This window comes from Eleutherodactylus coqui, chromosome 2, assembly GCF_035609145.1.
Source record: "Eleutherodactylus coqui strain aEleCoq1 chromosome 2, aEleCoq1.hap1, whole genome shotgun sequence".
Taxonomy (NCBI): domain Eukaryota; kingdom Metazoa; phylum Chordata; class Amphibia; order Anura; family Eleutherodactylidae; genus Eleutherodactylus; species Eleutherodactylus coqui.
This window is the reverse complement of record NC_089838.1, coordinates 319,839,758-319,911,846: the sequence shown is the minus strand read 5'-3', so window position 1 is coordinate 319,911,846 and position 72,089 is coordinate 319,839,758. Positions and strand designations below refer to the sequence as shown.

Genomic DNA, 72,089 nt, shown 5'->3' with positions numbered 1-72,089 from the left:
TGCTGCTGCTGGTGCTGCTGCTATAGGGACAGTGTTAGGAGTTATTTTAGGCTTCAAGAACCCCAACGGTCCTTCTTAGGGCCACATCTGACCGTGTGCAGTACTGTGGAGGCTGCTTTTAGCAGTGTTGCACAATTTTTTTTTTTGTATATCGGCCGTGCAGAGCATTGCGTCCGCAGTCTGCAGTCATTGTACAGAGTATAGGGGCAGTACTGGTGAGGCAGGGAAAGAGATATTCAGGCTATATACGCAGTGGGCTTTTTCCAAAAAATTGATCGGCGTCATCCCGCCAGAGGGAAACAGTATACATAATATTATAAGCTGCCTACAGTATCTATCTGCTGGGGGTTGTAGTCCTAATTAATACGCATCTAAGCGTTACAGCAGGCTTGTGCAAAATTGTTTCCTGGATCTGCTGTCTCTGTTACATGATCGCCGTCATCCCGCCAGAGGGAAACAGTATACATAATATTATAGGCTGCCTACAGTATCTGTCTGCTGTATCAGCTCAGCATTTTAAAAAAATAGAAGCAAAATACTTAAGGCCTACTAATGGCCTTTGGCCACTTGACTGCTTCTGCACTGTGAATTCCACTAGCTCAGTCATACGCAACTACGTCTCACTACAGGCGTGCGCAAAATTGTTTCCTGGCTCTGCTGTGCGTTCCGTAAGGGAAGTCAGCCTCCAACCACAGGCCAATAAGCGGCACATTTAATTACAGCGTTCTGTTTCTGCACTACTGGTAATACAGCATGCTGAGGGGTAGGGGTAGGCCTAGAGGACGTGGACGCGGACGAGGACGCGGAGGCCCAAGTCAGGGTGTGGGCACAGGCCGAGCTCCTGATCCAGGTGTATCACAGCCGACTGCTGTGGGATTAGGAGAGAGGCACGTTTCTGGCGTCCCCACATTCATCTCACAATTAATGGGTCCACGCGGGAGACCTTTATTAGAAAATGAGCAGTGTGAGCAGGTCCTGTCGTGGATGGCAGAAAGTGCATCCAGCAATCTATCGACCACCCAGAGTTCTGCGCCGTCCACTGCTGCAACTCTGAATCCTCTGGCTGCTGATCCTCCTTCCTCCCAGCCTCCTCACTCCATTACAATGACACATTCTGAGAAGCAGGCGGACTCCCAGGAACTGTTCCTGGGCCCCTGCCCAGAATGGCCAGCAATGGTTCCTCTCCCACTGGAGGAGTTTGTCGTGACCGATGCCCAACCTTTGGAAAGTTCCCAGGGTACGGGGGGATTAGGCTGGGGACTTCCGGCAACTGTCTCAAGAGCTTTCAGTGGGTGAGGAGGACGATGACGATGAGACACAGTTGTCTATCGCTCAGGTAGTAGTAATTGGAGTAAGTCCGAGGGAGGAGCGCACAGAGGATTCGGAGGAAGAGCAGCTGGACGATAAGGTGACTGACCCCACCTGGTTTGCTACGCGTACTGAGGACAGGTCTTCAGAGGGGGAGGCAAGTGCAGCAGCAGGGCAGGTTGGAAGAGGCAGTGCGGTGTCCAGGGGTAGAGGCAGGGCCAGACCGAATAATCCACCAACTGTTTCCCAAAGCGCCCCCTCGCGCCATGCCACCCTGCAGAGGCCGAGGTGCTCAAAGGTCTGGCAGTTTTTCACTGAGAGTGCAGACGACCGACGAACAGTGGTGTGCAACCTTTGTTGCGCCAAGATCAGCCGGGGAGCCACCACCACCAGTCTCACCACCACCAGCATGCGCAGACATATGATGGCCAAGCACAAGGTGGGACGAAGGCCGTTCGCCGCCTCCGGTTTGCACCGCTGCCTCCCCCCCTGTGCCCCAACCTGCCACTGAGATCCAACCCCCCTCTCAGGACACAGGCACTACCGTCTCCTGGCCTGCACCCACACCCTCACCTCCGCTGTGCTCGGCCCCATCCACCAATGTCTCTCAGCGCACCGTCCAGCCGTCGCTAGCGCAAGTGTTGGAGCGCAAGCGCAAGTACGCCGCCACGCACCCGCACGCTTAAGCGTTAAACGTGCACATAGTCAAATTTATCAGCCTGGAGATGCTGCCGTATAGGGTTGTGGAAACGGAGGCTTTCAAAGGTATGATGGCGGCGGCTGCCCCGCGCTACTCAGTTCCCAGTCGCCACTATTTTTCCCGATGTGCCGTCCCAGCCCTGCACGACCACGTCTCCCGCAACATTGTACGCGCCCTCACCAACGCGGTTACTGTCAAGGTCCACTTAACAACAGACACGTGGACAAGCACAGGCGGGCAGGGCCACTATATCTCCCTGACGGCACATTAGGTGAATTTAGTGGAGGCTGGGACAGAGTCAGAGCCTGGGACCGCTCACGTCCTACCCACCCCCAGAATTGCGGGCCCCAGCTCGGTGGTGGTATCTGCGGCGGTGTATGCTTCCTCCACTAAACCACCCTCCTCCTCCTACGCAACCTCTGTCTCGCAATCAAGATGTGTCAGCAGCAGCACGTTGCCAGCAGTCGGTGTCGCGCGGCGTGGCAGCACAGCGGTGGGAAAGCGTCAGCAGGCCGTGCTGAAACTACTCAGCTTAGGAGAGAAGAGGCACACGGCCCACGAACTGCTGCAGGGTCTGACAGAGCAGACCGACCGCTGGCTTGAGCCGCTGAGCCTCCAACCGGGCATGGTCGTGTGTGACAACGGCCGTAACCTGGTGGCGGCTCTGCAGCTCGGCAGCCTCACGCACGTGCCATGCCTGGCCCACGTCTTTAATTTGGTGGTTCAGCGCTTTCTGAAAAGCTACCCACGCTTGTCAGACCTGCTCGGAAAGGTGCGCTGGCTCTGCGCACATTTCCGCAAGTCCCACACGGACACTGCCACCCTGCGCACCCTGCAACATCGGTTTAATCTGCCAGTGCACCGACTGCTGTGCGACGTGCCCACACGGTGGAACTCTACGCTCCACATGTTGGCCAGGCTCTATGAGCAGCATAGAGGTATAGTGGAATACCAACTCCAACATGGGCGGCGCAGTGGGAGTTAGCCTCCTCAATTCTTTGCAGAAGAGTGGGCCTGGTTGGCAGACATCTGCCAGGTCCTTGGAAACTTTGAGGAGACTACCCAGATGGTGAGCGGCGTTGCGGCAATCATTAGCGTCACCATTCCTCTGCTATGCCTCTTGAGAAGTTCCCTGCAAAGCATAAAGGCAGACGCTTTGCGCTCGGAAACAGAGGCGGGGGAGGACAGTATGTCGCTGGATAGTCAGAGCATCCTCCTGTCTATATCTCAGCGCGTTGAGGAGGAGGAGCATGAGGAGGATGAGGAGGAGGGGGAAGAGACAGCTTGGCCCACTGCTGAGGGTACCCATGCTGCTTGCCTGTCATCCTTTCAGCGTGTATGGCCTGAGGAGGAGGAGGAGGAGGAGGAGGATCCTGAAAGTGATCTTCCATGTTAGGATGCCTTTCTCGTGACCCTCCCGTTACACGCATTCTGGCCACTACGGATTACTGGGTGTACACACTGCTCGACCCACGGTATAAGGAGAACCTTTCCACTCTCATACCCGAAGAGGAAAGGGGTTCGAGAGTGATGCTATACCACAGGACCCTGGCGGACAAACTGATAGTAAAATTCCCATCCGACAGCGCTAGTGGCCGAAGGCGCAGTTCCGAGGGCCAGGTCGCAGGGGAGGCGCAGAGATCAGGCAGCATGTACAGCGCAGGCAGGGGGACACTCTCTAAGGCCTTTGACAGCTTTCTGGCTCCCCAGCAAGACTGTGTCACCGCTCCCCAGTCAAGGCTAAGTCAGCGGGAGCACTGTAAAAGGATGGTGAGGGAGTACGTAGCTGATCGCACGACCGTCCTAGGTGACGCCTCTGCCCCCTACAACTACTGGGTGTCGAAGCTGGACACGTGGCCTGAACTCGCGCTGTATGCCCTGGAGGTGCTTGCTTGTCCTGCGGCTAGCGTCTTGTCAGAGAGGGTGTTTAGTGCGGCTGGGGGAATCATCACAGATAAGCGTATCCGCCTGTCAACCGACAGTGCCGACAGGCTTACACTCATCAAGATGAACAAAGGCTGGATTTCCCCAGACTTCTCTTCTCCACCAGCGGACAGCAGCGATACGTAAGCAATACGTAGGCTGCACCCGCGGATGGAAGCATCGTTCTCTATCACCATCAAAAACGTGGACCTTTTAGCTTCATCAATCTGTGTATAATATTCCTCCTCCTCCTCCTCCTGCTCTTCCTCCTGAAACCTCACATAATCACGCCGAACGGGCAATTTTTCTTAGGGCCACAAGGCTCACTCATATAATTTTTGTAAACAATTTTTATACGTTTCAATGCTCATTAAAGTGTTGAAACTTTCACCTGAACCAATTTTTATTTTAACTGGGCTGCCTCCAGGCCTAGTTACCAATTAAGCCACATAAACCAAAGCGATTAATGGGTTTCACCTGCCCTCTTGGTTGGGCATGGGCAATTTTTCTGACGTACATTAGTACTGTTGGTACACCAATTTTTTGGGGCCCTCGCCTACAGTGTAATCCAATTAATTTTTTGCCCACCTGCATTAAAGCTGACGTTACATGGGATGGGATATATTTATGTACCGCCGGTGGGTTCCAGGGAGCCACCCATGCTGTGGGTCCACAGGGAGTTGTAACTGCATGTGTCCACTTCTAAAGAACCCCAGTCTGACTGCGGCATGCAGTGTGGGCCGAAGCCCACCTGCATTTAACATGACATTACCTCAGCTGTGATGGGCAATGCAATGGGATATATTTATGTACCGCCAGTGGCTTCCTGGCACCCACCCATGCTGTGGGTCCACAGGGAGTTGTAACTGCATGTGTTCACTTCTAAAGAACCCCAGTGTGACTGGGGCATGCAGTGTGGGCCGAAGCCCACCTGCATTTAATCTGACGTTACCTCAGCTCTTGATGGGCACTGCAATGGGATACATTTATGTACAGCTGGTGGGTTCCAGGGAGCCACCCTTGCTGTGGGTGCACACAGAATTCCCATTGTGGAGTTGTACCTGCCTGTGACTATTTATAAAAAAACGCGGTCTGACTGGGGCATGCAGACACCTTGACAGAATGAATAGTGTGTGGCACATAGGTTCCCCATTGCTATGCCCACGTGTGCAGCTCCTGATGGCGATGGCACAGGATTATATTTCTCATTGCTTCTGTACAGCATTGTGGGCTATCGCCCCGCCCCTTTTAAAGAGGGTCGCTGCCTAACCCAGGAGAAGTGGCAGCGGAGTGTCATGCAGGCAGTGATTGTGCTTTGTTGGAGGTAGTGTGGTGCTTAGCTAAGGTATGCCATGCTAATGAGGGCTTTTCAGAAGTAAAAGTTGTTGGGAGGGGGGGCCCACTCTTGCCGCTATTGTGGCTTAATAGTGGGACCTGGGGACTTGAGATGCAGCCCAACATGTAGCCCCTCGCCTGCCCTATTCGTTGCTGTGTCGTTCCCATCACTTTCTTGAATTGCCCAGATTTTCACCAATGAAAACCTTAGTGAGCATCGGCGAAATACAAAAATGCTCTGGTCGCCCATTGACTTCAATGGGGTTCGTTACTCGAAACGAACCCTCGAGCATTGCGATAATTTCGTCCCGAATAATGAGCACCCGAGCATTTTGGTGCTCGCTCATCTCTACCTATAAGTCATGCCTACTTAGCCCTCTCCACAAGCATAAACAGTACTCTGCCCGAGTGAGAAGCAAACATGTAAAAATTGACCTGAAAATGTTTTGTTTCTAAAAATGTTCTTCATTTGAGCGATGATTTCCTCTAGGATCCATCTAGTCTCTCTGGAGCCGGTGCTGCAGGTAAGTGGGACTCCATAGAGAGGAAAGACACGTGTGGCAAACATTTTTGGCAATGCAGCTGTGACAATACGGGACCTTTAGTAGAAGGTGAAGGGATGGGATTTCCAAATGCGCTGAAAACACCTGCAAAAAAACAACATTCAAAAATAGGTCGAGTTCCCTCTGAAAATCCAAACTACTGTCACTTCTATCAAATTTCCTTTCATACCCAAAAGTTGAAACCTTTTTTGGAAAATCACAAAGTAGTAATATCGAAAGAGGAAAAACTCTTGTTATTGGCTTGTGACAATAGCCTGCAGAGGAGAGCGACTCTTTATTCATTGGTTACAAAAGACTTTGCGCAGCGTGGGAGTCTGAAAGCAGAAGCAATAAGGAACAGATGGCGGAGGGAAAACAAAGGTCAACAAGGGCGAGAGAGAAAAACAGAGAAATTGGGAAATGAATTCCCTGTTCAGACCATACAAATGCACAATCAGTGACATCTTCATTCTATCAGGTCACTAATGAGGCCCAGTGCCCAATGCATGTATCTGGGTGACCTGATATGCAACCAACCACTCAATGGATGAAGGTTCCAGTTATGGTCAAGAGGGTCAAGTGTTCTTCAGATCTAGCACCAGAATGAGGAAGGGATGGAAAGCTTTCACCATTGAATGGTTGGTGGTTGGAGTATTTCTAAAGCTGTTGGGAGTATAAAGAGGTTCCCCAGACACATTTATGAAGTGCCTGTTCTGTGGGCATTTTTTTTTTCTTTAAATGGGTTGTCCAGTTGTAAACCATTTATAGTCTATCCTGAGGATAGATTATCAATCGAAGATTGGGGAAGTGTCAGTGTTGTCAGGGACCCCTGCTGAACAGTTCCTCCCTGGGCCAGTATGCTCATGTGCTGAGCTCATTTCTACAAGAAGCAGACAGCTCCATTCCCATTGCAGTGGCTCAATTTGGTACTGCAGGCCAACATCCGATTTATTTTAATGGGAACTTGGCCTGAAATGCCAAACCTGGCCAATGCAGTGGAAATGGAGCTGACTGCTTCCTCCCTAAATAAGCTTAGTGCACAAGTGCAGCAGCCCAGTGAATAATTGATCAGCAGGAATCCTGGGTGACAGGTCTTTACTGATCTACTATTGATGATCTATCCTGACGATAAGCCATCAATAGTTTACAACTGGACAACCTCTTTAGGGTAAAAGACAATGACTAGAATAGCTGAAGTTAGCAGTGACCTAAGTAATCCCAAGCACCTAGTCATCCTGCCCCAGATGGTTAGAAGTCAGGTAGTGTTAGGCCCAATGCCCAATGCACACAGGCGTATTTGCATTGCAGAATCCGGAGTGGGCGTCCACCTCTGAATTCCGCACCAAATGCTGCCCATAACATCTCATGAGAAATCGCTTTCCATGTCCATGATCGGAAATCCACTGCGGTTTTCCAAGCAGACGGCTTCCATTGAAGTAAATGGAAGCCGTCCTATTCGTGGCCCGTCCATAGCTGTCACTGCAGATTGGCCCACGGAATCCACGTCACAAAAATGGATACACATATAGAGCTTAGAATAATTAAAATAGATAAACTTTATTACAAAACAAAATAGTATTTAAACATATATATATATATACATAGTGGGAGAAAATGAGTATCTGGATGGCAGGAACAGGACTTAACAATAGAATAAAAATATATTCCTTATATAAATAGGATAGCAATAAATATAATAGTGGATCTACTAAGTCATATATAATACGAGCCAGAGAAACAAAGCAATGAATTAAGACTGTCAGATCACACAAAATATAAATGCAAGGCTGTTACCACATGCTAGTCAAGACCTGTATCCCGGGCCCCAACACACGTTTCGCATCTGCTTTGTAAAGGGGGTCTGGCGGCAGCACGATGTCCTCTGTTCTGCGCATGTGCCAGCCGGCACATTTGCATTACAGATGAAGAACACTGCGGTCAGGTACCCAGGGTCCCCGGCCAGGATTCCACTGTGGGATCCCGCAAGCGGAATCCGACCTGGCCGTGTGCATTCGGACTTAGCCTGCACCAGAAGAGAACCCCATATTTTTATGGGGCCCACTCACCTACATATACTTTCCTGCATAAAGAAGGGAGTCCTATAAGGGGGTGGCTCCAACTGGGGTCAAGGACAGAATAGCAGCCGCATGGTTTGCTTATTTGGTATGTACACACCTGACCTCAAATCACTATTAATAAATATACTCATTGTGTCTCAGGGTCTGGAGGGCAATTGAGAAGGTCCAAACATCTATATGGTAGAGGTGGACTGAGCCCGGGCAACCCCATAGTCTCCGACTCAGTTCCGGGATAACAGGTTATGTTCCTGTCTAAGCATCTGACTGCTGGGGCCAGTCATGGAATCAGAGAATGGTAGAGTTGGAAGGGACCTCCAGGGTCATCGGGTCCAACCCCCTTCTCAGTGCAAGATCACTAAGTCATCCTAGACAGATATTTGTCCAGCCTTTGTTTGAACACTTCCATTGAAGGAGAACTCACCACCTCCTGTGGTCCCACTAGAGTTATGGCCTGTGACTGGCTGCAGTGGTCATGTGCATATACAAGGAGATGTGAGCGGAGACTGGGAGGTAAGCTGCATGGGGGAGTGCGGCCTGATGGTTTACATGAGTATGAACTATTACTTTTTGAAAGGCACAAACATTTACTCATGCACTGGACCCACAAAGGTAATAAAATGACCAGGTCTTGGCACTAAGACAATTATGCCACCCCCGTAGTCCAGAAGCTTCAGGGCCAACAGGTTTCCCTCCTGCCCACCTTCTGCAGGACCTCCGTGTAAAGTTGCTGTAAGAGTAGATTACTCAGCTGGTTGATCACACAGTGTGATGTCACTAATCCCTAATTGTTATGTCTGTTGCATTCCTTCACCGATCATCCTCTGATGCTCATAGTAAAAAGTTCCCATTCAAAAAGAAACAGAGAAGTTGTTAGCATTTAGTGACAGGAAACAAACATGGCCCCTTATAGAAAACCCCTGCCGTCACCAGCCTTATTATTCCTGTCAAGTGATTTATGGCTCAGAGGTTTCGCTGTGGCCAAAATTCTGCATTTGACACAGGGACATCCACCAATTCTGTAATCTGCTGGGTTCTTCACTGAGGATATTCTAGAGCTTCTGCAGGGTTTCTGCAGTTATCATGTGACGGCCAAAATTACACCATAACATGTTCCCGGCACGACAGCAAAAAACCTAAGTTTAAACTACACCGACTGCCCCTTTATTAGAGACCCCGGCGCTCTCACGATTGGAGCTTCCCTGCATGGAAATTAGCCAGGATTTCACTGCCAACCACATGGGGTCTTCTAATGTAACGGCGTAGAGAGTATATAGAGGACGGTGCGAGCGAGCGAAAAGGAGTCCTGTGGGCAGAAGGAACCTGTCGGGTCGGAGGAGGATGTCAGGAATTGTACTGATGAAGAGGCAGCACACGGGCAAGAGCAGCCGAATACAACGCTGGAGCTCCAACTAATGTGTCCAAACACACAACCCGCTGTTCCTTAGCACGGACGGCCGGTTTCTGCACCGTTGTGTCTAATTAGGGCTCCCACACATTTGCGCTTCTTTTAATGTAGATGTCAATGGGACTTTCTAATGTTAAAAAACGCATCGCAAGTTTGTGCTTTGGGATTTTTGTACAATACGTTTTTACATAAAAAAGTCCCATTGACAATCGCGTTTAAAAAACGCAGCGTTAACGCAGCATTAAAAAAACGCAAGTGTGAGGGAGCCCTAAGAGAATCATAAAGACGAGACTCCATTGGGGAAATCAGCGCAAAACTTGTATCACCGAGCAGCGGAAAAACATCTCCTGCTCAGATCAATCCAGATTTCTGTTGCCCGTGCCGATGGGAGGCCAGAATTTGCACAAGCAGCATGAATCGCTGACCCCTTCCTGTTAGGTGTCAACTGTTCAAACTGGTGGAGTAATGCTGTGGGCAATGTTTCTTTTGTGGCACATGTTATGAGCCGGGGCAGGAGGCTAGTATCACCGATATACCGCTGTCTACACAAAGTCCGGTTATCCAGGTTTTCACCGGGGCCCTGGGACGATTCCTGCAACGTCGTACCGGGCACTCTGCTCCCTCCTCAGACTCAGAAGCTATTTTCCCGCATGTGTTTGGTGCATTACTAGATGCTCTCAACTCGCTCTGAAACCGACCCCATTGTTTTCAACAGGACTATTTACAGGTGCGATCTTTCTTTTCATGTGAGAAAGGAAAATCCTAACATGTTCTATTTTTCTACGAATCCGCACAAATCTCATCCATTGTTTACAATGGGAGAGGAAAAAATCGCATCGCACTCGATCACACGATGACATTTTGAATTCTTCCTATTGAAAATATATGCAATTTCATGTGAGTTTTTCACATTCAGCAAATTTTCGCATTTTTTCATTTTTAAATCGCAACGCACCTGCAGTGACCATCGCAATATAAGATGCCTAACATCCACAGGGGCCGATATTCCTGCAGAACCATTTCAGCACCTGGTGTAATCCTGGTGTAAAGCTGTGATTCTGAAGGCCAAAGGAGGTCAAATGCACTACCTGATGGGGGCTCTACGGAAGCGTCAGTTCAGTGCATATTAAATCTAGGAAGATGATCAAAATGTCTTATCAATAATCAGCAGGACGGGAGTAGAGTCTGGAAAAGACAGTCCTAAGGGGCACAAGGGGACCAGATGGCAAAGGGGTGAGGTAGAGCCTACACTCTTCAGAATACTGTAGCATTAGACTCCGCCCCTACCCATGACCCAGCTCCCTCTGGTCTGCGCATAAATTCTCCCATCCTAACATACATAGTAACATAGTATGTTAGGCTTAATGAAGACACCTAATGTCTATTTCCTGTAATATCCTTCCGCTCGAGAAAGACATCTAGTCCCCTCCTAAACCCCTCAATGGATTTTGCCATCACCACGTCCTCAGGCAGAGAGTTCCACAGTCTCACTGCTCTTACAGTAAAGAACCCCCTTCTGTGTTGGTGATGAAACCTGCTTTCTTCTAGACGTAGCGGATGCCCTCTTGTTACCGTCGCAGTCCTGGGTATAAACAGATGATGGGAGAGATCCTTGTATTTTCCCCTCATGTATTTATACATAGTTAGTCGATCACCCCCTAGCTGTCTTTTTCCCAGGGTAAATAATCCCAGTTTTGATGCCTCTCTGGGTATTCCAGTCCTCTCATCCCATGTATTAGTTTAGTTGCCCTTCTTTGAACCCCCTCCAATACCGTTGCATCTTTCCTGACCAGTGGTGTCCAGAACTGTACACAGTATTCCATGTGGCGCCTGACAAGTGCCTTATATAGTGGGAGGATAATGTTCTCGTCCCTCGCCCCTATACCTCTTTTAATGCACCCCAAGACTTTATTAGCTTTTGCAGCAGCTGACTGGCATTGCTTACTCCAATTAAATCTACAATCCACTAGTACCCCAGGTCTTTTTCCATCTCCCTTTTCCCTAGCAGTACCCCATTTAGTGTATATTGGTGACATCCGTTTCTCCTGCCCATGTGCATAAGCTTACATTTATCAACATTGAACTTCATTTGCCATTTTTCTGCCCAAGCCCCCGGCTTATCTCGGTCCGTTTGTAGCCGCACATTGTCCTCCGTTGTATTAATTATATTGTATAATTTTGTGTCATCTGCAAATATTGATATTTTACTGTGCAGCCCCTCTATCAGGTCATTGATAAATATATTGAACAGAACGGGGCCCAATACTGAACCCTGTGGCAACCAGCTAGTGACTGTGGTCCAATCAGAGTACGAACCATTTATTACCACCCTCTGCTTTCTATCTCTGAGCCAGTTCCTTACCCTGATACACATGTTTTCACCCAATCAGAGCTGCCTCATTTTATATATCAGCCTATTATGTGGCACGGTGTCAAATGCTTTAGAGAAGTCCAGATATACGAGATCAATAGACTCTCCCAGGTCCAGCCTAGAACTTACTTCATCGTAGAAGCTGATCAAACTGGTCTGATATGAGAGACTCTTCATGAACCCATGCTGGTGAGGAGTTATACCATTATTTTCCTTCAGGTATTCTAGGATGGCATCTCTCATAAACCCCTTGTATATCCTAGGTCAGGTTTCCACAAACTACACTAACAGTAGCCATTTAATGCCTTTAAAAGTTTTTTCCAGGGTTAGAAAAACATGGCTGCTTTTTTCCAAACGCAGCACCACCCTTGTCCATAAGGTTGTATGCGGTATCACAGCTTGGTTCCGGTGAAGTGAATGAGGGCTGAGCTGTAATACCAGACACAACCCACAGACAACGGTGGGGCTGGTCAACCCCTTTAAATAGGCCCCTAGATGAAGCTAGATGATCTCTACAAGAGGCACCCTTCTTAGTTATTGGTGAGTTGAAGGGCATAACAGCAGCCACTAGTGGTAAGGAGTGCAAGTGCAGCACATTTTTTCAAAAAGGGAGAACAGCTGGCAGTAATGGTAAATTCCTAGAAAAACTAAAAAATTCTGACAGTTTCTGACCATAGATTATGGCTTTTCATCAAACGCATCAGTTGCATTGACTCAGCACATGAATGACTCGACAGTAAAGCGGGTCCCAATCTGTCTGATGGAGTCCTTGTCTTGTTTTCTCCGTTTTTGCCATAGGTTTTGGTACCAAACCACGTCATCCTTGACCTTGGCTCGTATGGATTTTGGGTATGTTCTAGTTCCGTCCACTATAGCATGATCTCCATCCTAGCCAGTCCCTTACTAGGTACATGGAAAAAATTAAGGACCAAACTTAATTTTGTGTGGGACCCTTGTGAAGTCCGGCTGTCTATTTCTACTTCGTGATTCACTGCCTACTACTGATGACTGATCCAGACCACTTCCTTGTGTATTAATTAAAACCTTTCCTCACCACTAAAAATATTACACCACATTATTAGTCACTTGGTCCGGACACCTAACAACATCTATACATGGGTAGATTTGAGCTTACTTTCGGTCACGTAGTAATTTGCATGTTTGTCCAACTTTCCGACCAATTTTTAAAAAATTATCTAAAAACTTTGTAGTAATTTAGTGCTATTCAGGGTTGTTGTTGGACCCTTAAACTGAGCATCCAGAAACAGCTGTGATTTGCGATGTTTTGTAGCCCACGTTTCCCTATGGAGCCTTCCTTTGTGTTGCATCGTGTTTTTGTGCGGTGCAATGCAACTTTTACAGTAGGAAATCCTATTGTAAAAGCCCTAAAATAAACCCTATCTGCATAAAAAACAATAATAATAATACATCACCTATCAGGCGCAGTCCGCTCCGGCGCGTGTCTCCTCTGCAGCTCTGGCACACTTTTCTGTAGTCTTCATGCAGCGCTTCCTGGGTTGGAGGTTTAAAATCCCCATCTACAGGAAGCCTTGACTATGATTGGCTGAAATGCGGCGCTCAAGAACCAATCGCAGCCAGCGCTTCCTGGAGGCGGGGATTTTAAACCTCCAATCCAGGAAGGACTGCCTGAAGACTACAGAAAAGCGTGCTGGAGCGCCTGAAAGGTGAATTATTAATATACATATATTTTTAATGCAGATAGGGCTTATTTTTAGGGTAGGGCTTATAATTCACGTTCCCCCTCACTCCCCCGTAAAAAAAATCCCAGCAAAAGAGGGCTACAAAATCATGCAACTATATAGCATCATGAGCGACTTTGTAGCGACACAAAATCGCGATATTGCAGCGACAAAGTGCAGCAATATCACACGGAACACAGATGCGATATCGCGTCGCCCGTGTGTAAGCGGCCTCACTCCTCCTCAATGACTATGTGGAATCAATTATGCCAAAACTGCAAAGAAAAGTCACACATTTGAAAGCAAGCCTCTTGTATTTAACCCCCCATCCCCCCCCCCCCCCCCCCCAAAAAAAGCAAATTTTTTAAAATTTACACCACTCACAACATTTTAAAGAAAATGGAGTGTGGCTTGTTGGGAGAGGGGGCGTGGCCAGCTGGGAGGAGAGTAATGTTAAATTTACACAGAAAACTGGTGTTAATGATACCAGCTCAGACTCCGCCCCTCTTTATACATTTGGCGCATCTTGCTCCTGCAGGAACCATATTACTATTGTTTTTGAAATGACGGTCTTAATAATTCCCCCCCTCCTTATGTCCCACTATGATATACAGTTACGTCATGTAGATCCAGGATTTGTATGGAGTGGGTCAGGCTCCATAGAATGCAGGTCTTTGACACCCACCACCTGCCCACAACAGCCGCCATGTTCAATGCTTAATTCTGACAGCATCATTCAAATGCCCAATTGGAGTTTGGGGGTTCCAAATGACTGTGGCGCCGCCTATGGACCGCATGTGAGATTGCGGTATAATGTAAGTGGTCAAACCATTACAAGTTCAAGTTCCCTAAAAATAATGTAAAAGGAAGTAAAAAAAAAGTTGTATGAATTATTAAAAAATAAACAAAAGGCAATACAAGTTAAAAAAAAAACCTTTTCGCATATTTATAATAAAAAATGTAAATAAATAAAGCAGTTGGTATTTTAATTGATGCACAGTGTACACTTCTGTCTGATGGCATGTGATGATCACAAGAGCTTCTCTGGCCAATCATGGAGCAGGTATAGTGTGGAGATTAGGTAGTCTGAAGACTGCATCGGCATTCTTGTATGGCTGAAAGCAGGACCTGAGACTGGCAGATCTGGGAAGTGGCAAAGAAGAACCACAGGAAGTAAAGTGCCCCCCTTACCACTTATCGAAATGGAGGGTTGCTTTGAAACAGCCTATATTACTATAAAGAAACATTAATAAATGAGTGTGCACAGAATGCCATACATATCAAACAATACAAATATGCCTCCACGATAAGGAGCGGGGATAACGGCTGTAATACACCCCTGCAGCCCCGCTCTAGCAGCAGATATAAGGTCTATCTCCGCCCTGCAGCAAACAAGAGAACACCCCGCATCAAAATGGGAATCCCTTAGAGCAGGGGCGTACATAGAACTTGTGGGGCCATATCAACATTCAGAATTGGTGCCCCCCCCCCCCATAAATATATATATATTCTATTAGAAAGCTTTTATAGCATGGCAAGCTCAGATACAGCTGCTTAGCTCTAGTATGCCTCTAGATAATGCCGCCACCTACTAACATAGCCAGATACCAGTTCTGTAGTTCTAGTGATTACAGTGCAGGTACCTTCAGTGATCACAGGTAACATCTTCTCCGATGGAAGCTGGCCACTTTCCTTTTTCTATGCGGGTTCAGCCTCCATAAAGATATTTTCCAGCCACAACTCATCTGTGTATACTCTCCCCATCCTGCCACAACCCATAATGCCTCTCTTAGCACCTCCATAGTACTAGTGCTTCCTCTGTTGCTCCACAAGTAATAATGCCCCCTCTGTAGCCCCACAAAGTAACTGTGCCACCTCTATGGCCACACACAGCAGTAGTTGCCTCTCTGTGGACCTAGAACATAAGAGTGCCCCCTTCCTCAAAGCAATAATGGTCCATCAGTGGTTCTACTTAGTAATAATCCCCCTCTGAGGTACCACTTTGTAATAGCACCCCTCTGTGGCCCAACCTAATAGTAGTGTCCCTCTCTATGGTCCCACTTAGTAATAGTGTCCTCATGCCAACTGATGAACTACTAGCCCCTGCTTCTTAACATCCAGCCAACAGTGCACAAATGTTCTTCACACACACACACACTGCTGAACCTGATGGCGGTCATATGCTCTGTGCATAATCAAACTCTTACTAGTCCTAGTCTCAAAGTACAGTATACAGGAGATGGAGGAAGGAGTCAGATTATGCACTGACCATATGACCGGGGTCAGGCTCAGCAGTGTGTGGGCATGAAGAAGATTCTTGCACTGGTGGTTGGAGGTTCAGAAGCAGTGGCTAGTGACTCATTGGTTGGGTCGGGGACATTATTACTGAGTGTGACCATTGGGTGGTATGCAGAGTTGGCCCATTGGGTCCTGGGCCCACATGCACTGCAGCCACCGCAGCAGTCATGTGATCTGCCTCTATTGGTGGCATGCCACTGCCTATGTCAATGTCCATACTATTTATGGACTATTTACAAGGTCTATTGAAAGGCCACAGGGATGTCTGGCCATATTGCTGTTTGTTAGGGCATACCTACTGTAGGAATGCCACTTGTGTAATATTAGATAATACCACTGAAAGTCCACTTTTAGGATTAATTCAAAATAATGCATAAAAAATGTAACAAACTACATAAACACGTTATTACAAAAAGCTAGCTTTATAAAATAGAAGGCCCAAGCACCAACATAATATGGAGATATTTAGTATCCCCACAACTACAACAAGCTGTACAATAAATTTGTAACGTCATATTTGATGATTGGTGTACAACATAAAAGTCTATGAATTCTAGAATCTGTGGTGGGATTGCCTTTGTTTGCACTTTTTGGAAAGAAAAAAAAAAGCTGCCCACCCCACCATAAAATAAGCCATACACATCATTGCCACCAGCCACTTCCGATTCCTGGCTGTTCCTCACTTCTGGCTGTAAAGTGATTACATCCTGACAGAGGGACATGTGACGGCTAATCACCAGCTGAGGTGAGCCAGTAAGATCACATGATGACATCACATGGCCCTCGTGTCAGTGACATCATCAATGGCTCTCTGTGTCCAGAAGTGAAGAACAGCAGGGGGTCAGGCATCGGTACTACAGGAGTACCAGGGGAACTGGGAGGTGAATATGGCTTCTTTTGTGTTGGTACAGCTTTTCAAAAATATGTTTTAATGGCCCTTTTAATCTAAACCCTAATATTGACACCTAAGTAAAGTAAAACGTATCCCACAAAAAAAACATGGCCGTAAATTGATATGTTGACCAAAAAAATAAAAGTTATGACCACCACAATGTAGAGGAACAGTAAAAAAATATTCTTCATGTCCTCAAGGTAAAAAAAAATTGTTCTCAAAAACGGACTAAGAGACCTAAGGCCAGCCGGTCTATGTTGTTTAAGTTGCTTGCGCTGTGGTAGAGTTGGACCGCTGTAATTTTGTGGGACAGTCCCAAGTTCTGTCAGTCTGATATTTCTGTCTGTGGACGTCTTCCCTATTTCGGTATTTGATCATTGCTTGTAGTTTCCATTTTCTCTACTTGTTTTTGTGGGTTTGATCCTATTTTAGGAACACTAACCACTATGTTTTTGATTAGAGAACATTTATATGATTTTGATGAGGAACCTACAGATAGATTCTGTGTTCGAAAAATTTCCAGCCCTATGATTCCTACACCGTGGTGACCATGGATTACGATAGACTAGATTATGAAGATCTTCCTCTTGTTCGCAGGATGACATCACCATCTTGAAGAATGTGAGCATGAGCATGAATAAATCTAAAATTACCTCTGTGACATGTCAACATATACATGGCAGTAGATGACATCAGTCAAGTCAAGTAGTCCCTCACCAATGTATGAAACTAACCCCTAAAATGAACTACTGTTGTTGGAAATGTTGGAACTCATGGCCCCATATTGTGAATGTTGTGTTGTAAGGGGAAACCTAGTATACCGAAACTGTAAAGTTTGTGCTATTTCTTATGCTTGTACTGTTGGTACTTTAAAGCAGGTGGTGGAGGGACCTTGAGGTTGGGTCGCCCCTTCTCACATGACACTGATGACCGGTTTCCAGCATGGGGGGCAGAATTGGCTGACTTCCTGAGTAAGAAGCAAATAAATGGCGTGATCAAAAAAAAAAACATCCAGTGAAAGGGGATCCTGTGGTCAAAAACAACTCGTTGACGAAAGAGTCCAGGGTTAGATGCACAGGGAATCGCAGTGTTACGTTCCGTGAACACACAGCATATTCACAGACTGAAAAGTGCGTACGCCCTAAGCACCCTAAATCAATAAGCCCTTCCTGTCAAGCGTCAACAGTGCAGGCTGGTGTGGGTGCAGTAATGGAGTAGCGAATGTACGTTTGGCACACCCTGGGTACTCTGATACCTCTTGGTCTAATGTGCTACTTGATAGGTGTCTCTATAAAGTGACTATTTTTGCATACATGATTTTTTTTCTCATTGATGTCTATAATTAACCAGAGAGGAAAATATATTTACAGAAGCACAATTTTCCATGTGAGCCTCGTAGCTGCATCACAGCGGTGGCTCACTGACCAGTCTATGCATTTCAGTGTCCTCACTACTTTCCATGACCGTGATTCAGATGACGACACAAACCACACAGCTCGTTGCTCGAGAGGAATAAGGAAGGAAATGTGTAAGAACTTGTTTACCTGTCATGTAATTGTTTGTGTTTGTCTTGTTTGCGGAATCTGGAAAGACTCAAGACTCTCAGTCTTTTCTTTGTTGGCGAAAAATATCGTTGAGAAACTTTGTAATCTTCTCTGCCCAAAGTACTCCTATTGTCAAAACCAATCCCGCTTAGGAGTGCATATATATATATATATATATATATATATATATATATATGTGTATATATATATATATATATATATATATACCCACACACATACACTCATTGTCAGACCAAAACTCCCCTAGAAGGAGTATATATGTTGTTGTTGACCATTTAGTCGTTCAGGACCCTCGGCAACCGTAAAGACGAGCTCCCTCCATGTTTTGCACTGCTTCTTTCAGTTGTGTTATATCCATGCCAGTATCAGCTTTGACAGTATCAGCCATCGTGTCCTTTGGCAGCCAGGCCTTCTTTTGTCACTGATCGGTCCAAGCATCATAGATTTTTCTAGCGACTCTGCTCACATTACATGGCCAAAATATGTGAGCCTGAGCCTGGCCATCTTGTCCTCCATGAGTCTGAGCCCCGGCATCTTGTCCTCTAGGCGCCTGAGCCCCGTCTTCTTGTCCTCCATGAGCCTGAGCCCAATCACCTTGTCCTCTGTGAGCCTGAGCCCTGTCATCTTGTCCTCCATGAGCCTGAGCCCGGTCATCTTGTCCTCCATGCGCCTGAGCCAAGTAATCTTGTCCTCCATCTGCCTGAGCCCAGTCATCTTGTCCTCCATGAGCCTGAGCCCAGTCATCTAGTCCTCCGTGAGCCTGAGCCCAGTCACCTTGTCCTCCGTGAGCCTGAGCCCCGTCATCTTGTCCTCCATGAGCCTGGTCATCTTGTCCTCCGTGAGCCTGAGCCCGATCATCTTGCTTTCCAGTGATATAGACACACTCATTCTGCATACAATAGGTGGTCAGCAGCATATGCAGTGGTTTCGTCAGCAGCATATTCAGCAGTATAACCACAAGCGTGAGGAGACTGGTATCTCAAAGGTTCTGCTCGCCACAAACAACGAGGTTTGGACCAAAAAACCCACAAATAGCACTTTAAATAAGAAAAGTTGTGGCAGCAGTTCAGATGCAAATAAAAAAATAAATGTTATTCCTCCATAAAAACTAAGGAAACAACGTTTCAACCACTTACGGGTCTTTCTCAAGCAACTTTTCTTTTTTGGACAACTTTCTTATTTTGATATACACATTCATTGTTGGACTAATCTTCCCCCCCTAGAAGTTGTCGGAGTGGAATGAAATTTTTTCTATGTGATCGTAACATTGATATAAGTAAGTGAATACAATATCAGAGCAAAAGGGATCATTTATTATGGAGAACTGCCCCCTTTTAGGGAGGTTTTAGTACCCTATTGCACCACCTCTAGCTTGGATACAAGATATGATACGTGGAGCATGGAGGCTCTAGTACCCTGCTGTGCGGCTTCTAGCTTGGATACAAGATGTGATACAGGCGACATGGAGGCTCTAGTACGCTGTTGTACTGCCTCTTGCTTGGATACAAGATGCGGTGCAGGTGGGCATGGAGGCTCTAGTACCCTGTTGAACTGGATCTAGCTTGGATAAAAGATGTAATATGGGCAGGTATGAAGGCTCTAGTACTCTTTTGTACTGCCTCTAGCTTGGATACAAGATGTGATACTGGCAGGCATGGAGGCTCTAGTACCCTGTTGTACTGCCTGTAGCTTGGATACAAGATGGGCTAAGGGCAGGCATGGAAGCTCTAGTACCCTGTTGTACTGCATCTAGCTCGTATACAAGATGCGATACAGGTGGCATGGAGGCTCTAGTACCCTGTTGTACCACCTCTAGCTTGGATACAAGATGTATTATGGGCAGGTATTGGAGGCACTAGTACTATGCTGTGCTGCCTCTAGCTGCCTCAAGATGTGATACGGGTCAGCATGGTGAGATACGGATTCTGTATGGTATCCTGCAGTATTTCTCTCCACATTTGCTGTAACTGAACCTTCAGATCGTGCAAAGCCGTAGGCTGTCTAAGTGTGACAATGTTGTGGGGGCTCCTGTGACCCCCTTGTGTGTGCGGCCGAGCATTATTCTGTTGGAATATGCCTCTTGGAAGTCATCATGAGAGGAACACATGTGGCTGCAAGATGTCCCGACAACTAGGGGTGACCGACTGTTGTGTGTGATGGCCCCTCAGACCATTACACCAGCAGTGGGGGCAGTGTACTGCTCTACAGCAAAGGCAGGATTGAGGCGCTCACCCCTAGGTTTCCAGACAGAAACACGGCTGTCCTCGGTGACTAAACTAAACCTGGATTCGTCATTGAAGACAACCCGGTTTCACTCCGTATAGTCCAGTTTCATAGTTCACAATACCACTACAAAGGGAGATAACAGTGGGTGTCAAAGGCAGAACAAGTAATAGATGCCGTGAGACCAAATATCCTTCACCCAAGTGCCTGGAAATGGTTCTGAAAGTCATTGGGGTGTAACGATGGTGCCACCTGTCTCTGGATGGTGGTCAACAAAACAGTTGGAGCTGCTGGTGCTTGTTGGACAGTCAGACGCTCCTCTCTACTGGTGGTCTGTAGGGGGCATTCTGAGCCCGGTCACCTTGTGTGCCCTCACACATCCATTGGTCCCAACAGTCTGGTCAGAACAGCCCAGGTAGGGGACAATTTGGTGATACGACCATCCAGCTCCTCACATTTCAATAATGCGCCCTCTCTCAGACTCTGGTAACGGGGTGAAATCTCTTCTCTGCGTCGTAGAGGCATCTAGTGGTCAACAAGCTCTACACAAGCGGAAGAAGAGGTCACTACATGCAAGGAGCCACCGAGAGCCTTTTATAGGCCAAAGGGGAACCACTTTTAGGACCTCTGGTGGCAATACCGTTCATCTAATCTCCCCTCAACTCTCATCATTTACAGATCTGCCTGATATACAACTGCATGATGAGTTTTGCAGCAAAATGACAACTCCATCTGGGGGCTTGATCTTTTTTTATAACGCGCCTAATACAGCACACAGAGTGGCCCTCCCTTGATGCCCATGATCACATATTGGGCAAGGAGTAACCAGATGATGTCAGCTCATGGGACAGCATGGACAGAATGTTGTGACAACTCAACATTATTGGTGGATATCCATGAGTAGTTATATTTGGCATCTTTTTTGTAAGGGTCACCTAAGATTCAGTAATAAATTATTGCCATGTTTATGTACGGGGTGATATAGATTGATGAATTGGTGGATGGGATGAATAATGTCATAATAGAAAGGAGGGGATGGTTACAGAAAGGATCCATCAGAAAAGAGGACTGAAGAGTGGAATTAACATTTTGATATTTTATTATTTTAATCTAAGTTCACCCAAATCCACTTTTTGGGTTTTGAGTGGATACTTCTCGAAATTGAAGAAAAGTACTGTACGACCTGCCAATCTTCTTAATTGAACAGAGTCTTGTTCAGGAGTTGGAGGAGAGTGTCAGGAACAAAGAGCAGTAAGAAGTAGTGAGCCGACAGTGCCAGTGGAAGCAAAGTCTTTTTCAACCTGATTGGAAGGAACTGGAGTCAGGCCAGACCCTGTGGAAGCTGGACGGAAGTGTGCTTCTCAATCGTGAGTGAAACTTGCCCCTCTGTAACTACCGTGTTTCCCCCAAAATAAGACAGTGTCTTATATTAATTTTTGTTCAAAAAGGTTTAACTTTTTTACATGTATAGCTGCCTGGACACTATTTAAATTGACTTTTTAAATTAACTGTTAGCAGGGCTTAATTTTGAAGTAGGGCTTATATTTGAAGCATCCTCAAAAAGCTGGAAAAATCATTTTGCATCCTCAAAAATTCAGGAAAATCATGCTATGTCTTATTTTCAGGGGATGTCTTATTTTCAGGGAAACAGGGTAGTAGACAGAGGGAGTACAGATAACCCTGCACTTGTCCCTCCATACCTCTACCAATAACTACCCGGAGCAACCACCAGATAACTTACACTGGTGGGTGCATCTCCCCTAACAGAAAGAGAGTTAAAGAATCAACGCCTATTATACTTGTTACCAGATAATTTGATAAAGTTACCATTGATTGAGAATCTGCCAAGTGTGAACTGTTTATTAATCTTTCAAGTACTGAGTAAACTGTGTACCTTTGGTTTACCCTAAACTAAAAGGACTGGTCTCAATTATTTCACCGCTGCAAACACGAGTCCACCCTCAAATGTACTGGCGTCATGATCTGACATTGCCCGAACTGTGTAGACGTCCATTGCAATCCCCTTACTGCACAAGTAACCATTTTAGTCAGAGTAGCCACCACTGTGACCACGCTACCGTTAGTTCATCCACTCAGGCTACCTCTGCCTCTTCTGCTCGTTGCAGATAAAGGCATCAGTGCAGTGACTGGCATGGGGTAGAGACATCAACGTAGTGAATGGCACAGGATGGGCGCATCAGTGTAGTGACTGGCACAGAATATAGGCATAAGTGCAGTGTCTGGCACAGGGTGTAGGCATCAGTGTAGTAGTGACCGGCAGAGGATGGAGGCATCAGTGTAGTGACTGGCAGAGGATGGAGGCATCAGTGTAGTGTCTGGCACAGGATGAAGGCATCAGTGTAGTGACTGGCACAGAATAGAGGCATCAGTGCAGTAACTGGCATGGGGTAGAGGCATAAGTACATTAACTGGCACAGGATGGACGCATTAGTGTAGTAACTGGCACAGGATGGAGGCATTAGTGCAGTGTCTGGCACAGGGTGGAGGCATCAGTGTAATGACTGGCAGAGGATGGAGGCATCAGTGTAGTGACTGGCAGAGGATGAAGGCATCAGTGCAGTGTCTGGCACAGGGTGGAGGCATCAGTGTAGTGACTGGCACAGGGTGGAGGCATCAGTGTAGTAACTGGCAGAGGATGGAAGCATCGGTGTAGTGACTGGCACAGAGTAGGGGCATCAGAAAAGTGGTTAGGCAAAAAGATGAGCCTGGCTGCTGCATTCAAGATAGACTGAAGAGGGGAGAGTTTAATGAGAAGACTGATCAGTAGCGGGACTTTGTTAGGATTGGCATGGAGAGCATTGGAGGGTTCTTCTAATTGATTATTGATGTTTTAGGTTCTCCGGGGGGACTTTACCTGTTAACATTATATTATTGAAGAAGTCGCATATATACGGGAGCAAAGCTGGTTTAAATAGTTTAAGGTAGTCATTTGAGAAACCGTCAGGGCCCGGAGATTTGCCCATCTTTAATGAGCAAATAGCTTGATCTACTTCTTGTGGTGTGATAGGGAGGCATAGTTCTTGTGTTTGTTTTTGTGAGAGAGATGCGAGAGATAATGTGGAAATAAATGTGTTAATTGATTCCTCATTAGGTTGGGGTGTATCTTTGTCATGCCTTAAATTGTATAGTGTGTTATAATATTTGCTAAATTCATCAGCGATTTCTTGTGGGCTACAGACTCTGTTTTTCGTTGTCTGAGATATTAAGTAAGGGATTCTCGTGTTATTTGCTTTAACTCTGTTGGCCATTAATTTGCTCGCTTTGTTATGCGAGTGGTAGTGTTGCATTCTGAGTCTTTTCAGGTGGTTCTCGTGGTCTATTACAAGGTGCGCATGTAGTTCCGTTCTTGCTTTTTTTAAGGAAAGTAAGTTTACCGGGAAGGATCGGCTTTGTGAATCGCAGCCAGAGTGGACACTTTAGTTAGTAGGTCTGATGTAATTGCGTTGCGTTGTTTTTTGTAGTGCGCTGTCTGTTGGATAAAAAGGCCTCTTATATATGCCTTGTGCGCGTTCCATAGCATGGATGGACTTGTGGAGGGGTGGGAGTTGAAGGCAAAAAATTCGGTGAGCATCTTTTCAGTGGCAGTGGTGTTACCTTTGAGGGACATTACATAAGTGTTGTTTCTCCAGATGAAAGTGTTTGGGGCTGGAGAGGCGGAGAGACAAGGTAATTGGGGCATGATCTGACCAGGTGATATCTCCTATATCGCATTTTTCCACCAATGGTAAAAGCCATTTAGTTGTTAGAAACATGTCAATACGAGAATAGGTGTGGTGTCTGTGTGGGAAAAATGTATAGTCTTTCTCGAATGCATGTTTACATCTTCACACATAATGTAGGTCTTCTCTCCGTGACCACTCGGAGAGGTGAGGGGGAGTCTTGTCGCTTCTTGATATGGAGTCCAAGATGGGAGAGGTCGGCATAGAGTGTAATGTCCTGGAAAGGAGCTGGTAGCGTGGGTGATTGCCTTTAGACTCTCATAAGTTGGTCTTTGATGTGGAAGAAGTGTTTCCGAGCGATTGTGTCTCGAGGGTAAGTTGTTGCGATCGACTGAGCTCTAGGAAGTCTATGGGCCCTGTCGATGGTGAGGTCCAAGGGTGAGCATTGTGGAATAACCGTTCGGATTAAACTTTGCAGGAAGGCAGGAAGCTCAGAAGGAGGTGTTGATTCTAGAATGCCTCTAAATCTGATGTTGTTTCGGCGATTACTATCCTCAATATCTGCCAATTTGTTTCGCACGGATTCCACTTCTTCTTCTAGGTTATTGTGAGAGTCCATTAGTGAGTTTTGGGCTGATGCAAAATCTCCCATTTTATGCTCTGTGTGGTCCGCGCGTTCTCCTAGTTCATCTACTGACATGTTTATGCCTGCAAGGCTTTTGGCAATGTCTTTTTTTATTGAGGTTTGTAGCGCCAGGATTGCTTCCTTCATGAACCTTTCAGAAGCTGCGTGGTCATGGGATGGTATTGGTATATCTTCTAGCGATGGTTCAGTTGGTTGATCGGAGCTAGAGGAGTAGCGAGCTCGTTGTTTCAACGGGCTGGCAATGTTTGATTTATTATTCTTCGCTGTTTCTGAGTTAAGTGGAGAGTGTTGAAAGCCCTTTTTGCTGCTTGATATCCCTAAAGCTGCAGAGGAACTCTCAAAGGGATTTACACTCGCCCAGTCTGGGAGATTTTTGTTTGCTATAAAGGACCTTTTAGTCGGGGACCTTTCAATGGATGTTGTGCGTGGAGGGGAAATTGCGTTTGTGGGGGTTCTTTCCCCAGTGACTGGGCTGTTCTCATTCCTCCTATAGGCGCCTAATGGTTTGGCAGTAGCCCTTAAGTTGTCTTGGAGGGTATCTCTTGTTTTAATTGGGGTTCCGGCCCCTGATTCATGTTGGATGTTTTCTACTGTCTCAGGGCTTTTATTTTGGTGTCTGGGCTGTGGCGCATCACAGGGGGGAACAATCTTGAATGCATGGGCCAGACAAGCTGGGGGGGACTGCCCATTGGGGTTTGCAGCTGCAGGAGTCTGGGCAGAAATGCTCTCATCTGGAGCGGCCCAGAGGAGAACCCCTTCACCCACCTGTGATCTCTGTGACCAGTCCAGTCAGTCAGCGGCGTTCCCAGCCATCAGTGGGGGTGAGAGCTCTGGAGTGGCTCCCAGGGAGGCGGGAGAGCCGCGGCGAGCGTGCCTTCAATCTCCGTCCCCCGTCTCCTCTTGATGTGCAGCCGGCGATCCTGCAGGTAAGTCTGGTGTTGCGGGGGGAGCTCCGTGTCTCACATCTGAGCAGCTTTTCGTGTCGGCGGTGGGAGATTTCTCCGGGGAATGAGATGCAACAGAGGCAGGGGGGTCTCGCGGCCCGTGGCTCGAGTGGTTAGGTGACATCTCTTCATCGTCCATTGCCATCGGTGCTGCATGCGGCAGAGTAGGGGTGGAAATCCTCCCACCTGTAGGCAACTCAGGCGTCTGGAGATTTCTCCCCTCTTGTTGTGCGCGAGAATTCAGGTCTGCCATCTTTGGGCTCCTCTTCTCGGCTTCTTGTGGCATAGAAATCTGTTCATTTCTTTGGAGACAGCTTTCTCACCCCCCTAGGCATGGTGTTTGCTGCTAGTCATCCTCAGAAGTGGAGAAGTGGTTTAGGCTGATTTAATGTTCGCTTTCGTAGTCGCTGGACAGGTTTGGAGGAGAGCTGAGTTAAGGTGCGACCATCTAGCTCTCCTTTCAGGCCACGCCCCGATTATTGATATTTTGATGGTGGACGTAGGAGATAATATAATCATTGGTGAGCAAAAGTCCATGATTATGTATATACACTGGATTGTCATGGCCTCTTATGAGTTATAGAAGTGCCTAGTGCTATTCATGAGTATATCTTAGGGCAATATCCACCACTATTGTGTAATTTTTCATTGATGGAACTCATGAACCCAGGATCAAAATTTTAGATGGTTCTTTGGGAGCAAAATAAGGAATCATTTGCTTTTTTTTGCCTCTTCTGCAATGAAAACTACTGCAGCAACATTGCAATAGAACAGCCTGAAGCCACTGGTACGCACCACATACAGTATATGCACAATGATGTAAAGCACAAGATGCATTCTTGGGTCCCGAGTGGGAGGATGTGGTTACGGATTTTGCTGTTTCATAGTTTTGTTTCCTCTAGCATCTGCAAACAACTTTCTGTTACCAATGGAGAATGGAATTTTTAAATGTGTCTTGTAAGGACCGTTGAACAAAGTCTTAAGATGTCATAAAATATGTCTTCTTTGAAGACTGTTTTAGTATTTGCATTATATTACATTTTAATCAAGGTTCAGGTTACTCATCTCCTTAAAAATAAGTGAAAGTGTGTTGGTTCTTGTACTTAAGGATGTGCCCCATCAGCCAAGACCATCAGCTGAGCCTCCATCAATGTCAAGAACCAATGGGTCCTTAGATATGTTGTAGCAAAGTGATGATCACCCCGTGCGGACACCTGAAATCAATAGGTAATCCTAAAGGCACACTCCATAACACACTGTGGCATGGCCGGTGCCCGAGGGGGGTGGAGCATGACAAAGGGATTCAAAGAGAGAATGTCATGTGCACCGCCCCCTTTAGAGCTTTGCACAAAGCATAATAAAGCTAACCATAGACATAATGATATTCATGAACATTTATCAAATATTATGGAGGTAGCCTGGTTTATAAAACCCATTTTCAAATACTGTATTAGAGAATTCTGAGCCTGTAAGGGGCTTCTCTTAGACAGTTAAATTGTTGTTATGGTGATGTACTGGGGGACCCAACAATTTGTGCGACAAATAAGCCCATGTGATAATTTTTGTGACAGTTTGCACTGAGCATGCCTAAAAGATGCTGGATGATTAGTTGGCACTGGGGACATAAAATTACTGTTGCGCCACAGGGATAGTACAGAGAATGTGGCTGTTAGCTATAGATGCTGCTGGAGAGACAGCATAGTCTGCATAGCCCTGACTGCCAGCACAAGGCAGATACATAGGGATATAGCCCCAGGAGTCTAAGGGGCCCAGCATCTGAGGGAAAGCCATCAGATGCTGCATTGAGCCTGCTGGTGGTGCAGTGAAAGTGCAATGGTCTGCAGAAAGGGCAGAGGCCGCAAGTACTGTTACAAGAGGACCTCATGTCACAGGGTTGAGCAACCACTATGGGGAGCATCTGGATAGCAACTCTTTCCATCACAAGTGACGAACTGTAAGTGAGGTTGACCTCAACACAAGTAATTAGTGTGCACACTGACAGGGTCTAATTTAACCACACAATAGGCTTGTTGTAGAGAGAAATGCTGCAGCAGTTATTCAGCAAAGGAACATTGCTCACAGGATACAGACTGAGATGAAAATAATGCCTCCCTGCAGTTTATTACATGGCGTCGGCAATGCTGAAGATTCACCACGGACGCTGCCAACGAAGGAAGCGGAAGCAAGCAGCAAAATGGCTCTGAACAAGCATGAGTGAGCTTCAACTCCCGGTATTGCGTGACTTAAAACCCCTGACCAGGGTGGGCGTAAAATTAACTCACAGGACTGTGATATGCTTAGCATAATGGCGCCATAACTTAATGGGTCATTGCCAGCCTTGTGAGGGTTAAAGTTTTATATGTGCTGTTATGTAAGTGTAATGCAAAGAGTTAATGTAGATGTGTATTGCATATAATGGTTACGCGTATAATGATATGTCTATGACGCAGCAAGTGTAATGGGACAGCAAGGCACGTGCCAGAGCGGCAATATGGATTAGTGTAAAGTAGTGAGAAGTGATAAAAGATGCTGATAGTTATGTAAAGAGGTGATGAACATGCCATGTGCCCTGCTGCTGCAGGGAGGAACTAATGAGAAACTAGATGTATATGTTGGTGAATATGCCAAGTGATGAAAATGTCGCTTTAAGAGGACTGTCACTTTAAGAGAGTTTACACTAAAGTTATTCCACAGGTTTAAAGTAACCTGTACCCCCCTAGGAAGAGCAATTACATTTTGTGTGCTTAATGTACAGTAAAGTTATTCTGAAAACATGTGCCACCTCTGCCTCCATCTGCCATTGCTGTGCCATCCTGGGCATCTACCACCAGCCCTGTTTTACAGTTGGATTGCTTACTTATTCCTACACTATTATTTACCTACATTCCTGTGTTCCTAAATAAACATTGTATATTTTTGGTAACTCTGTCTGCTGCATCGTGTCCTGAAACCTGCGTCCTGCACCACCTGCCTAAACAAGCCACTAGAAAGAATTCCCTATTCAGGACCCCCATCTATTAGTCACGAACAGCAACTATACATCTGGAGGATCTGGGATTACATAGACAGCCATTGCTTTGGAGTGTAATACTTCATTCCTCCTGTGGAGGCTCTGCAGAAAAAGTTAACACTTGCTGCTAGGTTCCTTCACAGTTTATATCTGATCAGTTGAGGTGTTAGCAGAGAGAACCTCAGTGCTCAGGTTTCAATGGTTATTGATGAGAGACTCACTGAACAAGAAATTACAGAAGCAGCAATGACAATGAATAAGATTAACATAAGATGGGTCAATATTTTATGTGGAGTCATTCCCGTCATTGTGAACTCTGGACCGAGTCTAGATGGGCCTGTCTACACGTCATGCTTTCCACTTGCTCACATAAATTTCCTTTCGCTGTCTATAAACAATATAGGTCAGCTACCTGACTTTGTTTGTGCATTTAGATGTATGTCTGTGGTGAGGAAATGATAAAGATAGTCTCTGATGATGCAAGCTCTGATCTAGTCCTGATATAGAACTGTAGAATATGTAGCTGCTATGTGAATAGATGGGCCATTCTTGGTCATATGGTCCAGTATTGTAGTATGTAGGGCAAGTGCAATAATCATATTAAAGGGAAGAGAACAGACCAAGTATGTCAAACTCATTTTTACCGAGGTCCACATGAGCATTATGGTTGCCTTCAAAAGGCCGTTTATAAAGGCTAATTCACAAGGGTGTATTTGCCCTTTGCATTACACACGTACTTTTTACACATGTGATATGAACAGCATAAAAACCATTGATTTGCATTGGGATATTCAGACATGAAAAAATCATAGCATGTCCTATTTTGGTCCTACCTTTCAGGTTGGCTAGGGTGCCTGGGTAGGGCTGTCAGAGCTGTGCCACCACCAGTGAGTTGTTGAACAGAGCAGTGTAGAGGTGCGCGCCGGCGCTTAGGATCCAAGATAGCACCCACTCCCTATGCTGGTATCGCCCTATCTGGTAAGTGCTGGCTGTGTCCTCCGGGGATTATTGGGAGGTGGTCCTTCTGCATCCGGACCTTGCCATGTGCCACATAAAATGACATGAAGGACCAGATTTGGTCTGCGGGCCTTGCGTTTGACACATGTGGAATAGAGCATCTCTGTGTGATCCATGAGGTCTGACTTCCAATACCCCCACCTATCAATAGATAAAAGGGACCGTGGTTTCCTCAACTCAGTATCTGATGCAATGACACGCTCGTCAATTAGGTTATGCTTTGTGTTGCCTTTCATCTCCAGATAAATATCCTAAGGATAGGCTATCATTGTATATATGCTTGAAAGTCTCTTCAAAGGGGTATTATGATCATATTCAAATGTCGTCTCCATTGAACTCCATGGCAGTTATGGTTCTTGCTCATTATTTTCCATAGTGCTCAAAGATTTCAATGGAAGGAGCTTCCCTTTACATTTACAAGGTAAACAAGTGTTTAGAGAACTTGTCACAAAATGTTAACCGGTGAGGGCTCCAATGAGTGCACTCAATGGGTTTTATCTGAACCCTTAGTGAGTGTACCCACAAATGCATGGTATCCTCTACACAGGAGACCAAAACCAAAACTAGTAGGTTTGGTAGGTTCCAGGTAGCTGGGTCTACCACCACCACCAACCAGTGTTCTATGAAATGCAAATATTTTCTTTAAGGGGTTTTATTATTTTATTTTACAATTAACCCCCTTCTCCCTGTCCCAGTCATTTATTAAATAACATACGATGGAGCCAGAGTGCCACTTTGGTGCTCTGATGCCTTCTTGTATGACCCGTGACATCACAGGGCCTTTGTGACATCCCAAATACAGGTCACATAGCCTAGTAATGGAGAGACCCAGGCTTGTTTTTTGGATGTCACTGCTGGCATTCCTTTTTGGGGTTTCACATTGGCTGCAGGGTTCACGTGGGTAAGCAACCATGTTACTGCTGAAGCTAACAGGTCTGACTTCCAGTAATCCCACCCATCAGTTGACAAAGGGGACTACGCATTTTCAACACAGTACCCAAAGCAATTGCACTCTCATACATGTGGCAATGCCATTTACTACATCTCATCTCCAGACACAAATCCTAAGCATAGGCAATCAATGTTATATCTTGGAAAATCATATTAAAGGGCAGGGGTGTACACAGACTTCATGAGGCCCCATAGCAAAACTCGGAATGAACCCCCACTGAGCTCCCTGGGTAACTGTGACTCTCACTCAGCATCTGTCCCCCCACACCACCACTGAGCCATTATCCCCCAAACCACTGGCTGACAGTAAAAATGTGATTTTATACTCAACTGGCACTGTCGCCGTCCAGAGCGCACATGATGCCATTTGACTTCTCTTCCAGCAGAAAAGGGAGGAATTGAATGCTGCACAGTGCCAGTGTAAGTATGGAATCACATTTTTATCTACTGGTGATTCGGGGGATAAAGGTTCTACAAATGGGGCAGGGGGGCAGGGCCATTTGTTTCCAGGCCCCTCTGCCCTGCAGGCCACATAGCAGTCACGTGGTTTATCAATATTGACAAAATGCCATTTTTAAAGTAACATAGTAACATACTAACATAGTATGTAAGGCCAAATGAAGACAATATCCATCTAGTTCAGCCTATTAATCCTCCCATGTTGTTGATCCAGAAGAAGGCAAAAACCGCAAAAGGCAGGAGCCAATTAGCCCTTTGGGGGGAAAATTCCTTCCCGACTCCCTAATGGCAATCAAACTGTTCCCTGGATCAACCTTTAATAGTTCCTTCCTGCCTGTATACCCGGATTAACAATTAACCTAAGATTTATATCCTGTAATATCCTTCCGCTCCAGAAAAACATCAAGTCCCCTTTTAAACTCCTCTATGGATTTTGCCATCACCACATCTTCTGGCAGAGAGTTCCACAGTCTAACTGCTCCTACAGTAAAGAGCCCCTTCTGTGTTGGTGATGAAAGCTGCTTTCTTCTAGACGTAGCGGATGCCCTCTTGTTACCGTTGCAGCCCTGGGTATAAACAGATCATGGGAGAGATCCTTGTATTGTCCCCTCATGTATTTATACATAGTTATTTGATCGCCCCTTAGCCGTCTTTTTTCCCAGGGTAAATAATCCCAAGTTTGATGCCTCTCCGGGTATTCCAGTCCCGTCATTCCACATATTAGTTTAGTTGCCCTTCTTTGAACCCCCCTCAAGCACTGCAACATCTTTCCTGAGCACCGGTGACCAGAACCGTACACAGTATTCCATGTGAGGCCTGACAAGTGCCTTATATAGTGGGAGGATAATGTTCTCGTCCCTCGCCCCTATACCTCTTTTAATGCACCCCAAGACTTTATTAGCTTTTGTAGCAGCTGACTGGCATTGGTTACTCCTGTTTAATCTATAATCCACTAGTACCCTCAGGTCTTTTTCTATATCACTTTTCCCTAGCAGTACCCCATTTAGTGTATATTGGTGACATCGGTGGTATTACCATCTTATACTTGATTGTTTTTTTTCCATATCTCTCATAGTTTTCACTGTTCCATTTATGAAGAAACCATTAGTTTATAGAATGTCTCACAAAACATTGACTGTTAGGGGTTCCAGTGAGGGCACTCAGTAGTTTTTGTCTAGTGACCACAAATACATGCTCTCCTTCATGCAGAAGGCCAGGATCAAAACTGGTAGGTTTGGTAGATGTCTTGGTGGCGGGACACTCCCCCCACCTCCAACCAGTGTTTCATGAAATGCAACTACTGTCTTAATGTATAAAGAAGAACAAATGAACCTTGTAATATCAAACAATAAATATTTAATAAATAATGTGTAATAAATTAAACATACAAATCACAACAATTAAAAATAGATATTAACAAGTCAATCCGGTAGACATCATCACAGCATTCCCGTGAAAGCTTTGGCTGGAAAAGTGCTAGAAATACAGCTGGAGTATATAACTAATACTACAATATGAGTCAAAAGTCAAGAACCACCCGAAGGTCAATAAGATGCTCAGTCTTTTCATATGGTATCAGATGTCTTGTTTCAAGTGGGCAGGATTGAGGGTAATGTCCATCATGAGCTGGTGTGATACTTAACAAAAAGGATGAGATTGATCTAATGGTAAGATCTCACAGACTCTTTGACTGATTGTTGACTTGGATCCTGAGAGTCCACCACCTCTTTCGAGAATATAAAGCAGCATTTTTGTAAAACAAATTGTGCAACGTATTCTAAGAAAGTGTTAAAAACTAAGGTGTAATGAGTTTCTAATACTACATACAAGAAGGAATCATTCATCCCATGACATATCACAAATATATGATAATATAATGAGCTTTTTTGAAAAGTAGAAGTCTAAAAAGATACAAGTGCTTCACCATCGCTTCTTAAACACCAGTGACTGGTTACAAATCTGTAGCTCGAGCCTTGATAATTGTACATGTAACCTGCACAACACGTCCACACAATGTCCAGTAGTGCATTTGTTTTCCTTTTTTCCTAACCCATAAGTCCTATTTTTGGACATAACTGGTGGTCACTCATTCCTGATGATATCTCACCGAGTCACTGATCCAGAAAAGGCTTAGTACACTGTGCTCTCGATCAAAATGCCAGTCATTAATTTCATGACTAGTCCAGACTTCTGTGCTTATCCGGTCACCCGAGGACAGATATCTGATGCTACCAGAGAAGGATGATGGTTGGGTCTTCGTGCTAAAATTGTCGATATCACCATCTATATGAACGTTTACCTTCAGGATTGGCTCTGACTCTCTGTTTTTCAGAATGGAGATGGAGACCGCTCCATCTTTGTTGCAATTATTAGCATCAACACATCTTAATGTCATCTGGGAGGAAAGGAAGTAGAAACCAGTTTTTTGTATCAGAAGCTCCTCTTTGTCTCGTTTGATATATTCCCCCACAAAAGTGCTGGTCACTGCATGATGGCTCCATTCCAGAATGCCATTTCTGAGAGTACCTATAAGAAAAAAGAGCAGCGTTAAGTAACAGTGGATATCACAGAGAATTAACTGCTCAAACAGGATAAATACTTAGTGTAATCTTTAAATAGCTACTATTGGGTCAGGAAGAGTATTGTTCTCCTTAGGGAGAGCACCTAGAAGGTGTGTGGAGACTTAGAAGGCCATGCATGCTCTTCTGGAAAATTTATGCAAACAATGCCTCTACACCGCCACCTATTGGAAGGCAGCATTCCTGTAAGTCAATGTCAGACCTTTTAAAAACTCTTGTAACAAAGACTGGGAATATACACCAAAGCCAGAGTCTTCTCAAGAAGTAAAAAGATAAACCATACAGAGACAGCTGTTATGGGATATTTGAAAGCTCATTCAAGACCTTAATCTATTAACCAGTGTTGGAAAACTGCAAAATCTGGACGACCTGACATATCCATGCTTTACTTGCACAGCCCATTAATTTTGAAAGACACTCCACTTAGGTGGCTCTGCACGGTTACAACTGGGTTCCCCTACAAATCACAGCTGATCTGTAAGGGTACCAGCATAGGATACTCTTTGATCAGAGAACCCTTCTAACTAAAAGGGATTGTCCAAAGTGAACAATTCCTTTAAGTATTTTAGCTATGTTCTTTATAATTATCCATCCCTTGCACTACTCTTAGTCTGTTCCTCCTTTGACAGGCATCTCCATAGACTGTCATCAACCAAAAAATACAACTCAAGCTATTATGCTTTACCTTTACCTCTTCTCCCTGTTCCCCAACATATTAGACCCTAAAGGAGTCCTACAGTTGTAAACTATAGGTGATGCATCCTTAGGGTAGCCTACCGATACTAGATCAGTGGGGGTCTGATGCCCAGGATCCACACCAATCAGCTGTTCACTTGATCAATGCGTTTCTGCATTCAGTTGATTTCTGCATGAAGCAAATAGCTGTGTCTCCACTGCACTTGTATATCAAAGATGTAGCAGAGATGACTGTTATATTTTTGAGATGTCTGGCTAAGAAAACTTATTTTCAAATCCTGTTATTAATTCTCCATTAATAGAGAGGGTTCCCCATCAGGACCCTCATCCATTAGACAGAGCAGCAACCAAGAGTATTTCTTTCTCTGGACACACCTGATCACTTTCTATGAGGTCCCTCCATAGATGACAGCTGATTACTGGGGCTCCCAAAAGCATGTGATCAGCTTATTGTCAGGGAAGTCCAGAGTGGACATCTCCTTTAAATTTTGGAAGTCCATTCTACAAGGTTCTTTGATCAATCATTTTAAACTAAATGGCTAATCTCTAAAGAGACATGGATATTAGTCAATATATCAGAAACTGACTGTTTTATGTACAGCTATAAATGGGTATAGGTAATAACAATATGAAGTAAACTTACGTTGGTCCACCACCAGTTGAGCGCTCCTTCCCTGCAAAAACTAATAGGAAAAATAAGATTAATACATTTTCAAATATCTTCAAAAACAGAGAAAATATGTAAGAAGACAAAATTGTATTTGGGCGGAAGGAGGAATCCACTGGCATATTGACCACTATCTCGCCTCTCTGACAAAAATACTATTGTTTGGGTGGAAAAATGAAATGATAGAAAATTTGCACAACAAATGCTTCACACAACGGTCTTCATAAATAGTAACTATGTAATGGATGGAGTCAAAAAAACGAACATCAGGCTATGTTTGAAGACCCTTTCTCAGTATGTATAGCTTCTTCATCAAACTGTATGATCTATGTATGCTGTCCATAAGTAAAAAGAGGATCTCCTAGATGTCTAAAGCATGAAGAGAACTTACCTCCTGGTGATTCTCGATCTCTGCAATAATAGTGGACTTAAGTTGTGGTCTCTCGCAGGTCACATACAGTATACAAAGTGATCCCACTGCTATAGTGAGCAGAACCAATGAGATGACAAGGCAATAGTCCAGACAGCGACATTTCACTTGGGAAGACTTTGGATCTTCAGGGTCTTCTAATTTCACCGATGGAGACATGATGTCCGTAGTAGAGGAACCCATTGAAGCCTTTGTGAGTGAGAAGCAAAATTGTGTGTGTAAGAGAGCTTTGCTTTCAGCCTCTTATATATCAGTCTGCAGATAGAGGAAGTTTGTCTGAGAGCTGGGGTTTCCAAGACATAGAAAAACCGTAAGACCATAGTGGAGATTTCCACTGTGTGACTGAAAGAGAGACAAAAACAATGAAAGAGACAGCAAAAGGACAAAATGATAGGGAAAGACAAAGTAGAAAAATGGAAGAATGAGATGAACTAATGATAAGATAAGAGACAGAGGAGGAGAGAAAGGGTTCAGAGATGAAAGAAAGAAAGAGAGAGAGAGGGCGAGAGAGAGAAAGAAAGAAAAAGAAAGAACTGAAAGAGACAAAAACAATTAAAGAGACAACAAAAGGACAAAATGATAAGACAGTAGATAAATGGAAGAATGAGAGGACTAATGATAAGATAAGAGGCACAGGAAGAGAAAAAGGGTTTGAGAGCGAAAGAAGAAAGAATGAGAGAAAGAAGGGAAGAATAGATTGAAAGAAAGAAAAGGAAAGAAAGGAAGAGAACAGATAGAAAATCAAAACAGAGTTATTAAAAAAACTGGAACAGAGTCTACAACTATCACATGTATTGGTGTCCTCTTTGCCACCTCAGGCTCCAAAGCCCAGATACAACCTTTGTATCCCCTTATTCCTTAACCCCTAGATCACGGGTCCCCAACTCCAGTCCTCAGGGACTACCAACAGGTCATGTTTTCAGGATATCCTCTAGTTAGTACACCTGTGACAATGTCTGAGGCACCGACAATAATTGCATCACCTGTGCAACACTGAGGAAATCCAGAAAACATGACCTGTTGGTGGTCCCTGAGGACTGGAGTTGGGGAACCCTGCCCTAGATGATAGGATGAAAGAAAGATAATTAAAAGACAGAAGGTAAATAGAGTGAAAGACAGGAAGAATAAGAGGAACAGAAATGGTAACGTACGTGAGAATAGTATAAAAAGAGAGAAAAGTAGGAAAGAAAGATTGATTTCCTCTCACCTCCAAATTAATTCCTTCCCTCCTCCCTCCCTTTTCTCCTTCCATCTCCTTTTCATCCTCCCTTCCTCTCTCCCCTCCTTCTTTTTTCTCCTTATTTCTTCCATCTGTAGTCATTTAATCTATATCCATTTCATAGAATCCTAGAATGGTAAAGTTGGAAGGGACCTCCAGGGGTCATCAGGTCCGACCCTCTGCTTAGTGCAGGATTCACTAAATCATCCCAGACAGATGTCTTTCCAGCCTTTGTTTGAACACTTCCATTGAAGGAGAACTCCCCACCTCCTGTGGTAACCTGTTCCACTCATTGATCCCCCTCACTGTCTAATATCTAATGTGTCTCCTTCCATTCAGTTTCATCCTATTGCTTCTGGTCTTCCCTTGTGCAAATGAGAATTAGGGCTCCTGCACACTTGCGTTTTTTTCACACATTATAGCTTGCCTTTCTTTCACACGATTGTCAATGGGATTTTCTAATGTTAAAAACGCACCAACTTTCAAAGCGTTTTTAACATTAGAAAGTCCCATTGACAATCGCGTGAAAAAAAAGCAGCGATATCGCAGCGTTAAAAAAATGCAAGTGTGCAGGAGCCCTAAGGCTGATCCCTCTGCACTGTGACAACCCTTCAGATATTTGTAGACAGCTAGTCTAAAGCTAGTCAGGCTACTTTTTTGCAAGCTAAACATTCCCAGATCCTTTAACCGCTCCTCATAGGACATGATTTGCAGACCGCTCACCATCTTGGTAACTCTTCTCTGAACTTGCTCCAGTTTGTCTATGTCTTTTTTAAACTGGGGTGCCCAGAACTGGACACAGTATTCCAGATGAGGTCTGACTAAGGAAGAGCAGAGGAGGATAATTACCTCACATTTCTTCCTTCCTCCCTTCTTTCTTCCCCTTCTTTCCTCACATCCTTTATTTCTCTCCTACTTTATTCCTTTATCTATATTCCTTAAATCTTTGTCAATTTCTTCCTTCCTCCTTTAATAATAAGTTGAATTATTTATCCTTTATGAATAACATACATTATTGAACGATTACCCTCCACCACAGAACCACAGACATTTATGGCATTTTAACTAGGATCCACCTCTGGGTCTCCACCCACTGGGACAGAGGAGGGCCCTGGAGCCCCAGGAAAAACCTGAATGTACAGGCGGTCACACATGTTTACGTACCTCTACATTCAAGTATATGGGAAAAATTACTTTACCACATCCTATCTTCTAGTTGCAGACAGCAACATTTCACTTGATAGGTCATGAGTCAAAGGACCTCTATTCTTTCAATATCCTGTGGATGTGCCATAAATGTCTATGGTAGGAAAGCCCCTTTAAGTTTAGAGTTGTCTTAATTTAACTCCATTATAACGGCTCTTGCTCTAACTACATTGAAGAAAAGTAATAATCTACTAATGTACAAGAAGTGTGGAAAGCCTCCTTCATCTCCAGACTGCAGCATGGCATTACATTACATCATGTAATGATGCATCTGGAAAGGTATCTCAAAGATCTCAGTTTTACTACAGTTTTTAGTAATCTTCCGTCACCCACTATAGCTGTAAATATCCTACTGTTATAGTTTACTCTAAATGGCTCATGTGATTACAGTGTAACGCTGTACTGCTTAGGTTCTTATTCTCATCTCTATGCAGACAAACCAAAGCCTCCACTGATAATAGATGACCAAAACCAAAAATGATTCAAGAATAGATATTGACAAGTCCTGGTTTATGAAGACCAATATGTTCTCCTTTTTGTCCCAAAAATATGAAACCTGGGCACAGAGGTGGCACTGCTTTTAGAACAGAGTTGTTTTTGTCTCCATATATTCAGTTCGATAGCATAAACCTTGACCTCGATTGTAAAACTAAAAATCTACAAAAGTGGACTTCATTACGATCAATTAACAATCCTTAATTCAAATAAACCTGCGAATGAGGAGTTTATAGGCGCATGGAAAACAACTATTGCTGAATGCTTATAAAGGTCTATTATGGGGCACAATTGCCCCTCCTAATGTTCATTTGCCCAATAATCGGGCTATGTCAGCGACAGAAGAGCGAATACTCGTATAACTGCTGATTGGTCATAAACAACCTACCCAGATGTAAGAATAATGTTCTAAAACGACGAGTATATACATGCTTAGTAAAACTACAGACAACACAAAATAATATACGGGAACATAAATGGGTGAAACAGGGAAACTGATCCTAACCAACAGATATGAGGAGACCCCGCCTATAAACGGGGCGATCACCCACTTCAGGAACCTGCAGTGACTCTGACTTTCCCTCGATGGTGACACGGAATAGTGACAAAGGCTAAATGACACACGAAATGTAAATGACCACAGTAGCAGAGAATAAGATGTAGTAACACCCCAGAAATAATAGTAAATAAATGCCAGATTTAGTTTATGACAGGGTTCAGTTGATGAGGTCAGACAGGAAGTCAGACAATCAGTCAATGACATAGGGAATCACAGACCAGACTAGAACTTCAAAGAGGGAGTCAGACCGGAGCAAGAGATCAGACCAGAATGAATGTATAACTGGCGCCCTCTGTGAGGAGGATCCAGAATAAATATATACAGACTAATGCTGATTGGTCGGCTGCGCTGTTACAGCTCCCAGCCAACCGACTTGCCCATACATAGGAGGAGAAATGTCCCTGTTGGCGTCCAATGTCAAAATGACAGTGAGCAAACATCGGTGTGATGATCCCGTGGGCTGAGGCTGAAGTTGTGACCTTCAACCCAGTCCCAATCCTTAGTCGTGGACCCAATTATAGAGCCAGTTTAATTGCTCAAACCTGTGCTCTGGTATCAGCATCTAGACTGCCCAATGGTAGCCATATTCCTGCTTTATGTTTTGGTATACCCCTCGAATATAATGCCAGAAACAAAGACTAATATCAGCCATATTCCTATAATAAAGCAAAATTGCTCAATTATGTATGTCAGAGTGCCTAAATATAGTGCTAGCTACAAATGGATATTATTTTGAGATTCAAGCATGAAGGTACAAGTGTTGCCTGGCTAATTGTTTGGCTGGTTGGTTGGCCAGCCATACCATGCCAGCTAGACCCCCATATTTTTCTTTGTTTTTTATATTTTTGGTTTCTGGCTAATTAAACAAATGCAACTGATCTGATAATAGATCCCATTACTTTGGTAGGTGGGGAATAACTCTCTCAGCTGTTTCTATAACTCCCATAGGCTTATATAGGAAGTAGCTCAGATACTTCTGTCTAGACCCTAGATTCTCCAGGTAGATGAAGGTCCTAGTAGGTATAGTATGTCAAGAATGACATTTTTTGTATTTATTTAAAAAAAACTAACTGCCATGTCCTGCACTGCATTATATTACTGAATTTCACAGCCCTGGGTAGATCGTAGAAATATTCAGCAGGATGAGGCTTTCTTGGACATAGTAGCTCATCATGCCAGTCATGTTGCGTAAGAATCTGCTGCGTAATACTGAGGTTAGAGAGAGAGTAAATGTGGAACTTATTTGGAAGGGAAACAAGTTTCTGTTTTCCAAAATCTACCACTTGTTGGTTAATTGTAAAATGAAGAAATGTGTTTTAGAGGGTGCAACCTCCAAACAAAAAGCATGAGGATGATGAAAAGTAGAAGATGCAGTCTTCAATGTGCAAACTTTATTCAACCATCATAAAAAGCACATGAACAATTCAGCCATTGACATCTTACAACATCAAGTCACTCAACCTGGCCCATTCACCCAACTAGATTCACTGGGTCATCACAAGTCAGTAAAGTATCACCCTTTATGAACAGGAGCAATAACCACATACCCATGTCCTGATAGGATATCATTGTACTGTGGATCAAACCAGCAAAGGAACTATGGAAGGTGGTATGTAGACTTATACAACCATTTTTGTTGCATTAATCATAAAAAATGATAATAAAAGGAGTTTTATGACCAAAAACACTTATCCCTTATCTGCAGGATAGGCAGTGTCTGAATGCTGTGACCCCCAGTGATCCCAAGAATGGTGCCCCCGAATGCCCCATGTATACAAAGCTGTGATGAGCATGCACAATGACCACTCATGTCTATAGGGAGGAGGGGTATTTGCCACATGCATTAATCTCTGTCTGTATTATAGACATGAATAGAGTGGTGGTCAAGAATGCACACATGGGGCATTTGAGGGTGCTGTTCTCTGGATTGCCAGGGGTCCCAGCTATCTGGCATCCAGCAGTCAAACATTTATTCCCTATCTACTGTTTTGAGTATACACCTCCTATGCCAATTTACATTTCTTCGTGGTTCCAGACTACAAACAGTCATGTGCAACTCCCTTCTCTCTACTCCCTCTATGGTTATAAAAGAAGAAGAAGCAGAGGAAGTGGAGCAACATGTAACTGTTTGTAGTCTGGAAGCATGTAGACACATAGGTCTGCATAGGAGCTATAGACACAAAATAGTAGTAGATTTTTAGTCAAGATTATAGGTACAGTTGCTTCATTTTTTTATTTTAGATGCATTAAATAATGCAAAACTGTGTACTTTTGACCTCACAGATTGCAAATCATGAATACAGGCAGTATGAATTGTGAGGTCCAAGCAGTTTGGGAAGCTAAGCCTGGGTTGTAGAAGAAGACATGTCCTTGATCTTGTATGAATGGTGTTGCAGATATAGAAGAAAGGCCAACCAATATGGAGACAATAGATTGGGCACATCACTGGGGAGTCTCTGATGGTCCAAGACAATCTAAATCCATTAGAAGTAACCACATTCTTGACTTGGTTACTATGCTCTGGACATCTTTATGGGTCACAGATAAACTCGACGGAGGTCACTGGGGGATGTGATTGTATTACACTGAGGACAAAGTTTCTTCGATCCCTGTAAAAAGGAGAAAAATGTCACTTCCTTATATTATATTAAGGAGCATATCTATTATATTGGTGTAGATCTTGAGTTACATCAAGTTTCTAGTCACATCCAAAGCAAAACAACACTCCGCAGACTTCAACATCACCTACAGCCTAGCTCTACCTGTGTAGCTGTCATGTGACTTCCCACAATGCACTGTAACAGAGTACTAAAGTCTGAAATATAGTATAAGATGGAACATAACAAGATTTAGTTCTTACCAGTGCCCTCAACCAACAGCCCTCACAGTGAATGTGCCAGCATTGGATAGAGGTGACGGGTATGCTGTAGGCATCCTGCATGATAAAATGGGACAAAAACAAAATGAAGGAACTGTGTGGCACTACTACTATGAAGAAAACCTTGTCTGGTTGGGTTAATGCCAATATAGTTTTCATCAGTCATGCCTGTTGTACTGTGGTTTAAACTACCAAGGACAGGCAACTATTGCCCAAAGCCAACATCAAACATTGGTTGAAGATTGGTCCATTGTCAACTTACCAAGCAAATGTGGCAGGTGTGAGTATTTTTCAGTTTCTCAGTAAGCTCTTGAATCTTCTCTCGAAGAGCTTCCATACTTTCTTCACTGGAAGTAGTAAAACGACATGGACGTTGTTTTTGTAAGTATCATATACCTACAGCATATTAGATATACTACACATATCATATGAAGATTGGAAACTATTTGGGAAAAAATGTGGGTCCACAAAGAGTAGTCCTATCCTCAGAAGAGATACAGTTATTTATGTACTATTTTAACAGATAGATGCCATTTAAAAAGGGTAAGGTTAGGATTGATAGTATTGTGTACTTACAATTGGCTACATGACTAATTCTTGACCAAGAAACCACACTATGTGTGGTCATCTTAAGATCTAGGCAGACCACAATGACCTCAAATTCTTGAGATGTACTCTCCGATAACTGGTTTTAATTTTCCAAACATGAAGGATTTAACTGACCACCAAAAAAACGGAATATAACCTCTATGTTCTAACATGGGCAATATTGTTCTAACAAAACAATATTTCCAAAAATTGGTTGGGTTTCTTCATGCAACTTCATAATGCATATTCAACTTCAATAGATCTTTACATCCATAGGCTTATTATGATAATGGTCCTGAATGATCCCACCATTTTACTTTGGAATCCGAATTACATCAATTGGTCAAAATGTTCAGGTCTAGAGACCACATTGGCAGATAACTGAGAACAACTGACCTTGCATGTGAAGAAGCTGGGGTCTCCTCACTATCGGAGTCTTCACTGTGACTGGGTGAGCTAATCCCTGGAGATCCCCTACAACCTGTACGTAAGACAAGAAGGAATCTGGTAAAATCAGTATAAACTCTACTACTTCTATAGGCTAAGATATATCAAACTGTCATCATTTTCCAAATAAGATGCTTTATCTTTAGATTCAAGATTTGTAGGCTTTGACCAGGGTGTGCAATGCTTCTTTTTGTGTTACCCTTTAATTGGTCGAACATTTGGCTAAGGGACAAAATAAATTAGCAATTTTAGATTTGACTATCCACAATCAGATATTGTGTACCCTGCTATTTTTAAGCCACACTATCATTTCAAAATGGCTGATCCTGTAGTTCTTGGGTGGACCAGCTCAACTCTAGGAGTCATTAGTTGGCTAATTATTGAGGTTCCTCATAGAGCACTGTTTTAATACATGCTCAAAAGGTTCATTGGTTATAAAGACAACTCCTAATAGATCGCCTGGAGATCATAGAGTAGGGGTTCCCAACACATAGTAACATAGTATGTTAGGCTGAATGAAGCCAATGTCCATTTAGTTCAGCCTGTTTCTGCCCCCCCCCCCTCCTGTTTATCCAGAGGGAGACAAAAAAAAAACAATGAGGCAGATGCCAATTTAGCTACTTTGGAGGACAAAATTCCTTCCCGACTCCATAATGGCAGTTAGAATAATCCCAGGATCAACGTTTGAGTTCTATCCAACTCCAAGACCCCGATCAACAACCCCGCTGGTCACCTAATATCTATATCCTGTAATATCATAGCGCTCTAAAAAAATGTCTAGTACCCTCTTAACCCCTTTGTGACGAAGCCTGTTTGCACCTTAGTGACGGAGCCAAATTTTGGAAATCAGACATGCGTCATTCAACGTAGCATAACTCCGTAAAGGCTTTACATATCCAAGTGATTCTGACATTGTTTTTTCGCCACATGTTTTACTTCATTTAGGTGGTAAAAAGAGACCGATATAATTTGTGTATATTTATTAAAAGTACCAATATTAGAAAAATTTTGAAAAAATTATCATTTTTTCACATTTTCAACCGTAATATCTCAAATATGTTCAAACATACTGTACAAATTTTTGATAAGATATATATTTCCATCTGTTTACTTTATTCTGAATGCACACTTGAAAAACTTTTGTGTTTTCTTTAACCATTTAGAGGACATACAAATTTAACATTACTTTTCAGCATTTTGAGGAGCACTTTGTTTTCCTCCACCAAGCCAAGTTTGCAAAGGCTCATGAGTGTCAGAATAATAGATACCCCCACAAATGATGCCATTTTAAAAACTACACCCCTTAATGTATTCACTGAGGGCTGTCATGAGTATTTTGACCCTACCAGTTTTTTTCAGGAATTAATTCAATTTAGAGGAGAAAAAAATAAAATTTCATATTTTTGCAAATATGTCATTTTAAAGACATATTTTTTTCCTATAGTGCCCATGAAAATGAGGATTTACACCCCAAAATGGATACCCTGTTTCTCCCGTGTTCAGAAATATACCCATTGTGGCCCTAATGTTATGTCTGTATGCACAACGGGGCCCAAAACGAAAGGAGTAGTCGGTGGTTTTCAGAACAGAAATTTTCCTTGAAGGCGTTTTAAGCCCCATAGCACTTTTGTAGAGCTCGTGAGCGGCCAAAACCAAAGAGAAACCCCACAAGTGACCCCATTTTGAAAACTAGATCCCTTAACGAATTTATCTAGGGGTGTACTGCCCATTTTGACCACACAGTTTTTGAATGAATTCAAGCAAAGCAAAAGGAAAAAATTGTGATTTTCGTTTTTTTGTCAATTCTTTCATTTTAAAAACAGCTTTTTTTTCTACAGCACACACATGAATGAAGACTTGCACCCCAAAATGGATACCCCTGTTTCTCCCGTGTTCAGAGACATACCTATTGTGGCCCTAATCTTATGTCTGGATGCACAACGGGGCCCAAAACAAAAGGAGTAGTCGGTGGCTTTCAGAACAGAAACTTAGCATGAAGGTGATTTAGGCCCCATTGCCCACTTGTAGAGCCCTTGAGCGGCCAAAACGACAGAGAACCCCCACAAATGACCCTATTTTAAAAACTAGACCCCTTAACGAATGAATCTAGGGGTGTACTGTGCATTTTTACACTACAATTTTTGAATAAATCTAAGCAAAGCAGTAGGAAAAAAATTACAATTTTCATTTTTTTGGCAGTTGTATCAATTTAAAAACTGGTTTTTTTTGTACAGCACACATAGGAATGAAGACTTTCACCCCCAAATGGATACCCCTGTTTGTCCCATGTTCAGAACCATACCCCTAGTGGCCCTAATCTACTTAAAGGACACATGGCTAGGCCTTTAATGGAAGGAGCACCCGTTGGATTTCAGGGTGCAACGGAATAAATTCCAGGCCCCATTGCCCACTTATAGAGCCATTGAGCGTCCAAAACGATAAAGAACCCCCTCAAATGACGCCATTTTAAAAACTAGACCCCTTAACGAATTCATCTAGGGGTGTACTGCGTATTTTGACCCCACAGTATTTGAATAAATCTAAGCAAAGCAGAAGGAAAAAATTACGATTTTCATTTTTTTGGCAGTTGTATCAATTTAAAAACTGTGTTTTTTTGTATAGCACACAAATGAATGAAGACATTCACCTCAAAATGGATACCCCTGTTTGTCCCGAGTTCAGAAATATACCCCTTGTGGCCCTAATCTACTTTCAGGAAACATGGCAAGGCCTGTAATGGAGGGAACACCCGTTGGATTGCAGGGTACAACTGAATAAATGCCAGGACCCATTGCCCACTAGTACGGAATAAAAATTGACACCTTAAAAAAATCTCCCCCCCCCCCTCCCCCACACACTCCACGCCCTTTTCGGCTTTCCCCAAATCTTAGATAAAAGTAATAATGTGAACTGTGTAGTATTTCCAAAGACAGGGGTACTTACGGAGGCTGGTTGGGATGGGTACATGGGGCAATAAAACTGGGTATCCCCCTTCCTCTCATGCTTTTTGTGCGGTATTTGGGTATGGGGTGTAAAAAGTGGCGCTCTGTGAGTCTCCGTAATCTCGCTGAGGTGCGGCGGTCTCACACAGAAGGCGCTCAACAAGCTGCTCCTGGAACTGCATGAAGGCGAGCGTTCCCAGGGCTTCTTGTAAAATACATATTACAGGTAGCGGTCTGAATAACGCCGGGCTCACGCAGCCGTAGGTGGAATCTGCTAGCGGAGGCCCGCAGCGGATCCCAGCTGTGAGCCTGGCTGTGACCCTGCGTATGGCCGCGTAATGTACTGCACATAACTGCCTACTCACACAGGCGGTCATGCGCAGTTTTGTTTGTATTTCCCGCACCGTCGCTTAGCGGTGACGCTGATACTCGCAGCCCGTACACAACGTAGTTGCATATGGGCTGTGGGTATATCCACGACCATGGAGCATAATGGGCTCTATGCTGCGGATATCCGCGGTAAAATAGAACCTGCTGCGTTCTCTTTTCTGCGAATGGATTACACAATTCTAACCCACTAATGTGAGCGGAATTGTGTAATCCAATGCGATTGATCCGCGTATTACCGCATCGGTGAGGGGAGATGAACCTTCACCTTTTTTTTACTTTTACGTGAATGCCATTATCCATTGGATAACGGCGAACACGTGATCAGGAATTGCTCACCGCGGCCCCCCGTGAAATCTCCAGGCTCTCGGCTCAGTTCTGTAGCCAGGAGCAGGGAGATTTTAAATTACCACAGCTTTTGGCGACATGCGCGTGCGCAGAAGCTGGAGTAAGGTCCGCGGATAAATCCGCGGGCCTTAGGTATGTCATTTCATCCTCCCTCACGGAGGGAAGCTTTTTTTACTTTTTACATTGGATGACAGTGATCATGTCCCCAGTGACATCCCTCTGCTCCTGGCTACACATGGCAGCCAGGAGCAGAGGGATTTTAAATTTCCCGGGGGTTGGGGCCCCTCTGTGCACGCGCCCGATGTCAATCATCGGGCACGCATGCGCAGAAGGGGACTCTGGTCCCAGAAGACCGGGACACTGCTGAGGACCTGGGGTGAGTATTTTCATCTTCCCTCATGGATCCGATCCATGAGGGGAGGTGAAGCTTTACTTTTTAAAAAACTTTTTAAACTTTTTCGCGATCACCGCTATCCAATGGATAGCGGCGATCGCGTGCCCGGGGACCGCTCACAGCAGTCCCCGCTAACACCTCCTGGTTCTCGGCTACCTTCAGGAGCCGGGAGCCAGGAGATTTTAAATTTGCCGGGGGCTCCCGGGCTTCTGCACATGCGCGTGACGTCATCGTCAGGCGCGCATGTGCAGAAGGCTGGCGGCGGGTCCGGGAGGACCAGATCTCCGGGGGACACCGCCGACAAGCCGGGTGAGTATTTTCAGCTGCCCTGATGGATCCGATCCATCAGGGCAGCTGAATATCTAACTTTTTACACCTTTTTACTTTTTTGCGATCGGCGCTATCCATTGGATACCGCCGATCGCAATGCCACGGGGGGAATGCCCGCATCCTGGGATGACAGCTCCATGCTGTCGGCTACCTGCGGGCACCGACAGCATGGAGCTGTCACGTCCTCAGGCAGGTGGGCATTAATCCAAAGAGAATGCATAAAACTACGTCCTCTAGGATTAAAGCCCACTTACTGAGGACATAGTTTCCCGATGGGGCAGTCGTTAAGGGGTTAAACTCCTCTACCGATTTTGTCATCACCACGTCCTTAGGCACAGAGTTCCACAGGATACCTTCCATAAGCCACAATAGACAAAAGTTTTGTTTGAATTTTTGCCATTTAACATGACATTTTTCCTAAAGTAGCCAAATAAGACAACCCCTTGAAAAGTTGGGGTTCATGCAGTTGGACTCATGGCAATTAGCTGATGAGACAACCCCTTAAAGGTGCCACAGTAGACCCAATGCCCTTTGTTTGAATAATTACATATATTCCACAGAAATGTATAGATAATATCGATATCAGTTCTGGACTCTGAAGTTTTGTGCATAAGACATTCACAGAAACTATGACCATTTTATAGGAAACTAATTTGCATGTAAAGACATTTTTGAGGTTTGAGAAAAACACAGGAAAACATATGCAAAGTGAGTTTACATTCTTCCTATGGTGCCCTGATTAACCTTGAACTGGTAACAACAATCTTTAAAAGCAGAACTTTGCCCTTCTAAGATCACAACAAGTCATGACCATAATAGTACTCTCAAAACTGAGGATTATGCGTAGATAGTACGCCACAGGAAGCAGAAGTGGAACTTCTCATTGTACCAGGAGGACCTTGGACCCCCATATGAAATACTAGCAACATTTCTTTGATATTGCACGCATCATATAATTAGAGAAGATCATTAAAAGGACCCTGTACATCGCATGAAGGCATTCCAACACGTCTGAAGATCTCTTTGAGTAATCTTGTTAGAATTGCTTGTTATATTTGCCTACAATGTCAAAGTCTTAATACTTATCACAGCTCTTGCTCACCTGTTCCATGGGAAGATACTTTCTCGGGGCTCCGCACTTCATCATCCCAGCGATTTTCCTCTGCGGCTTCACTGTCTGCTGCACCCCCTCTCAGAGGCTGTGACGAGACAGGAAATAATAAGTGAACTATAAACAGCCTTAGGTCAGGTTCAACCATACATTGGCCTTTGAAGCTTCAAACATGGTGGGTCATCCCACTGACTTGATCCATTCAGTCACATTGAGCTTGACAAGTCACGTGTCTTTGCTCATTCTGAGCAAAATTAGATACAGTTTTGCAGTTCAGCGGTTCGCGGTTCAATGCGTTTCACTGTAAGTGGTACAGCTTATCAGGAACCGTGGCTTCAATATTAGGTATGATGGTAAGGATACCAGTGAAAAAGGATAGCACCAAAAAAGAAAGTAAAAGTGTCAGCAATTCCCCAATAATGGGAGAGAAGGAGTTGCTGACACTTTTACTTTCTTTTTTGGTGCTATCCTTTTTTACTGGTATCCTTACAATCATACCTAATATTGAAGCCACAGTTCCTGATGAGCTGTACCACTTAGTGAAACGCCTTGAACCGCGAACCGCTGAACTGCAAAACTGCATCTAACCGCTAAGAACAAAGGCGCATCTCCTCAGTCAGTAAGGTAGATTGCTAGTCGATACTTCTAATTTTTTCAGTCTAACATCTGGGTTAATATATCTTCCCAGATGTCGAATTTATGCAACAAGTCTATCTATAGGTTTTGTTTTGTTTTTCTATTATACCTTCATTGGGAAATTAGCCTGAGGGGTACATTATTCCCCACATTTGTGGGTTATTGTGAATTACTGACCCCCAATTACTCCCATATACTGCTGCGCCTCCATGAACACAGTTTTGTGACCGTGTGGCGAGGTATTCTGTGTTTGTCCTAGCCCTATATAAAAAATATTTTTTAACGTATTATCAATAAAATTAGGTTTTAGCATAGTTACGTCTATTCTGTGAAGGGCTTCTAAATACTTATAGACTGTTTCTGCCTCTGTGAAGTATGTACACCATGGGGACCCAGTGTTGGCTGGAGGTGGTTCGCAGTGGAATGGAATCTGGATTAGATCTCATGGATCTTTCCAAGTGTTGACTAGGTAGACCAGATCATTCATTCCTAGTGATTTACAGCTTGCAGTGCCCTATGTCAGTGTGACCCACCATGTGTCTAGTCATCCAACTGGGTTTAAGAATGTTGTGAAAACGACATCCTCGTGGCTTCTGACATAAAGGGGTTTTCCAGCAATCTTGTGTGAATCTATGTGTGAATCAGCTGGTAATTGATAGTCATTAAGATATCCATACATATATAAACTAAATTGTCCACCTACCTCCTCAATATTCAGCCGAGTTCTCTTACACCTCCCAGCCCTTGCTGTATACAAAATATCAAATTAGGAAATACAAGATAAGAGTAATATCCTCATAAATCAACTTTACAGTAATCACGCATGATAAGTAGGAGTCATTGCTACAATCATCGATACGTCATCTATAAACTTTACCCACAAGTCTGGGCAGTAATTTATATAGCTACATTTTTAGGCCTCATGTCCACGGAGAAAATCAGGCCCGCTACGGATTCTCCATGGAGAAATCGCAGCAGGTCCCTTCTGCCCCGCGGACATAATGCTAAAAAATAAGAATAAATAAGAATAAACTCACCTCTCGCCCGCTCCGGATCTTCCCTTCGCAGCGGCGTCATCTTCTCTGCGTCGCGGACTGATCTTCTTTCTTCGGCACCCCGAAGAAAAAAGATTCTGCCACGACGGAGAGAAGATGGTGCCGCGGCGAAGGGAAGAACCGGAGTGGGTGAGTAAATTCTGGTTTTTGTCTCCCGCGGATCCAGACGGCTTCCATAGGCTTCAATAGAAGCCCGCGGGAGCCGTCCCCGCGGGAGACCCGCACAAAAATGGAGCATGGTCCAGATTTTTTCATGCTCCATCTTTTTTTAAATCACTTTTATTGACCATACGTGGGTATTTATCTACCCGCGGGTGGTCAATGCATCCCTATGGGGTGCGGATCCGCGGACAGGAGAAGAGTTAAAATCCGCTGCGGATTTTAATTCTTCTTTTGCCCGTGGACATGAGGCCTTAAGCTATTTCTATTGTATATTATGTTAAACAGACTGTTTTCAATCTCCTATACTGAAAAAGAGTTATTCACTGTAAAATCTGTATATATATATATATGGAATATTTTACTTTGTAACTGATTTGAGCAAGTACAGCATATTACTTCCAGAAATGTTTGGATATTTTCTTGAAGTAAAGCAATAGTTTTACTTAAAGGGGTTGTCTGATCCAATTTGACATGGAGCCAGCCCAGTATTCAAATGTTTGCTTCAAATTTGAATTCTGAGGCCATCAGCAATTAGTATCTTGCCATACATTTCCACTGCAATGGTCCCTTTTTGATATCTCATTTGCCATTAATGGAGCATAGTACAAGGGTAATTTTAGTGATACAACTGCTTTAATTTTGTAAGAAAAATAGTTTATAATTAGAGATGAGCGAGTATAATCGCTAAGGCACATTACTCGAGCGAGTAGTGCTTTAGCCGAGTATCCTCCCGGCTCGTCTCTAAAGATTCGGGGGCCGGCGCGGGTGACAGGTGAGTTGCGGCGGGGAGCGGGAAGGGGGGAGAGAGGCAGAGAGAGATCTCCCCTCCATTCCTCCCCGCTCTCCCCCGCCGCTCCCCGCCCCTGAATCTTTAGAGATGAGCAGGAAGATACTCGGCTAAGGCACTACTCGCTGGAGTAATGTGTCTTAGCAAGTATACTTGCTCATCTCTACTTATAAAGTATTAATCTGAACATCACCAGTGGTAGTAAGAAAGAATCTTTGTGCCCATCTGTGGCCCAATGTACTAAAACTTTTCCTCTAAATCAGTCAGGAGTAGCTATGATTCCTACTTCATACAAACCACTATCCCCACATTTTGTAAACCATACTAACCATAAACCATCTACCTCAATTCAGTTTGGAAGAGCTCATAGTGCATTTATCGCAACATTTCGCAGATTACTTTGGATACAAAGTAGATATGGTATAAAATTAAGGTCCAAACATATGTAATGATCTTGATATGATGAGTGATCTTACCTCCTAAGCGTTCTTCTCTGTTCCACTTAATCTGCTGAAAAACCTGGAAATACAGAGAGGGAGGGGGATGAGGGTTATGTAAAACATATACATGAAACGAATCAGTGATCGAAGGCAAAAAGCTGACACTATGTATACATATACCTCGATCTGCAAACAATCTATTGTGTCTTGGGACAATCTGACCAGCCGCTGTTTCCTTTCAGGAGGTATAAGGATGGATTGGATTGTAACATGCTTTATGTATCCCCATAAGATAAGCAGCCGGGTAGCCAGCCTCAGCTTGCCAAAGATACATTTTTGTGGTGATTCCAGTCTACTTTATGTCTATGGGCAACTGGGTTTTCACATGGTTTTTAATTACTAAAGGTGATTCCTCATCCATTGCCAGTGTTTGCTGGAGTACCTTGGGCCCGACTTAAGAAATGATCTTCAGGACTAAGCACTTCTCATCATTGTAGACACCACCGAAGGTGATTGGGTGATACGAAATCCCAACAGCAAGTAGCTCATTGAACTTTTCAGTTTTGGATAAATGTAAAAGTTCTTGGGACTTTTTGGATGAGAACCTAGGTCAACCTACAGCAGACATCAATGTATAATTAATAGACTATTATGGTTCTAAAATGCACTTTGGTTTACCTGTTGCCTATCTAACTTTTGTCCATCTTCTGAGGTCATCAGTGGGGAGTCACTGCGGATGTCTCGTCCTTGTTGTGGGGACTACCGGAAAATGTGGATACAATTATGGTCATTAAAAAAATATGACAAAAAAGCAAAAGGCTAATTGGTAAGAAAGATGTCTGAATTATTATTACCACCACCTGGATGAAATTGCTTGAGGATTCTGCTGTGCTGTCAAGTTCACTGCAAAAATTTACCAAAAAAATTAATAATTGTGCCAAAACTAGGAAAATCTAGATAGAGTTGCCATAGAGTCCTTAAAGTTGAAGAGCGACCCCTGTCACAATTGTTATGAAGGCCATATTGGTTATAACCCGAAATTCTATTGGGAAGTGTTAGCTGGGTCTTTCAATTTCCCATTTCCAAGCTGTCAACTTTTTTAAGACCGTTGGCTCAATACCATCACACCAACTGGAGAAGAATTCTTACGACCTCTTTTGAAACCCTAAATTGTATACTGAGAGGTTGGTAGAAGCCATTCGTTAATAACATGCAGTACTCTAGAAGACCACAACGGAAGAAAACGACAAAGACAATCCTAAAACTCGTGCGTGAATACTTAAAGATTATTAAGAAATACACCTAATAGGCCAACTTGAGACCATCTTTGGTTTATTTAATAGAATACATTTAGGTTTTACCTGTCAGATAGATGAACTAATTGTTTCATTTCATGTTGTAGATGTTGTGAGAGCTCCTCTTTCTGGAGATGTTTATGACACAGAGGGCACAACAGAGGTAATGGTAGGGGACTCTTCTTATCTGCAAGGAATGTATACAAGCTGACTACAATATTACATTTTTACTTAGATTGAAAAGTCAATGCAAACATAGATGTCCAAGGGAAGAGAGGAGGCATCTGAAATAGAAAAATCAAATATGAGGCAGCACCCAAATCATACCAGAGAGAGAACGAGAGGGATATGGGATAGCCCATATCTATACATGCGTTCGCCACAAAGATAAGGGATATCTTTCTCAGTAAAGCCAAATTTGTATATAAAAATGTTCTTGAAAGGGACTAGACATAGCTCGGGCAGACTTCGCTTCCTCAGGGTTGGGGTTGACCTTCGAGGACCACCAACAGTGAACACCAACCTGAGAGCATTTCAAATCAAGAGACCTTTCGTCTGCACAATCTCTGTAGTTCCAGTGATTAGATTCATAGGAGCCTCAGACTGCCCTTCAAAAAAGGCATAAAAGTAATTGCTCCTTTAAATATAATACTTGGTTCTACCACCTTAATCTGTAATTATTTGTCTTTCTTGAAGGTCATTTTTGAGGGATTCTAGGTAGGCTTTAGACATGTACAGCTCATTTGAGGCCTTGTGACATTATCTTTATGGCGTCCAAGTAAAGGACCATTTAGACACAATGATTATTGCTCAAAAGATGTCTTTTGAGCGACTTTTGAGCGATAATCGTTGTGTCATTTACACCTTGCACTCCGGAGGATGCAGAGAACAAGCGGGGGGCTGCTTGTTCTCTGCATCCAGCCGAGCGCTCTGAGCGGGGGATGCAGAAGAAAAGCAGGGTTTTCCTGCTTGTCTTCTGCATCCAGCTGTTTTTTGCATGGAGCGCCTGGCTGTTATACAGCCGAGCGCTCCGTGTGGGGTATGGAGAACGTAGCTGGATGGCTGCGTTCTTTATACCCTGCCTGTCATCAGGGAGCAGGATACAGCTGAAACAATAGTATCAGCTGTATCCTGCTGTGAATCCCTGAGAAGGCTCATTGTTGTCTTTCAGCACGCTGAAAGACAATGATGAGCGATGGTCTAACGAAAACTGCACAATGTCAGTGCAGTTACACACAACGATTATCGCTCAAAAGACGGCTTATTTTTGAGCGTTAATCATTGTGTCTAAATGGGCCTTCAGAATACTGACCAGATCATTCTAAAATGGTAAATAAATGCTGCATATTTCTTCTAAAATACTTTTGATTACGGTCTAGTCATAGATTGACCAGATTTCCATTCCTCTGCATTGGGGTTCACCTGCATGGTGGTCCTCCTCTCCATTGGTGCCACAACAGTAGGAATAGTTTCCGCAACCCATTTCTCCTACAATGGATGGGAGGGTGGTAAACAATGAAGAATTGTTATGACATACACCAGTATTACCTATAGTGGTTACATGTTTACTAGAGCCTCTTCAATCCTAATGAACTCCCCAAAATGTGAAACAAAGTAATGATGAGTTCTTGGACATGTATCAAATGTTTGTGATGGCCAGCATTCCTACCCACTGATCCCTTGCCTTAGTTCTCGCTCTATGGATGTGGGCAGGGAACAAGGACCATAGAGAAAGGCAGAAAATTGCACCAACAAAAAAATACTAATTATTTTTGAAAAAAAGAACATTCCTGAACACTTGGTGGGAAGGGGCAGGAGTTATAGGCGTATAGGCCAGGCCGAGTAAGGTCATGTGTCACTATTGTGTATCAGGCTGGTGCGACAATGCAGACATCGTAAGAAAAGGAGAGGGGGCACTCTCTTGTGCTGCATGAGAAAGGCTTCTCTATTTCCATAGTGTCCAGGAAGGACAATAGAGTGTGTGAGAGATAAACCCAGGATAAATTGTCCATATACAATGGGTTAGGAGTCTCTGTGTGAGGCAAGGACTATTGTCATGGAGGACAGGCTGAGTAATGATGTCTCAGCCACACACACTGATTCAGCGTGAATTGCTCATTTTCCGCTTAGCTGGAGGTTGCACTCCCAGAATCACCTAACACCCTGTTTATACCCCCTCAGCCCCCTCCTGCCTGCTATTAGTGTCAGGAGCAATTAGCACTGCATGGGGGGTATGACCTCTCATGACATCGGACCCCAACCCTGAATACATTCCACTTCTATGGGGCAAGCACAGAGGGGATCGAACTATCTATCTCATATCTATCTATCTATCTATCTATCTATCTATCTATCTATCTATCTATCTATCTATCTCATATCTATCTATCTATCTCATATCTATCTATCTATCTATCTCATATCTATCTATCTATCTCATATCTATCTATCTATCTATCTCATATCTATCTATCTATCTATCTATCTCATATCTATATATCTATCTCATATCTATCTATCTATCTCATATCTATCTATCTACCTATCTCATATCTATCTATCTATCTATCTATCTATCTCATATCTATATATCTCTCGATCACACATGTTACAAATGCTAACTGAACACTTAATGTGTTAATTGCACAGTTTTAGCAAACTTTAACCTGGCTTTTTTTCAATTTTTTTTTTTGTGTTAAATGTCAATTTGAAGTTTGCTACAGTCATATATTTAACACATTAAATGGTCACGACATTCTGGGACAACGTGTGTTAATATACTAGGTAATATGTGATAACTACCATAAATGAAAATTACTTTATTCACCTAAAATGAAATTTTTGCGTGCAAGAATTCTTCCAATGCTGCCGACTAGGGGTTTCCCTTTTTTCTAATTTGCTGTTGACTGCCTGCTGTCAGGTAATGTCCGTCTTTAGTAACAGAAATAACAAGACAGAACACAGAAAGTGGACAAGTGAGATGACTCATGCTGCCCATTATAGTCTATGGGGAGAAGAGTGAAGGATAAAGGAGGAGGGAGAGAATCAGAAACTCAGATGTGGCCACTGAAGCCAATTTTGAGTTATCTACTGTGTTATAACTACTGGAGTCACATCTCCACTGCTCAATACTTTTCTAGTGTCCTCCCTAATTATGTTATTCCCCTGTGTGTGCTGAAGACAGTTAGGAAGCAGAATCTACTGTTTCCTTGATGTGCGATGTATAGAACACAGCATAACAACTAGTTTATACTTTCCAGCTCGAGGAGGACAGAAAATCAGACATAAAGCCTGTAGATGGGAAAGACTGGTGATAAATACATGATATAGGTCATATAATGATCAGATATAGTGTTATTCTTCATGTGCACACACGGCAGGTTATAACAGCTGGACCTTGGCGTGTCAGGCAAGAAACATCAGAGAACAAACACCCTCCAACCATTGCTGGAAGAACACAAGCTAGTGCAACAGCATTAGGGCCTGGGGAATATTTTCATAGCATTCTCTGGCTCTCTCATCCAAGTGGGAGATAGATAGATAGATAGATAGATAGATAGATAGATAGATAGATAGATAGATAGATAGATAGATAGATAGATAGATAGATAGAAGATAGATATGAGATAGATATGAGATAGATAGATAGGAGATGGATAGATAGATAGATAGATAGATAGATAGATAGATAGGTAGATAGATAGATAGATAGATATGAGATAGATAGATAGATAAATAGGAGATGGATGGATGGATAGATAGATATGAGAGAGATAGATATGAGATAGATAGATAAATAGATATGAGATAGATAGATAGATAGATATGAGATAGATAGATAGGAGATGGATAGATAGATAGGAGATGGATAGATAGATAGATGGGTAGATAGGAGATGGATAGATATAAGATAGATAGATAGATAGATAGATAGATAGATAGATAGATAGATAGATAGATAGATAGATAGATAGATAGATAGGAGATAGATATGAGATAGATAGATAGATAGATAGATAGATAGATAGATAGATAGATAGATAGGAGATGGATAGATAGATAGATAAATATGAGATAGATAGGAGATGGATAGATAGATAGATAAATAGGAGATGGATGGATGGATAGATAGATATGAGAGAGATAGATATGAGATAGATAGATAGATAGATAGATAAATAGATATGAGATAGATAGATAGATAGATAGATAGATAGATAGATAGATAGATAGATAGATAGATAGATAGATATGAGATAGATAGGAGATGGATAGATAGATAGATAAATATGAGATAGATAGGAGATGGATAGATAGATAGATGGGTAGGGTAGATAGGAGATGGATAGATATGAGATAGATAGATAGATAGATAGATAGATAGATATGAGATAGATAGATAGATAGATAGATAGATATGAGATAAATAGATAGATAGATATGAGATAGAGAGATAGATAGATATGAGATAAATAGATAGATAGATATGAGATAGATAGGAGATGGATGGATGGATGGATGGATAGATAGATAGATAGATAGATATGAGATAGATAGATGGATAGATAGATATGAGATAGATAGACGGATAGATTTGAGATATATAGATTTGAAATAGATCGATAGATAATAAGTGTGTAACAAGTGACTGTATACAGGCAGTGGTTACAGGTGTGTGTAATTATCACAGTTATTGCCCCCTTGTTTCCTGCAGGAGGTCATTCTCTGTACATTAAATCTCCATGAGAAAGGGAGGGGTCTCTAGTAGCTGTATGCAGGGAAATGGGATCAGGGTCCAGGTCTGGGATGAATGTGAGGCCAGGGCAGACCTCACCGCCCCTCCCCCACCATCCAATGTTTGTTTTTCATCTTTATTCCCCCTTCTCACTTTCTCCTTAGTCCTGTCTTTTCCTCTCCTTTTCATGGCTTCTCCTAATCTCTCTCTGTCCTTTGTCCCTTCTCTCCTGGGAGCCTTTGTGCAGCATCTGGCCAACTGGTGACTTCTTAACCCTTTCCCCTCCCAATATATCCATAGAGACCCCTCTGCTTTTCCCTCTCCCTAGTGTGACACTGAATACATTCAACACATTAACAATGCATTCATTAAGAAGTGCTCAGTGGTTAAAGCTCCTACAGACTGTGATATTCTCTGCCATAACAATTTGTAAGGGCTGTGATACAATGTAACATCACATGCTGAGAGGCAGATAGATAGATAGATAGATAGATAGATAGATAGATAGATAGATAGATAGATAGATAGATAGATAGATAGATAGATATGAGATAGATACTTGTGATTTTTCTGGGCTTAGGAGCCTAGTTATCATTGCAACTCCTGTGTCTTCAAATTAGGAGCCAAGCTTTCATAGCTCATTAATGGATATTTTTAAAGGTTCCAAAGTTTCACATTTCATCATATTGATGACATATACCTCTTACCTCTCTTGTGAGAACTTGTTCTCAGTTTTGGGGAGCTCCGGTGAGATGTTGGAGGTATCACTGGTCCAGTAGACACATGAGAAGCTTCCAGTCCTGACTCCACTGGAAGGTAATGTAGCTGTGGAGGCTCTGAGTCTCCCTTCAGCCTTTTAGGGTTCAGAAACCCAGCTTGAAGTCTTTCCACACTATCAGGAAGGCGAAAAGTAGCAAAAGGATGCAGGGCACTATATCCTAAAACTCCTACTCCTCCACGGTCCAGACGTGGATGTCCGTATTGATGAGAAAGAGAAAGAAGCTGAGGGGCACAGGCAGAATTCAAATGTTCTTGTGGTGGGTATATTAGAGGGTATGCCGGGCTCAAATAAGTCATCTGTGGGGGTTTATCCATACTAATTGGTACTGTATAATGGGGAGGTTGTTGTGTCACCCCCAGTGGACCTTCTGCAGAGGTGGCCATCACCAAGAGTGCTTGAGATGTCAGTGGGTTAATCAGGCCCGGAGTGCTCTCCATTGTAGAAAACTTAAGAATCCTTTCAAAGAAAGAAAACACAGATTAATTTAAAATAAATAAAAATAAATCTTATTTGTATAGTGCCAATTTATTTATTGCCCCCCACCAAGCTAGGTACTCATTTTTCTGACCTCGGAAGGATGGAAGACTAAGTCAACCTTGAGCTGGCTACCTAAACCTTGTGGGGATTGAACTTGCAACCTTTAGATCATGAGCAAGAGTTTAGGACTGCATTTCTGCTGCCTTCACAGATTATAATCCCCATGGATGGGCAGTGCTACAATTCATGGGCAAGGTAGCCATTTTGATCCCTTTACACAAGCAGACAGACAATTGAATAATGACAGCATTTGGCAGGTGAGATTACCCTGTAGGCACACTTTAGCCCATTGTGTGGCCATTACTAAAGCAGATTATTGTTCCTACAAAAGGAAACATTTCAAATCAAAGGACTTTACCATGGCATGATGTCTGTAGTTATTGCTATCAGACCTATGGAAGCCACAACTAGTCCTTGAGAAGAAACATTTCGATATACAGTGATTGACCTCTTAGACACAATATCTGAATCTAGCACCTTAATTCATAATAATTGATACCAAGACCAGACATTTGTGTTATTAACGTTTTGTTTTAGTCAGGAATTTATAGTTCCTTCAAAAAAATATATGTTCTGAGGCACTCAACACCATGATACTATCACCACTAAGAGTTCCTCCACTTCAATAAGCAATAATCGATGCCAAAGGTGTCCTATAAGTCTTTCACATGCTTTTTAAGGTATTCTAGGTGGGTTCTTATGCAAGAGCTGTTAATTTCAGGTCTTACCACATCATCTCTCTGAGGTCCAAGACAGAATATTGACTAGATCATTCCAAATGGTACATTGTTCTTCCTCAACTGTGCTTACGATCGTGGTATTGCTGCATAACCAAATTTTGGTTCCGTTTAGGGGAAGGACACTAGACATTCATGATATGAACTTTTTGGTAAAGAAATCATGGTTCCTTCAAAAATTCCACATTCCGAGGCACCTAATGCTATCACATTAGGACCCTGAAGAGCTGGCTCCATATTCCTACTGTAACATGATGAAGGCATGATCTAAGTGGTCAGTTCTAGGGATATTCCTGAAGAATATTTTGTGAGTGATCTCCATGACATTGGTGAAATTTTATCATGCTGGTTCCTGCTGGAAAGATTTGCAATATCTTCAAGATTTCTTGATAGAGACCAAGAACCTACTTTTCATAATGGTCTGGAGACTTAAGTACATTTTTTTCTGCTTACAGAATGAACACTAGATATTCATGTTGTGAATTTTTGGGTTTAGTAAAGAACTCATGGTTCCTTCAAAATTGCCAAGTACTGAGACCTCAACACTATCAAACTCCCAACACCAAGAGATGGCATCAAGTTTTTATTGTGCCATGGTGTGGGCATAATGTAGCTGAGGTCAGATCTAAAGATATTCCTCAAGATTGTTTTGTGAGTGAACTTTGTGATGGAGTAATTTTGTCAAGCTGGTTCCTGGTAAAGGAAGCCAAACCAAATATAGGTAATAGGCACAAACAGTCTAGATGCCTTCTTTTCCAAATAATATATCAATAGCCGCAAAGAGATGAAATATAATAAATATAGATGAAATAAACATAACCCTTACTCAGTATTCTTTGAAACAAAACAGCTTCTCGTCCACAAAAAATGAAAGCATAAATATAAGCAAAAATAATAAAGAAACTGGAACAATCTCACCAAGTTGCAGGATTTTTTTGAAGGTGTGTCCAACCCCCTGTGAGTCAATTTATATGGTGGTCCATCATGGTCCAAGTACTCCAAAACAAAGCTTAAGGGACATATGTCTGACCCAAGTACACACTAAAACACAGGCTACCTGAACCTTAAGACTTACTAGAGGGTGGCTGCCCTAAAAATGGAGATCATGTTTGAAGCCTGTTGCTTTCAATGGAATGCCCCAAACAATCCTTATAATGTCCCAACACATTTCATCCTTCTCTCTAAGTGCTGATCAGTGAATAGATTACATCAATGTGTAATTTATTCCCTGATGAGCCATTTGAGATAAGCATGAAATACAATGGGCGCTATAGGGATTGTTTAGGACATTCTATTGAAAGAGGCACATTGTGGGTGCAATCACCCTTTTTAGGGTGCTCACCCTGCGGTAGGTCTTAGGGTTCAAATAGCCTGCGTTCTAGGTTATAGTAAAGTCAGACAAATATTCCTTATGCCCCAATTTTGGAATACTTGGATATGTACGGACCACCATATGTATTGCCTGCCGTTGGTTTTACCCCCCTTTGAAAAAAACTGTAACTTGACATAGTAAGATAATATGTTAGGCCGAAAAAAGACATATGTTCATCCACTTAAGCATATTCCCCCTCCTCTGGTTAATCCAGAGGAAGACAAAAAAACACAATAAGGTAGAAGCTTATTTTTCCCATTTAGAGGAAGAAATTCCTTCCTGGTTCCAATCTGGCAATCGCAATAATCCTTGGATCAACAACCCTTCTGAAGTAATTAGTAACTATAATATATAATATTGTATTGTTCAAGAAAGGCATCCAATCCCCTCTTAAACTCTTTTAGTAAGTTCACCATCACCACATCCTCAGGCAGAGAGAGTTCCATAGTCTCACTGCTCTTACAGTAAAGAACCCCCTTCTAGATCAGTGTAGAGACCTTCTTTCTTCTAGTTGTAGAGGGCGCCCCCTTGTTACAGTCACAGTCATGGGTATAAATAGATGATGAGAGAGATCTCTGTATTGTCCTCTGATATATTTATATATAATTATTTAATCCCCCCTCAGCCGTCTTTTTTCTAAAGTAAATAAGCCCAATTTTGATATATTGAGTATTGTAAACCGCCGATTCCATTTATTACTTTGTGAGATTGTTTCCTTCTTGTTTTCGTTTATATTTATGTTTGCATTTCTTTGTGGATGAGTATAAAGTATACTGAGCCAGGCCGGGCTCACACGCGTGTGCGACAAAACGCTACATGTATAACGCAGCATTTTACAGCGGTGTGAGCCGGGGTATCACCGTGTACGGCAGCGATGTTTGACTGTGTATGACAGTGTATCTCACACACGCTTCCTGGTTACATTGTTTTAAATTTCTCGCTCCATTGCTTAGCAACATTGAGAATAAACACCGCACCATAGAGAACAAGAGGGCTCTATCGCACTTAATGCGCGGTAAAATAGAACATGCTGCTTTCTTTTTTACACACATATTATACGCAATGAAAACATGCCAGTGTGAGTGGATTCAATGAAAATATATTTATTTGAAATGCCACAGTCTACGCGCGTACATCATGCGCAATACACAATTGAAGTAGACTCATGTGAGCCTGGGCTAAAGCTTAGGTTTTACTATATCTATATTTATTACATCTCATCTTTTTGTTGCTACTGACATGCTGAGTCCTACTCTAAAGGTTATCTACTAGAGATGAGCGAACGTACTCGGCCACGCCCCTTTTTCGCCCGAGTACCGCGATTTTCGAGTACTTCCGTACTCGGGCGAAAATATTCAGGGGGGCGCCGTGGGTGAGTTGGGGGCTGCAGTGGGGAGTGGGGGGGGAGGGTGAGAGAGAGGGCTCCCCCCTGTTCCCCGCTGCTACCCCCGCGCCGCCACGCCTCCCCCCGCCCCCCGGCGCCCCCCGAATCTTTTCACCCGAGTACTGAAGTACTCGAAAATCGCGGTGCTCGATCGAGTAATTACTCGAAACGAGTACATTCGCTCATCTCTATTATCTACATCTCTAAGTTTTTTAACTTCAGGAGTCCATCTTCATTGAAGTTTGATGGAGTCCGATGACCTTACAAAAGTGTTACTGATCCTTTCCTGATGTTTTCAACAATTCTTTCCTTGTGTCTACAGGATATTCCTTTAAATATGGCATTTTCTATTATCTAAAGGGGGCACATAATTTTTCACATGGTCATTGGTCACATTTTTGTTAGGTAAATCCACTAATAATTAAAAAACAACTATTATGGGATTACTCTAGTATTTTATTATTATGTCTATTATATTTTTAACATAAGGGGGAAAATACTTTATTCATTTGTAAATCCGTCACCAATGAATATAATAAACTTCCTAAAGGACACATGGTTTCTAATGAGCTACCGAAAATAAACATTCTATCCAAGGTTCAGGCTGTTACATCATGGTTTGTCCAGATACACATACATGTATACCGCATTTCCATGTATTTCACACCAATATTACACTGTGATGACAACCTCACACTAATATACATAATGAAACCTGGTGAGAAAGAGTCAGCGATCTCCAGTGGAAGATGAGGTCATGGTGCTGAGAGTGAAAACTGCTTCACTGTGCAACAGGATGTCTCTGCACCTCTACATGTGCTATTGTTAAAGTGCACAGAATGGCAAAACCCATTCTGTGCGGTATTGTCGGAGTGAATCACATGGCACTACTCCTCTCATCATGCAATGTTATTGAATTCCCTTATGTAATAATTACTAGGCATAGTGTGATACTCTCTTAGCCATTTGAGGACCAACGGATACATTTGTCCCATTGTTTTAAACTCATTTCAATTCAATTACAATTAAATACGGTCCTGAAAGGGTTAAAATCCTACAATACTATCTTCCCTTAATTTCTTACACCTCTAGTTTATAAATACGGGTTGCGAAAGAGAAGTGTGAGACTCTGTATCTGTGACTCAATTAGGAATAAAAGAGAACAAATATTGTACTTGAATAGACTTTCCAAGGAACCGAAGAAACCTATTTCCATACTTCCTTTACGATTACACAACATGCTTCTAATATAATGATTCCGAGATCTATCTGCTTATTACGCCTGTACTAATCACTTCCAATAAGTCTGACCTGTTATTTCTGGCATGAATTGCAAAACGCTATACAAAATACACCTGTGCATCTATGTGGATATATCTAAAGCAAAAAGGCAAATGAAAAGAATATTGCATTCCTTTGGGGCCTAGTTAAAAACTAAGTAAGCTGGTCCATTTACGGAACTAACTTGGAAATGTATAGCTGTTAATAGGTTTATAATTAATTTATAATAAACATGCAAGGTAATAATAAAAATCTAAAAGATCTCAAATACATTTTCAAATTAAAAACTGAGTCCATTACAAATTACATTTTTTATACTTACAATAGAAGATTTAGATCATTTAAGAATATATGAAAATATCTGCCCATAAATCATTGGACGAGGGAATTTTTAAAGTTTTGATATTCAAGATTACTTTAAATATGAATTACACATTTTGTATTCGTTATTAATTATCATTTAAAGACTATGGAAAAACTTAATATATGTGATAGATAATGTGAAAAATTTGCATTCGTGCTTAATTTAGCTTAAAAGTTATTTACATAGAAATGTTCCATTTATAAAATAACGTCTATAGAAATGTGATAGATTTAAATTAAAATTACATAGAATCTGATTGATATAAAATTTACATCCATTTCAAGATCTAAACAAGTAAAGTTTTTGCAAAATTTAAAAATTAAGAGATATTTACACAGTAATTTAAGAAAATTTGGGTTTTTGAAGGTAATAGAAATTTATGAATAGATTTTAAAATAAACAAGTCTAAGTATTTAATTATTTAAATTAGTTCCCTTTTTTAGAGACTGCCATGTAGATTTCTTTTTTTATGTTTAGCTCATAGAGATAAGAAGATACTTGGATAACTTTGTGCTGATAAATTTAGATTACAGGAGAGGAATATGTAAATTATTAATTTAAAAAACATTTACAAAAGTGATGCAAAAATGTCAATGTTTTAAATGGTCACAATAATAAGCTATTGTAAGGCTTAATTAAAGTTTTATAACTTTGTAATTCAATGGAAGAATTAGAAACAATTCCAAAAGGAGGACAATAGTCTCTGCAAATTTTCATCAGCAAATCTTAGGGAAAATCCCTGAATTAATCAATGGGTTATTGAGTCATCCACTGAAAATAAAAGTAAAGAATAGTGACATAAACCAAATACAATAAAACAAGCAAGTCGTACATTTTTACATTCTTATTGATTTAAATATTTTTTGTGAATATTAAATTGAAAATATGAAGTAAAACATTAAAAATCATTAAGCAAATAAGCAGAATTCCACCTGTTTAGCTAACATCAGTTTTATGACACAACGGACTGGACAAGCTGTTACCAGTGTATCTATCGTAAAGGGATGATTACACGGGAGCGCGAGAATCTGAATGATGGTTATGTGTAAAAGGACTCTATCTCATATACATCTATCTATCTATTTAACTATGCATCACACTCTGATGGGTCCCAGTTTCTTGGGTATTGCGATAGAAAGATAGATAGATAGATAGATAGATAGATAGATAGATAGATAGATAGATAGATAGATAGATAGATAGATAGATAGATATGAGATAGATAGATAGATATGAGATAGATAGATAGATAGATATGAGATAGATAGATATGAGATAGATAGATAGATAGATATGAGATCGATAGATAGCAGATAGATATGCGATAGATAGATAGATAGATAGATAGATAGATATGAGATAGATAGATAGATAGATAGATAGATATGAGATAGATAGATAGATAGATAGATATGAGATAGATAGATATGAGATAGATAGATAGATAGATAGATAGGCAAATCTCCAAATAGCCATCCTTAAAAAACTCAGTAATGATCTATGCAAGACTTGAACCTTCAAGATGGAACGTTAAAATGGACCTTCAATTTCGCTATATCCTAAGAATATTCCTCTCTTTCTGTGAGAAGACTTCGTCCATGCAAAGCCATTTCTTGCCACAATTTTGTGAGTAGTTGTCTTAAAAAGAATTAATTATAATAGATAGATAGACAGATAGAAAATGATAACTTATAGTCATTATCTTTATTTGACACTCACCACCACAGTTCTGCTGACTCTGTTCCTTGGGTCTTCTAGGGGACTTTAATGAACTTTTGAGATCTATCAACAATGTTTTGTGGCCCACATTGTGAAGTCTTGGAATCTTTCTTATCTTCACTGATGACTACTCCTATTCTCCTGGTTTTTGCTCCCGTTCCACTTTGCAGTTTCACTGGTGACTCTTCTGTTTTCTGTGGGGCTAGTTCTGCTCCTTGTGTCCTTTTTTTTCCCCCTGGTACATTAAGATCCCATCATGTGTGCCCTCCCTGCCCCTCCTTAGCCCTTTCTCGGGCTATTTGCATCTCTATGACACCTGCTTCCTGCCTCTGTGAAGCCTTTCACCCTTGAGAATGGTCGCTGACAAATTATCAGCATTAATTCATTGCTCCCTTAACAAAGAATTTAACGGCTCAGGCACCAGGGGACCACACTCACAGAAGGGCCTGGCACAGGATAACCCCCAGGGGGCACACATTTCCTTCAGCTTCATCATACTGGCTATAACAAAATGTGATGAACAAAATAGCAACTCCTGATCACCACTGCTGACAGTTACTGTCTGCAAGTGTGCCTATTAATCTCTATCTATCTATCTACTCCCAATAGGAGTGAGGTCTCAAAAGAACCTACAATTATGAGGAAATAAGGGTGACACAACAGGAGAAAGTGCTTTTTCTGTACAATGGCCCAGCCATCTTTTATATAAATAAGTTAGTATACATAAAGCTATATGAGCTGCTCACCAACCACTATCTGTGTATGGATATGAGCTATATTAGGGTGAACAGGGTGAGGGGGAATCAAGTGGATGACAGGATCCTGTTCTGAGGAAGATTGTAGAAGTGGGGTAAATAGAGAAGAGTTAGATTAGTCAGTATGATGGGGCTTATTAAAATGATGTGATTTTAGGACATATTAAAAACTGTGGGGGTTGGGATTTAACCTGACTGTCCGGAGAAGCGCATTCCAGAGAACCGGTGCAGCTCAGTAAAAGTCTTGGAGATGGGAGAGGGAGGTTTAGACTAAAAAGGAACCTAGTCTAAGGGTCTGTTTACACCAAACAATTAATCATTGGAAGAAATGAATGATGTCAGAGTTTGCTCATTCACTGATACAACCTGTTTATGCAGGCAGATACATCGTTGGCTCGTTCAAATGATAAATCATTCGGTCATTTGTGAATTAGAATTAGTGAATAATAACAACTGCATGACTGGCAATAAAGCCAAATGATAAGCGAATGAGCCATCAACAATTTAAATGCCTACATTGAATGAATGATGAACGAAACCCCAATGATGTATTGTAGCTTCTGCTTACACTGAACGATTACCGATCATATTCGCTTGCTGCAGGCTGAATGCAATGGCGAAAAGACTCGCAGCAATATGAAGAGAACATGACATGAAATCTAGAACCAATCAAAGGTAAGCTATAGACATAGTAACTTCCGATTGTGACATACCAGACACTGGTCACAAAAGGAAAATAAACCCCATAGAACAAAAAGATAATAACAGGGTCTAGGGGAAGAAGCCGAATCATTACATTTTTTGTCCACGTAACGTCTTAATATCGAGGGGAATGACCGCAGCATACATGAATGCGTATTTATTTAGTTCAGGGCATATTTTGGGGGTGTCCAATATGAGCTTTTCAGGCTAGAAGTTGGAATACTTTGTATCTACAGGCGAATAGTGTTGTGTAGTGCAGGTTGTAAAGGAAAATATTAGCACACAACTTTATCAGATTGCACCAACCATCTTCTATGCTATAAAACAGGGACACCGAGATTAAAGCGGCAGGTTTGTCTAGAAATAGTAATATTTAGAGCGAATTTTAGGAGAATAATAAAGGGTAACTTTTAGTCCAATCATTTCTTCATTGATAGTATTCTTGTATAAAGAATACTGCATAATAGTTGTTACATTCTTATATGTATGTAGGAAGCAGAAAAACACTGGTTATATTCTTGTACATAGGGGGCAGTATCATAGTTGTGTTATTCCTCTTCATAGGGGACAGTATTATAGTAGTTATATTCTTGTACATAAGAGGCAGTATTATAGTAGTTATATTCTTGTACATAGGGGACAGTATTATAGTAGTTATATTCTCGTACATAGGAGCAGTATTATAGTAGTTATATTCTTGTACATAGGAGGCAGTATTATAGTAGTTATATTCTTGTACATAGGGGGCAGTATTATATTAGTTATATTCTGGTACATAGGAGCAGTATTATAGTAGTTATATTCTTGTATATAGGGGGCAGTATTATAGTAGTTATATTCTTGTACATAGGGGGCAGTATTATAGTAGTTATATTCTTGTACATAGGGGGCAGTATTATAGTAGTTATATTCTTGTACATAGGGGGCAGTATTATAGTAGCTATATTCTTGTACATAGGGGGCAGTATTATAGTAGTTATATTTTTGTACATAGGAGGCAGTATTATAGTAGTTATATTCTTGTACATGGGGGGCAGTATTATAGTAGCTATATTCTTGTACATAGGGGGCAGTATTATAGTAGCTATATTCTTGTACATAGGGGGCAGTATTATAGTAGCTATATTCTTGTACATAGGGGGCAGTATTATAGTAGTTATATTTTTGTACATAGGAGGCAGTATTATAGTAGTTATATTCTGGTACATAGGGGGCAGTATTATAGTAGCTATATTCTTGTACATAGTGGGCAGTATTATAGTTGTTATATTCTTGTACATAGGGGGCAGTATTATAGTAATTATATTCTTGTACATAGGGGGCAGTATCATAATTGTTTTATTCCTCTACATAGAGGGCAGTATTGTAGTAGTTATATTTTTGTACATAGGAGGCAGTATTATAGTAGTTATATTCTTGTACATAGGAGGCAGTATTATAGTAGTTATATACTGGTACATAGGGGGCAGTATTAGAGCAGTTATATTCTTGTACATAGGGGGCAGTATTATAGTAGTTATATTCTTGTACATAGGTGGCAGTATTATAGTAGTTATATTCTTGTACATAGGGGCAGTATTATAGTAGTTATATTCTTGTACATAGGGGGCAGTATTATAGTTGTTTTATTCCTCTACATAGATGGCAGTATTATAGTAGTTATATTTTTGTACATAGGAGGCAGTATTATAGTAGTTATATTCTTGTACATAGGGGGCAGTATTATAGTAGTTATATTCTTGTAATAGGAGCAGTATTATAGTAGTTATATTCTTGTACATAGGGGGCAGTATTATAGTAGTTATATTCTTGTACATAGGGGGCAGTATTATAGTAGTTATATTCTTGTACATAGGGGGGCAGTATTATAGTAGTTATATTCTTGTACATAGGGGGCAGTATTATAGTAGTTATATTCTTGTACATAGGGGCCAGTATTATAGTAGTTATATTCCTGTACATAGGGGGCAGTATTATAGTAGTTATATTCTTGTACATAGGGGCAGTATTATAGTAGTTATATTCTTGGACATAGGGGGCAGTATTATAGTAGTTATATTCTTGTACGCACGGGGCAGTATTATAGTAGTTATATTCTTGTACGCATGGGGCAGTATTATAGTAGTTATATTCTTGTACGCACGGGGCAGTATTATAGTAGTTATATTCTTGTACATAGAGGGCAGTATTATAGTAGTTATATTTTTGTACATAGGAGGCAGTATTATAGTAGTTATATTCTTGTACATAGGGGGCAGTATTATAGTAGTTATATTCTTGTACATAGGAGGCAGTATTATAGTAGTTTCATTCTTGTACATAGGAGGCAGTATTATAGTACTTATATTCTTGTACATAGGAGCAGTATTATAGTAGTTATATTCTTGTACGCACGGGGCAGTATTATAGTAGTTATATTATTGTACATAGGAGCAGTATTATAGTAGTTATATTCTTGTACATTGGGGGCCGTATTATAGTAGTTATATTCTTGTACATAGGGGGCAGTATTATACCAGTTTATATTCCTGTACATAGGAGGCAGTATTATAGTAGTTATATTCTTGTACATAGGAGCAGTATTATAGTAGTTATATTCTTGTACATAGGGGGCAGTATTATAGTAGTTATATTCTTGTACATAGGGGGCAGTATTATAGTAGATATATTCTTGTACAGAGAGGGCAGTATTATAGTAGTTATAGTCTTGTACATAGGGGGTAGTATTATAGTAGTTATTCTTGTACATAGGAATAGTATTATAGTAGTTATATTCTTGTACATAGGGGGCAGTATTATAGTAGTTATATTCTTGTACATAGGGAGCAGTATAATAGTAGTTATATTCTTGTACATAGGGATCAGTATTATGGTAGTTATATTCTTGTACATATGATGCAGTATTATAGTAGTTATATTCTTGTACATAGGGGGTAGTATTATAGTAGTTATTCTTGTACATAGGAATAGTATTATAGTAGTTATATTCTTGTACATAGGGGGCAGTATTATAGTAGTTATATTATTGTACATAGGGGGCAGTATTATAGTAGTTATATTCCTGTACATAGGGGGCAGTATTATAGTAGTTATATTTTTGTACATAGGAGGCAGTATTATAGTAGTTATATTCTTGTACATAGGGGGCAGTATTATAGTAGTTATATTCTTGTACATAGGGGGTAGTATTATAGTAGTTATATTCTTGTACATAGGGGGTAGTATTATAGTAGTTATATTCTTGTACATAAGGAGCAGTATTAGGGGGGGTTCACACAGGGCGGATTTGCCGCGGTTTTGCTGCAGCAGATCCACCCGCGGCAAATCCGCCCACGGCTGCTAATCTCGGGATTAGCCAGCCATGTGGATGAGATTTCTCAGAAATCTCGTCCACACGGGACGGCTAACCTGCTGTGGTAAATTCGGTTGAAACCGCGGCCGCGGCTTCAAAAGATGCAGCATGTCTGTTTACCTTTCCTTTTTTGTTTATGTACTTCGCGGCTGCGCTCTTCTCTATGGGAGCGCCGGCCGCAACGGAAAAGCATGCAGCCGAGCCGCTTCAAAGCCGCGGCGGCTTGTACCACGGCGGTTATCCCGGCGGAAATCTCGCGGTATTTGCTGCGGCCAAACCGCGAGATTTCCGACGGGAATCCGCCCTGTGTGACCCCAGCCTTATAGTAGTTATATTCTTGTACATAGGAGGCAGTATTATAGTAGTTATATTCTTGTACATAGGGGGCAGTATTATAGTAGTTATATTCTTGTACATAGGAGCAGTATTATAGTAGTTATATTCTTGTACATAGGAGGCAGTAATATAGTAGTTATATTCTCGTACAGAGGAGGCAATATTATAGCAGTTATATTCTTGCACAAAGGAGTCAGCATTATAGTACTTATATTCTTGTACATAGGAGGCAGTATTATAGTAGTTATATTCTTGTACATAGGAGCAGTATTATAGTAGTTATATTCTTGTACATAGGGGGCAGTATTATAGTAGTTATATTCTTGTACAGGGGGGGCAGTATTATAGTAGTTATATTATTGTGTATAGGAGCAGTATTATAGTAGTTATATTCTTGTACACAGAAGGCAGTATTATAGTAGTCATATTCTTGCATATGGGAGCAGTATTATAGTAGTTATATTCTTGTACACAGAGAGCAGTATTATAGGGGTTATATTCTTGTACATAGGGGGCAGTATTATATTAGCTATATTGTTGTACATGGGAGCCGTATTATAGTAGTTATATTTTTGTACATAGGAGACAGTATTACACTATGCATAATCTTGTACATAGGGGACAGGTTTATAAAAGTTATATTCTCATACATACGGGCAGTATTATAGTAGTTATATTCTTCAACATAGATGGCAGTATTATAGCAAATATTCTTGCACATAGGGGTAGTATTATAGTAGTTATATTCTTGTATATAGCAGACAGTATTATAGTAGTTATATTCTTGTACATAGTGGGCAGTATTACAGTAGATATATTCTTGTACATTAGTGACAGAATTATAGGAGTTATATTCTTGTACATAGTGGGCAGTATTATAGTACTTATATTAATGTACATAGGGGGCAGTAGTAAAGTAGTTATATTCTTGTACATAGGAGACAGTATTACAGTAGTTATATTCTTGTACATAGGAGACAGTATTATATTAGTTATATTCTTGCACATAGGGGGCAGTATTATAGCAGATATATTCTTGTACATAAGAGCAGTATTATAGTAGTGATATTCTTGTACATAGAAGACAGCATTACAGTAGTTATATTCTTGTACATAGGAGCAGTATTATAGTAGTTATATTCTTGTACATAGGGGGACAGTATTATAGTAGTTATTTTCTTGTATATACGAGGCAGTATTATAGTAGTTATATTCTTGTACATAGGGGGCAGTATTATAGTAGTTATATTCTTGTACATAGGAGGCAGTATTATAGTAGTTATATTCTTGTACATAGGGGGCAGTATTATAGTAGTTATATTCTTGTACATAGGAG

At 42.3% G+C, this 72,089-nt stretch overlaps 2 protein-coding genes across 2 annotated transcripts; both read right to left on the bottom strand.

The window, feature by feature from the left end:
- Positions 1–32,476: 32,476 nt before the first annotated feature.
- On the bottom strand, positions 32,477–35,613 carry TNFSF9 (TNF superfamily member 9). Its single transcript, XM_066593761.1, has 3 exons — positions 35,381–35,613; positions 34,966–35,005; positions 32,477–33,573 (listed from the first exon to the last, which is right to left on the bottom strand). The coding sequence occupies exons 1-3, from the start codon at positions 35,600–35,602 to the stop codon at positions 33,134–33,136; spliced, it is 702 nt and encodes a 233-aa protein (XP_066449858.1). The 5' UTR covers positions 35,603–35,613; the 3' UTR covers positions 32,477–33,133.
- A 4,673-nt stretch (positions 35,614–40,286) lies between these two features.
- LOC136612975 (E3 ubiquitin-protein ligase Rnf220-like) lies at positions 40,287–65,811 on the bottom strand. The gene is made up of 12 exons (XM_066593755.1): positions 65,609–65,811; positions 58,141–58,670; positions 52,765–52,885; positions 52,258–52,306; positions 52,082–52,162; positions 51,440–51,482; positions 49,663–49,706; positions 48,315–48,411; positions 42,761–42,845; positions 42,039–42,123; positions 41,759–41,833; positions 40,287–41,507 (listed from the first exon to the last, which is right to left on the bottom strand). The coding sequence occupies exons 2-12, from the start codon at positions 58,649–58,651 to the stop codon at positions 41,436–41,438; spliced, it is 1,263 nt and encodes a 420-aa protein (XP_066449852.1). The 5' UTR covers positions 58,652–58,670; positions 65,609–65,811; the 3' UTR covers positions 40,287–41,435.
- Between the last annotated feature and the right edge of the window lie 6,278 nt (positions 65,812–72,089).

Coding starts and splice junctions, on each gene's coding strand:
- LOC136612975 (XM_066593755.1), bottom strand. CDS start 58,651: ATGGAGAGCACTCCGGGCCTGATTAACCCACTGACATCTCAAGCACTC. Junction 52,163..52,257: donor GCAATTTCATCCAGGTGGTG/GTAATAATAATT, acceptor ATTTTCCGGTAG/TCCCCACAACAAGGACGAGA. Junction 51,483..52,081: donor AAAAGTTAGATAGGCAACAG/GTAAACCAAAGT, acceptor CTGTATTTCCAG/GTTTTTCAGCAGATTAAGTG.
- TNFSF9 (XM_066593761.1), bottom strand. CDS start 35,602: ATGGGTTCCTCTACTACGGACATCATGTCTCCATCGGTGAAATTAGAA. Junction 35,006..35,380: donor AGATCGAGAATCACCAGGAG/GTAAGTTCTCTT, acceptor TTTTCCTATTAG/TTTTTGCAGGGAAGGAGCGC. Junction 33,574..34,965: donor TCAACTGGTGGTGGACCAAC/GTAAGTTTACTT, acceptor TTTTTCTTATAG/GTACTCTCAGAAATGGCATT.